The sequence below is a fragment of the Lactuca saligna genome, chromosome 3 (assembly GCF_052625555.1).
Source record: "Lactuca saligna cultivar CGN05327 chromosome 3, ASM5262555v1, whole genome shotgun sequence".
Taxonomy (NCBI): Eukaryota; Viridiplantae; Streptophyta; class Magnoliopsida; order Asterales; family Asteraceae; genus Lactuca; species Lactuca saligna.
In genome coordinates this window covers 108,128,671-108,200,759 of record NC_136419.1, presented here as the reverse complement: position 1 = coordinate 108,200,759, position 72,089 = coordinate 108,128,671, and the positions used below count along the sequence as shown (strand labels likewise).

Below are 72,089 nucleotides of genomic sequence, written 5' to 3'. Positions count from 1 at the left end.
GAGATGCGCAAGGGATATGCGCCGTAGAAACCAGAGATCAGAGTGGAGACGATCCTCGGTTGGATTGTACTTTCTTCCATAAGGAAAAGAGAATTGTGTGACTTGCGTGTCACGAGGCCGGGATAGTGGTCACGGGGAGGAAGTTAGTGGGATATTTGGATCATGATTTGGGTGACCTTTGGAGGCTCAGTTGTGGAGTCAAAAGCTGACCTGGTGCCCAATCTCGAAGAGGGATATGAGATGAGCTAGAGCTTATCATGATGATGTTTGAGGACACCTCAGAGGGAGCGAACGATTCAGACCCTCAAAGACATGCTTCGGGCATGTGTATTAGATTTCGGAGGGAGTTGCGGCACGTATTTATCCTTGGTTGAGTTATCCCATTCAACAGCCATCATTAGTGCATTGGTATGACACCCTTTGTGCTGTTGTATGGGAGGAAGTGTTGGACCCTCATTTGCTGGGGAAAGTGTTGATTCGCGGAAGTGGAAGTTGTAGTGAGAATGGATGATTTGGAGTATGGTGGTCGAACACTGTGTCTGTGACAGTGGTATGGAATGACATCATGATGGGATGTCTGCTGAGGACGTGGAAGGATTCCGCGGGTGTAGAGCCAAGAGTCTCAGGATGGATGCAGGGATGGAGTCTGGGACTCCCAGCTTGATTCTGATCAAGGGTTGTGTGCGTACTGGTGGTTTCTCCTGGGGATGTTAGAGATGTCATCAGTGTGATGGGTTTTCCTAACCCGAGAGTGCGAAGGTTGGTGCGGCATGGGTGTGTGATTGCAAGAAGAGGACTCATGGGAGTTGCTCTGGGATTTAAGAGTGGGTCTTTCCGTCGTCACGGATTGGATAGAGAGGGATTCGGATCGGGGATCCGATGGTTCATGTCTTCTAACCCTTATGGGTCGAGTGATTGTTGAGATTTGGGGCAGTAATGCTTCATGGGTAATTCTCGGATCGTTGTGTGTGGTCATCAGAGGGTACATCCAGTGCCCGGTTCGAGACAGTGGTCAGGACACCGTAAGGAAAGGGAAAGTGTGTTCGGGTTTTGATGGGTATGCCTTGTGAGACCTGGTCCGATTAAGGCCAGGTGGCACATTGTGGGAGTATTTCTGGAGTTGAGTTGCTGTAGGCTTCGAGGGCGAAGCCTAATTTAAGTGGGGGAGAATTGTAACATCCCGAAATATCAAGAGTAGAGTTGAAGGGCTAAAAGAGTAAATTGGGAAAGAGTGACTTGGCGAGTCCATGTGCGGACTCAGCGAGTAGAGTCGCGACTTGGTCGCGTGTTAAGTGGCCGACTCGGCGAGTCAGTGTAACGGACTCGGCGAGTAGGCGCTGAGTGGAGAAAACCCTAATTCTCGGGGTTGAGCCTTATATAAAGATCATTATGTTTCCCTCCCAGCCTCTTTATCACCCCTTGAGCCCCAGAAAACCCTAAATCACGAAGAAGCACCATTGTTGAATGGATTGGAGCTTGGAGAAGTAATTGTGAAGGAATTTTGGGAGATTGAAGGCTTGGAGCAAGGGGCTTTGTTTGGATTCGAGTCTCATTTCAGTTAGGGCATTCCTTTGAGGTAATATCTCGTTTTTTTGAGCTGCTATTTCTTAGATGCATCATTTTGGGGGTGTTGGAGATCATATCTTTGGATGTATTGGAGTTTAGAGGTTAGATCTGAGGTTGCTACCCCAGATCTGGAAGGGAGAAGGTCTAGAGTGCATGAAAGTCCCTGTTTGTGAATGGTTGATGGAGCCATCTTGTCCCAAATCGTAGCCCAATGTGCAAACGGCTTAGATCTCTTTGGATTCACGTAAAGTTTGCCACTTTACGTGATGGATGGGTTGTAGGAGGCTAGATCTATATTTTGGACCAATTGCATGGCCTGGAGTGCTTCTGAATGGATTCAGACCGGTGGTACTCGGCGAGTCACATGGGTGGACTCGACGAGTTGGATGAAGATGGCCTGGAACTCGGCGAGTCGTATGAACAACTCGGCGAGTAGGTTGAAGATAGCCGTAGACTCGGCGAGTCTGTTCTTGGACTCGACGAGTCTTGTCGAAGAGTCCCAAATAGTTCCTGGTTGAGTCGAGAATCAGCGAGTCAAGGGATGACTCGGTGAGTTGTGTGTGAGTGGACTCAGAGTTGTGGGACTCGGCGAGTCTCGGGGTGACTCGGCGAGTTGAGTCGCGGATTGGGGAAGTTCTGAGCACGGGGACTCGACGAGTCGACGGGTTGACTCGGCGAGCAGGGTCAACCAGGAGGGTTGACTTTGACGGAGGACTTTGACTAGAACCAAGAGTTGACCGTTGACTTTTAGGGCTGGTCAGTGATGTGGCCTTTGGGCCAAGAGAGGGGTAAAATAGTCCTTTACCCTTAAGAGGGTGCCATGATAGGGTTGATTCTAGTCTCAAGTGTTATATTCATGAGATTATTTGCCTTACGTGTTAGGCGGTGGCGGGTTCGAGATTCAAGTGTGGGGATATCTACCTTCTATTTGCCAGGTGAGTCTTCTCACTATACTTTACCCTGAGTAGGTAACCAGAGTTATGTGATCAGAGTATTTGTATGCTATATGTACGTGATGTGTTGTACTGCATTATTTCTATGTGATTTATGTTGTGCATGTTTATAGAGTTGGAACCGGAAGGTTCCCAGAGTTAGAACCTGAGGGTTCATAGAGTTTGGGTGCACGGACCCATAGAGTTATAGCCTCGAGTGGCTAATATGTGTTATGTGTGGTATTTTGGGGAACTCACTAAGCTTCGTGCTTACAGTGTTTTGTGTTATGTTTCAGGTTTCTTTCAGGATCACGGGACGGCACCGACTTGATTGTACACACTAGAGAAAGAGTCATATTTTGGAGGATCCTGGTTTTCTATGCAAGTGAAAATGGAGTTATGTTTTGTAAATCGACTATGAATGAGATTTTAAACAAGTGTCTCTAAGAATAAAATGATTATTTTAAATGAAAATTTTGTCTAGAAATTTACGGTGTTACAGGAGTTTACGGCTGTAACCTCTTACTTGTCTCCTCACTTCATGTTTTGATGGTTCTAGGTTAACCACACATGATTATAGTCCAATATACAAGCCATGGAAGGAAGTTAGGGCACCATTTGACCTCCTTAGAGGTGTTTACGACCAAAGGACCAATCCTTGGCGGGTTTACAGCCGTAATCTCCTAAGGTCATGGTTTCCTTGATGTTTAAGGTCCCTACTTCGATTGTGGTTGATTCTAGACATTAATCCAAGCCATGGGAGGTGTTTAAAGGGAAATTTAACACCTTACAAGGTGTTTACAGCCTATCAAGAGGGGTTTACAGTCCAAGAATGTTCTTGGGCCATAAACTCTTGTTTTTCTCCCCAAACGACAAGATTTCGGTGTTGTAAACTCGTATATGCAAGTCCTTAAGTCGTAACTAAGCACTAGAAGTGATTTGGAAGGGTTTTGGGGCTTCAAAACCCCATTTATGAGTGTTTGCGGTTTGGAGCTGTTCTAGGGCCATAAACACATGATTTTTATACTTTTGGATGATTTAAACACGAATTTTCATGCTAAGCAAGCTAAACAACAAGCTAGGATAGATTACTTACAAGTTTGGAGCTTGAAAGAGGTGTTTCTAGATCAAAATTTGAGTTATAGAGAGAGAGAGAGAGAGAAAGAGAGAGTAGTAAGAGAGAGGGTGTTAGGAGTGGAAAAGCTTCAAATGGAGGTCCACTCAGCCGTATATAGGGTTTGAGTTTGCGGCCCGGTGGAAATCTACCCGATACCGACGTTAAACGGAGCTTATGGTCGTACCCGATTAAATGGTCGTAACCCAACGTGGTCGTGAATTAGAAACTTTTAAAAAGAATATCGAGGGTGTTTCACGTGTTTCTAATGCATTTGGACACTCATGAAGTCATAATAAAAGTCTCAGTTTAAATAACCTAATCCAAAATGTTAACGAAACAATTTGATAAAACGATCTTTGTTAACGTAGAAGGGGTTACAGTGACGGGATAAATATCAGGTAGTCACATCATCCTCCCGTTAGAGGGAACTTCGTCCCGAAATTTAGAATTAACATACAAATCATGGATTTGGAATGATATGCAGATATTTCTGTTTCATCGAGTCGTCGCGCTCCCAAGTGAATTTGGGTCCCCGCTTCGCATTCCAGCGAACGTTCACTATCGGGATACGGCTTTGTTTCGTACGTTTGATCTCTCGATCCATGATTTCAATTGGTTCTTCCACGAAGTTCAGGTTTTCGTTGATCTCGATTTCATCAAGAGGGATCATGAGGGTTTCATCGGATAGGCACTTCTTAAGATTTGAAACGTGGAACACAGGATGGATGTCGCTAAGTTCTTGAGGTAATCAGAGTTTGTAGGATACGGGACTGATCCTAGCGAGGATCTCGAAAGGTCCTATGTACCTCGGGTTAAGTTTTCCGCACTTTCCAAAGTGTCACACCCCCAAACTAGACGGCGGAAACGTCCGTGGGCGGAGGACTTCATTTGTAGTATCACAACACATGCATCATTGTAATCAAAGTACAAACAACCATTGTATTTAAAAGTATAATATTTACATTTGTTCAATCATCTTATATTGAAACCAAAATAGTTATACAAAAGAAGAAGATAAGACTCATAATGGCTCCATCTTCTCAAAAAGATCGGGGAGTACCTATTATTATTTCCCTGAGAATACAAGTAATTTGAAAAGAGAGTATCAATAATAAGTTGAGTGAGTACATAAGTCTTTATGTTTGCATGGGTGTCTTTGTATTTTGAATAAGAAAATTGTTCTAGAAAATCCCATATTTTCTGTGGTATGTGAAAAGTAGTTTTATTCCCATAAAACCGTCCTATTTGTGAACCAATGTATGTGTAAAACCGGTAACTGAGTGTGTGCCTGGCTTCGCCAGCGGTTATTGAAATCTTTAGTATACCATTCTACTTTGTATTTTGTAAACTAGTACTTTGAAGATCTATTTACGTTTACTTGTTTATACACTAACGTGGTGTTAATATCTTTTTAATGAGTTATTATAACCATACTAAGACCTGAACGCCTGAAACAAACGCCTTGTGAGTGCTTAAACTGTTGATAACAATTGCCACTCATTGGCATGTATGCCTGACTGTAGCAAGCAGCCTGAGTGCGGGGTTGTCAATCCCGATATAGATCTACACACAACTTGTTTCGATCCCCGGACTGGAGATTCTGGTTATAATGTCAGGGCTTTACCTTGATTGTCTAAAATGAATTAAACAATCTGAATTGGATATCTCATAAAAAGCATATAAACGTTAAATGTATATTAGTTATGAAAACCCAATCATTCTGAAATAAATGGTTGATAATATGTTCTTGAATTAGTATTCCGAACATGTATTTGACAAGTGTAAACCCTTGATTTGTTTTGAATTAAAACCCTTGTTTCATGTAAAACAGTGTATTCATGTATACTTAAATCGTGAAGTATTGCTCAATGTATTATAAATTATACGTATTATAATTTATATGTACTTTATGAATTGTTAAATAACTATTTTTGCATGTAATCCTTTGCTCAACATATTACAAAGGGTATTCAAACTGATGAGATAACTTATATATTTATATACATAAACAATTTTATATATCCAAATATGTATATTTGGGAAAAATATAAGTTTATAAAAGAGTTCAATATTTTGAGTATTTTTGATGCTTTAAAATCGTTTTACCGTGATTTGAAATCATTTATTTATAACACAAAGTTTTTGTGTTATACTTGCATCCCCCCCCCCCCCCCCCCATTAAAACAATAGAAATTATGAAGATATAGGGGTATGAACTCACATGATAGATGGTAATTTGGATAGAGTTTTGACAGGAGAGAGGATGAATTCTCAAGAATTTCGGGGCTTCAAGGCTTACTTCGGGTTCGATTCTTAATACCGGGGCTTTAGGGGTTGTATATGAGCTTAGGGGAGTGGAGAATGTGAAAGAGGTTGAAATTTGGGGTGAAAAAGTGAAAATTCTTTGGAGCCCTCGCATACCTTCTATAGGCCGAAGCCTCGGATCCGAGGCCACGCGAGGCTTCCTCGTGTCGGACAGGTGGCGAAGGGAGGGGGCTGCTTCGGTAAGGAGGTTCGCTGTTGGCTGGCTCGGATTGGACCGAACTTTGGTCCAATAGAAAGGCGACACGTGCGAACAGAAGGGTGCGAGGGGCGTGTGAGGGTGAGGTTCGGTGTGTCTCATGCGATGCTGTCCGGTTCTTACTGGACCTCGGATTTGGTCGAATAAGGAGGTGACACCCGAGGCTGCGGCTCAATCAGAAGACGCCACGTGGAGGCTCGCATGCGAGGGTGACGTGGCATTACTGTTAATGCGAAAATTCCCGGTTTTTTGTTATTTTTATTTATTTTTTTCCAAAACTTGTAAAATTCATAACTTTCGCATACGAACTTCGTTTTTGACATTCTTTATATGGACACGTAGGTAAAATTATACTCTACGACTTTCGTTTAGACTTCGTCAGCTAATTCTGAATTTATATTTAATATTATTATTTAAAACAGACGGGGATGTGAATCCGTTATAAATTCATAACTTCTTCATATGATGTCCGTTTTTCTCTGTCTTTTTACCGTTTTACTACTAATGACGAGACCTTCAATTCTCGTTTAGGTTGTGTCGGCTAAAAACCACTCGATCTTTATTTCGAGTTTTTAGTTGTACACTACTATACTGAAACTTCGAAAAATCATAACTTCCTCATACGAAGTCAGATTTTGGCGTTCTTTTTATGAAAGTTATCGGTTTAACGTAAACTATAACTTTCATTTAGATTGTTAAGGCTAGAAATCCTTTTATCAAAATTTCAGTTTTTACACTGAACAGTGTTTTGCCGGTTTTGTCGCGAATTTTCGATTGGTCATAACTTCTTCGTTATAACTTGGATTTTAGTGTTCTTTATATTTTTGGAAACCTTGTTACAATCTCTATCACTTGGTTTATACCAATTGAGATTATTTAATAATTTATTTTTGAGGGTCAATTATGTAAATACACATAGTATGCTAAAATTTCTCTTTATTAATTTACAAAGAAGTACAAATTGACCTATACTATTACATAGGTTTGAAATAACGGTTTGTTACATTATCCTCCCGTTAGAGAGAATTTCGTCCCGAAATTTACTTTACAGATAGACTACGGAAAAAGATGTCGGTATTTTTGTTGCAATTGATTTTCCCGCTCCAAAGTGAATTCAGGTCCCCGCCTTGCATTCCAGCGAACCTTCACTATCGGGCTGCGGCTTTGTTTGGTTTTCTTAACTTCCCTGTCTAGTATCTCTACGGGCTCTTCCATAAAATTGAGGCTCTCGTTTAACTCGATTTGCTCGAGTGGTATCAAAAGAGTCTCGTCGGAAAGACACTTTTTCAAGTTCAAAATGTGGAAGGTAGGATGAATGTTACTTAGTTCTTGGGGTAATCGTAGTTTGTAAACTACAGGGCCGATTCGGGCAAGAATCTCGAATCGTCCTATGTACCTTGGATTTAGTTTGTCATGCTTTCCAAAGCATATCATGCCCTTCCAGGCTGAGACCTTCAGCAAAACTCGGTCGCCAACGTGGAATTCCAAGGGTTTTCTCCTATTGTCTGCGTAGATTTTTTGTCTATCTCTGGAAGCTTTAAGTCGTTCCCGAATTTGTACGATCCTCTCATTAGTTTCTCGAATAATTTCTGGACCTGTGAGAGCACTGTCAGGAGTTTGACCTTTAGCTAGCTGCGTGTCTTCCACTTCTGCCCAACACAGAGGGGATCTGCACTTGCGGCCATAAAGGGCTTCAAATGGAGCAGCTTTTACGCTAGTGTGATAACTGTTGCTATAAGAGAACTCAACAAGGGGTAAATGAATATCCAATGCCTTCCTAAAGTCTATCACACAAGCTCGTAACATATCTTCTAACGTTTGAATCGTCCTTTCACTTTGTCCGTCGTTTTGCGGATGGTAGGTTGTTCTCATGTCTAGCCTAGTTCCTAGAGAGTTTGGTAAAGACTGCCAAAAACAAGAGGTGAATCTACTATCTCGGTTTGAAATAATGGACATCGGTACACCATGCAGTCGGACAATCTCCTTGAGGTATGTTCTCGTTAGCTTTTCCATCTTGTCAGTCTCTTTGATTGGTAAGATTGGTAAGAAGTGTGCGGATTTGGTTAATCTATCGATGATTACCCAAATAGTATCATAACCACTTGATGTCTTGGGTAACTTGGTTATGAAATCCATTATAATCCGATCCCACTTCCATTCAGGGATTTCAGGTTGTTGTAATAATCCTGAAGGTTTCTAGTACTCTGCCTTAACTTTGGTGCAAGTAAGGCACTTGCTCACAAAGGTAGCGATTTCGGCCTTTCATGTTAGGCCACCAATATAGTTTCTTAAGGTCCAGATACATCTTGTGTGAACCTGGGTGGATCGGGTTTTGTGTGCTTCATTCATAACCACGTCTCTGTAACCACCGAACTTTGGTGTCCAGATTCGGTTCATGAAATAATAGACTCCATCATCCCTGACTTCGAAGTTCTTGTCCATTCCTCTCAGGGTTTCACTTCCCACATTTTCAGGTTTTAAGGCTTCAAGTTGAGCTTCCTTGATCTGCGTGGACAAATGTGAATAGATTGTCATGGTCAACGACTTTACTCGGCGTCCCAAGTATTCTTTTCTACTAAGGGCGTCAGCTACAAGTTTGCTTTACCAGGGTGATAAAGAATTTCACACTCGTAATCGTTCAGTAGCTCCACCCATCGTCGTGGTCTCATATTTAGCTCTTTCTGATCAAAGATATGTTGGAGACTTTTATGGTCCGTGAATATTGTGCATTTCGTGCCATATAAGTAATGTCTCTAGATCTTCAGAGCAAACACCACTGCTCCTAGTTCAAGGTCATGTGTTGTATAGTTGACTTCATGTGTCTTTAGCTGTCCTGAGGCATAGGATATAACCTTTCCTCTTTGCATAAGAGCACATCCAAGCCCTTGATTAGAAGCATCACAATACACTACGAAATCCTCTATTCCTTCAGGGAGAGACAGGATCGGTGCACTACACAAGGCTCGCTTCAGCATTTGGAACGTTGTTTCTTGCTTTTCTCCCCAAATATAAGTTACACCCTTTTGGGTCAGAGTAGTAAGAGGCTTAGCTATTCGAGAGAAATTTTGAATGAATCTGCGATAATAGCCAACAAGACCTAGTAATTGACGGATTTCTGTAGGTGTTTTGGGTGCGGACCAGTTTTCGATTCCCTTTACAGGGGTAGCTCCAGAGATTAAGTCGCTTCGGGAATTTGACTTGTCGTTCGGGAGGCACTCCTGGAAGATCATCGGGAAATACATCGGGAAAGTTGCAGACCTCTGGAATGCTTGCGATGTCTTTCACTTCTTGATTTTTTTCTACTACATGAGCTAGGAATGCACAATACTCCTTTCGAAGGTATTTCTGTGCCTTAATGCAAGAAATGATCTGAAGGTTCGTTCCAGGTTTGTCGCCGTAGATAATAAGAGTTTCGTTAGTTGGCAAGTTCAAACTAATAGCTCTTTCATAGCATAGGATGTCGGCATGGTTGGGCCACAACCAATCCATACCTATTATGATGTCAAAACTTTTGATAGAGACCGGCATAAGGTCTATTGGGAAAGATAAGTTATTTAAGGTAAGGATACATCCTATGTATATATCATTGGTGGATTCGGATTTCCCATTAGCCATTTCTACTGTGAAAGTTTTATTTAGTTGTTGGAAGTTCTGATTTAGTAGATGTTTAAAGTTATGGCTCACGAAGCTCCTCTCGGCACCACAATCAAAAAGAATGCATGCATAAGTATTGTTGAGAAGGAACGTACCCGTGACCACTGCAGGGTCTACCACCGCTTCTTCGTGACCTAGTGTTAGAATTCTCCCAACCCCACCGGCATTTCCAGCTTTTGGACAATTTTTCTTGAAATGCCCCACATCACCGCATTGGTAGCATGCTCGACTTACTCCAGCGGCAGGTACTTGGTTAAGGGGTTGAGGTGGTGTTCTACAGAATCGGCCAGTATGCCCTTTCCTGTTACAGTTACGTCATTGCATTTCAGGGAAATTCCCGGTGTGGTGAAAATTACACTTGTTGCATTTAGGGACGCTACCGACATAGGGTTTAGTTGGTGCTGGGTAGTTAGGGGCAACAGTAGGTGCAGTAGGAGGTATGGTAGGAGGCACAGTAGTAGCATGGACTGCCACTATTTGTTGCTTCTTTGAAGGTTCCAGAGGAGATTTTCCTTTTCTTTTGTTCCAACCCTTCTTCTTGTTGTTCTTGTTGTTCTCCCTAGGTTGTTCTGGGGTAGTAACCACAGAGTTTTGACAGTTTCCGTGGTCAATAAGTGACTGTGCCAGTTCTTTGGCACTGTCAAAGGTGACAGGTTTAGATGCAGTGACGCTTGCTTGTATTTGGGGCGACAGTCCCCAAATATACCTTTCAATCTTTTTGCTCTCTGGAGTGACCATCTCTGGACAAAGAATCGCCAAGTCACAGAATCGATTCGTGTAAGTCGTTATGTCGGTACCGGTCATAGTAATACTCCAGAGTTCTTGTTCCACTTTCTAAATTTCCCCTTGCGGGCAGTATTCCTGCATCAACATGGTTTTTAGGTCCTCCTAGCTTATAGTATTAGCCACTGCTAAAGTTAGTGACTTAACATGGCCAATCCACCATGTTAGGGCCCTATCTAAGAAGGTAAAGGCAGCAAATTTAACTTTCCTACCCTCTGGACAGGAGAAAATTTCAAAGACCGCTTCAATCTTCTCAATCCACTACCTTAAAACCATCACTCCTCCAGTTCCATTAAAGGTCCTGGGTTTGGCATTCGAGAAGTCTTTATAAGTGCACTCTCGCGAGTGCTCATGGCCCTCGAGAAAGTTAGAAGGACATGGATAAGCTCCTGACCCACTAGTACCAGGAGCATTGATATGAGATAAGGCAGCCGCTACAGCTGCTGTGACTGCCGCTTGGAACATGGCAGCATCGAACTGAAGGGGTGGTGGTGGAGGTGGCGTCAGTGCTTCTGGTTCATTGTTACGCCTTGGATTCCTACGAGGAGACATCTTTTTCTATAAAAGTCAATAAAAAGATAGTGAGATATCAAGAATGAATATGAATTTGATATCTTTGAACTTAAACACTTAATTCGCAAGAAGCTTGTAAAGAATTTGGAATAGGTGTCCACTGCAAGTATAACTCGCAATAGAATAATATAAAATGGAGTTGTTATTTGTCAAAGAGTATCTATATACCTGTCGATTGTCTTGATACGTATGAAATCTGTATATTTTGACTCTCAAATAGGTCCACAATATTATGAAAGTATCGATATCAAACCGACCTACCGAAATTAAAATTTTCCGCGGTCGTGTAGAAAAGTATGAAGAACAACACTGGAATATATATCCCAAAACTTTAGAATGGAAAGTTTGTGAAAATTGTAATAGCTCTTGTTGAACTAAGGTGCTTATTATTCTATTGATGCTTGATTTTGTACATGTGCTGAAAGTAGTCTATACATTCAGTATATTAAACTAGAAAAGTAGTGTAAACACTACTTGCGACGGTTGCTGCGACGGTTACTGGGTTCCGCTTCGTTTTGCGATTTCCAGCGCTTTTCTTGGGCAGCTTGATGCTCCCTTAGTTCTTTGATTTCTGATTCAGCAGTATTAAGTTGCCTTTGAAGGGCTTTGGTATGGTGCTGGGTATCATCTTGCATCTCGTCAAGACGAATGATATCTGCGGTGTTAGCCTGCGCAGCCGCATTTACTTCTAGGATTCGGTTGATTGACATCCTTGATTGATCAAATTGTCGGGCTATTCGGTTCACTATAACTGGAAGAGCTCTGTCAGCTGTTCCTCCTTCTGAGACGTTATAGAAGCCCCATGCCATTCTGTAGGGAGGGCGTTGGCCGTCTTGTCGACTCCAATAGTTTATGTATTGGCCCCACTCGGGTATGGGGATTGATTCCTCTTGCCTTTGGGGATGTATCCCTGGGTTGCAAACTTGTGGCTCTGTATCCGTACCACTTGACTCGCTGTCCTGAAAGGGTTCTTCTTCTTAGTCTTCTTCTGGATCTTCCTCTATCCATAATTGATTGCCATGATTTAGAAAATAAGGGTCCCCTGGTAGATGATGTCCCGCCATTGTGTCTGTATGAGAATAAGGTTACGAGAAATGTCTGACAAAATAAAAGCATATCAATGTTTAAATATTCTTATAGTATTTTAGGTTATGTTCTAAAGTTTCTTCAGTAGTTGGTAAGTTTTAGATACGTCACAACACTACTATTACTCCCAAACACTTGTTGGTCATATCTGAAATCAATATAGTTGATCAGGCTATATTAATTCTATATGTGATCACATAACTGTCCGGGTTTGACTGTAATGTTCAACATCCAAAAACTTTTAAGTTCTTACGACTATGTACTTGTACGTATGAGGGTTAGTATACTTATAGTAAAAATACTTATAATTCTTAAAAATATAATTGTAATCAGAGTTCTCAGCCCCAATACATTTATAGTTTGTACATCTTTTATGGATTTATATACTGAGTTCACTATAAACAATGCTCTGATACCAATCTGTCACACCCCCAAACCAGACGGCGGAAACGTTCGGGGGTGGTCGACTTCATTTGTAGTATCACAACACATGCATCATAGTAATCAAAGTACAAACAACCATTGTATTTAAAAGTATAATATTTACATGTGTTTAATCATTTTATATTGAAACCAAAATAGTTATACAAAAGAAGAAGATAAGACTCATAATGGCTCCATCTTCTCAAAAAGCTCGGGGAGTACCTGTTATTATTTCCCTGAGAATACAAGTAATTTGAAAAGAGAGTATCAACAATAAGTTGAGTGAGTACATAAGTCTTTATGTTTGCATGGGTGTCTTTGTATTTTGAATAAGAAAATTGTTCTAGAAAATCCCATATTCTCTGTGGTATGTGAAAAGTAGTTTTATTCCCATAAAACCGTCCTATTTGTGAATCAATGTATTTGTAAAACTGGTAACTAAGTGTGTGCCTAGCTTCGCCAGCGGTTATTGAAATCTATTGTGTACCATTGTACTTTGTATTTTATAAACTAGTACATTGAAGATTTACTTACGTTTAGTTGTTTATACACTAACGTGTTGTCAATATCTTTTTAATGAGTTATTATAACCATACTAAGACCTGAACACCTGAAACAAACGCCTTGTGAGCTCTTAAACTGTTGATAACAATTGCCACTCATTAGCGTGTATGCCTGACTGTAGCTAGCAGCCTGAGTGCGGGGTTGTCAATCCCGATATAGATCTTCACACAACTTGTTTCGATCCCCGGACTGGAGATTCTGGTTATAATGTCAGGGCTTTACCTTGGTTGTCTAAATTGAATTAAACAATCTAAATTGGATATCTCATAAAAAGCGTATAAACGTTACATGTATATTAGTTATGAAAACCCAATCATTCTGAAATAAATGATTGATAATATGTTCTTGAATTAGTATTCCGAACATGTATTTGACAAGTGTAGACCCTTGATTTGTTTTGAATTAAAACCCTTGTTTCATGTAAAACAGTGTATTCATGTATACTTAAATCATGAAGTATTGCTCTATGTATTCTAAATTATACCTATTATAATTTATATGTACTTTATGAATTGTTAAATAACTATTTTTGCATGTAATCCTTTGCTCAACATATTACAAAGGGTATTTAAACTGATGAGATAACTTATATATTTATATACATAAACAATTTTATATATCCAAATATGTATATTTGGGAAAAATATAAGTTTATAAAAGAGTTCAATATTTGGAGTATTTTTGATGCTTTAAAATCGTTTTATCGTGATTTGAAATCATTTATTTATAACACAAAGTTTTTGTGTTATACTTGTATTCCCCTCCCCCCCCCCCCCCCCCCCCATTAAAACAATAGAAATTATGAAGATATAAGGGTATGAACTCACATGATAGATGGTAATTTGGATAGAGTTTTGACAGGAGAGAGGATGAATTCTCAAGAATTTCGGGGCTTCAAGGCTTACTTCGGGTTCGTGTCTTAATACTGTGGCTTTAGGGGTTGTATATGAGCTTAGGGGAGTGGAGAACGTGAAAGAGGGTGAAATTTGGGGTGAAAAAGTGAAAATTCTTTGGAGCCCTCGCATGCCTTATATAGGGCGAAGCCTCGGATCCGAGGCCATGCGAGGCTGCCTCGTGTCAGACAGGTGGCGAAGGGAGGGGGCTGCTTCGGTTTGGAGGTTCGCTGCTGGCTGGCTCGGATTGGACCGAAATTCGGTCCAATAGAAAGGCAACACGTGCGAACAGAAGGGTGCGAGGGGCGTGCGAGGGTGAGGTCCGGTGTGTCTCATGCGATGCTGTCCGGTTCTTACTGGACCTCGGATTTGGTCGAATCAGGAGGTGACACCCGAGGCTGCAGCCCAATCAGAAGACGCCACGTGGAGGCTCGCATGCGAGGGTGACGTGGCGTTACTGTTCATGCGAAAATTCCCGGTTTTTTGTTATTTTTCTTTACTTTTTGGCCAAAACTTGTAAAATTCATAACTTTCGCATACAAACTTCGTTTTTGATGTTCTTTATATGCACGTGTAGGTAAATTTATACTCTACGACTTTTGTTTAGACTTCGTCGGCTAATTCTGACTTTATTTTTAATATTATTATTTTAAACAGACCGGGACGTGAATCCGTTATAAATTCATAACTTCTTCATATGACGTCCGTTTTTGTCTGTCTTTTTACCGTTTTACTACTAATGACGAGACCTTCAATTCTCGTTTAGGTTGTGTCGGCTAAAAACCACTCGATCTTTATTTCGAGTTTTTAGTTGTACACTACTATACTGAAACTTCGAAAAATCATAACTTCCTCATACGAAGTCAGATTTTGGCGTTCTTTTTATGAAAGTTCTCGGTTTAACATAAACTATAACTTTTATTCAGATTGTTAAGGCTAGAAAGCCTTTTATCAAAATTTCAGCTTTTACACTGAACAGTGTTTTGTCGGTTTTGTCGGGGATTTTCGATTGGTCATAACTTCTTCGTTATAACTCGGATTTGAGTGTTATTTATATTTTTGGAAACCTTGTTACAATCTCTATCACTTGGTTTATCCCAATTGAGATTATTTAATAATTTATTTTTGAGGTTCAATTATGTAAATACACATAGTATGCTAAAATTTCTCTTTATTAATTTACAAAGAAGTACAAATTGACCTATACTATTACATAGGTTTGAAATAACGGTTTGTTACACAAAGCGTATCATGCCTTTCCAGGGCGAGATCTTCAACAGGACACGATCCCCAATATGGAATTCCAAGGGTTTTCGTCGTTTATCGGGGTAACTCTTTTTCCTGTCTCGCGAAGCTTTCAGTCGTTCCCGGATCTGGATGGTATTTTCGGTGGTTTCACGGATGATTTCAGGACTAGTGAGAGCACTATCGGGGACTCGACTCTTGGCTAGATGCGTGTCCCCTACCTCAGCCCAACACAGAGGGGATCAGCACTTGCGACCGTAGAGGGATTCGAACGGGACAACCTTGATACTGGTGTGGTAGTTGTTGCTATACGAGAACTCGATCAAGGGTAAATGGGTGTCCCACGATTTTCCAAAATTGATGACACATGCTCTCAACATGTCTTCCAGGGTCTGGATAGTTCTCTCACTCTTCCCATCTATCTGAGGATGATAAGATGTACCCATATCCAGCTTAGTTCCAAGAGCTTTCTGAAGAGACTACCAAAATTGTGAGGTAAACCTGCTATCTCGATCGGAGATAATGGACACAAGCACACCGTGCAGTCGGACTATCTCTTGGATGTAGATTCGCGTGACTATTTCCATCTTGAAAGATTCTTTAATCCGAAGGAAGTGAGCAGATTTTGTCAATCGGTCGACAATTACCCAAATGGTATCGTACCCACTCGGAGATTTGGGTAACTTAGTGATGAAATCCATAGTAATCATCTCCCATTTCCACTCAGGTATCTCGGGCTGCTGGAGCAGACCCGAGGGCTTCTGATACTCGACCTTTACCTTGGCACAAGTCAGACACTTTCCCATGAAGGTAGCGATTTCGGCTTTCGTGTTTGGCCACCAGTATTGTTTCTTGAGATCCAGGTACATCTTATCCGAACCTGGGTGCACAGAGTATCTTGTCTTGTGAGCTTCGATCATAACAACTTCCCTGAAACAACCGAAATTTGGGGTCCAGATTCGATCCATGAAATAGTAGACTCCGTCACCTCTGATCTCAAGATTCTTATCCATTACTCTCAAGGCTTCATTCAATACGCTCTCTAGTTTTAAGGCTTCCAACTGGGCTTCTCGGATCTGTGCAGATAAGTGGGAATGGATGGTCATTGTCAGTGTCTTCACCTTGTTGTTTGACCTTTCCTTTCGGCTAAGGGCATCTGCCACCACATTGGCCTTGCTGGGATGGTAGTGGATTTCGTACTCATAGTCACTGAGCAGCTCTACCCATCGCTGTTGTCTCATTTTTAAGTCCTTCGGATCAAAGATGTGTTGTAGGCTTTTATGGTCGGTGAAAATCGTGCACTTGGTTCCCTAGAGATAATGTCTCCAAATCTTTAGTGCGCAGACTACTACTCCTAACTCTAGGTTGTGAGTTATATAGTTAACTTCGTATGCCTTTAGTTGTCTCGAGGCATAAGCGATAACTTTTCCTCTCTGCATAAGCACACAGCCTAAGCCCTGATTGGACGCATCACAATAAACAATGAAATCCTCTGTCCCTTCGGGCAGGACAGGATAGGTGAGCTACACAAGGCTCACTTTAATGTTTGGAATGTTGTATCTTGATTTTCTCTCCAACAAAAGGGTACACCTTTCTGTGTCAGAGTGGTAAGGGGTTTGGCAATTCTAGAAAAATTCTGAATGAATCTACGCTAATAGCCGACGAGACCCAAGAATTGATGGGCTTTTGTTGGTGTGTTTGGTGCTGACCAATTCTCTATCGCCTTGATTTTGGACGGGTCCACGTGTATACCCTCCTCGCTTACCACGTGGCCAAGGAAAGTTACCTTCCGAATTCAGAATTCGCACTTGGAGAATTTCGCGTACAGCTTCTCCGATCTAAGTGTTTCCAACACTAACCTCAAGTGTTGTTTGTGATCTTCCTCGCTTCTGAAATAGACAAGTATGTCGTCAATGAATACAATAATGAACTTGTCCAGAAAGGGGCGACACACCCGGTTCATCAGGTCCATGAACACTACCGGTGCGTTCGTTAGACCGAAGGGCATCACTACGAACTCGTAGTGACCATAACGAGTCCTGAATGATGTCTTGAAAACATTACTCTCATAAACTTGTAACTGATGGTACCCTGATCTAAGGTCTATTTTTGAGAAATAGCTGGCTCCCTGAAGTTGATCAAAAAGGTCATCTATTCAAGGAAGAGGATAACGGTTTTTGACGATCAACTTATTTAACTCACGGTAGTTTATACACATCCGAAAGGATCCATCTTTCTTCTTCACAAATAATACCGAGGCTCCCCAGGGTGAGGAACTCGGTCTGATGAACCCTTTGCTCAGTAGCTTATTAAACTAACTGGATAACTCCTGCATTTCTGTTAGCACTAAGCAATATGGAGACTTGGCTACAGGATTTGCTCCACGAATCAGGTCGATGCGAAATTTGACTTGGCATTCGGGAGGAGTTCCCGGGAGCTCTTCGGGAAAGACATCAGGAAATTTGCAGACTTCGGGAATGCTCTTGAGGTCTTTAACTTCATTTTTCTCGTTGATTACATGAGCTAGGAATGCGTAACACTCCTTTCACAGAAGCTTTTAGGCTTTGATGCATGAAATGATGCGAAGATTGGAACTAAGTTTATCATCGTAGATCAAGAGAGTCTGGCAAGAGGGGAGAATGAGGCGAATGGCCTTTTCGTAACAAAGGATATCAGCATGATTGGGACTCAACCAATCCATGCCAATGATAACATCAAAGCTCTTTATGGAAACTAGCATTAGGTCGATGGGAAAGGAATGATCATTTAGGGTAAGGGTACAGCCTATGAATATATCATTAGCGTTCTCTTTCTCACTATTAGCCATCTCGATGGTAAGTGTTTTGGTTAATGGTTGAGGACTATGTTTAAGAAGATGTTTGAATGAATGGCTAACAAAACTTCTTTCAACACCAGAATCGAAAAGGATGCAACCATAAGAGTTTTCGAGAAGGAGCGTACTCGTGACGATGGTGGGATCGGCAACTGCCTCATCTCATCCCATAGTTAAAACTCTTCCAGTGTTGCCAGCTGTTGCTGCCTTGGGCAGTTTCTCTTGAAATGCCCGACTTCACCACAATCGTAGCAAGCATGACCGACACCCGCTTCGGAGGCTTGATTGGTTGATTGGGTTGGTACTTTGCAAAATCGAATCGTATCCCCTTTTTACCACAGTTGGAGGATGACAGTTCACGACATGGACCGGGGTTATGGTGGAAGTTACGCTTGTCACATCAAGGAGGGGTACCAGCATACCTACTGGTAGGTGCTTGAGTTGTAGAAGTGACGACAGAAACAACAACAGGGGTAGTAGCAGCGTGGACTGCCAGAGTTTGCTGCTTCTTTGAGGGCTCTTGCGAAGATTGACCCTTCTTCTGCTTCCAAAATTTTCTTTTCTCACCACTCCTTTTTGTCAGTTTAGGAGCGGTGGCCACTTCATCAAGATCATCTCCATGGTCGATTAGGGTTTGCGCCAGGCATTTAGCATTGTCGAATGTGTTTGGCTTCGCAGCCAAAACATTTCCCTTGGTTGGCTGGGTCAGCCCCCAGATGAATCTTTCAATCTTTTTACTTTCCGGGGTAACCATTCCCGGATAGATAAGCGCTAGGTCTTCAAATCTGGAGGTGTAAGCGGCAAAATCGGAACCCTTCATCTTTAGGTTCTAGAGTTCATGCTCCAATTTTTTTAATTTTCCTCGTGGGCAGTACTCTGCAAGTAGAAGCTCCTTCGTGCTCTCCCATCCCATAGCATTGGCTACAGGTAGGGTTAAGGATTTGACTCGGCGGCTCCACCAAGTCAGGGCTTTATCGATAAAAGTGCAGGCGACAAACTTCACCATATCAGCTTTAGAGCAGACACAGATTTTGAAAATACACTCAATCTTTTCAAAGCATCGATTTAGAGCAATAACACCTCCAGTGTCGTTGAAAGGTTTGGGTTTCGCGTTCATAAAATCTTTGTTGGAGCACTCCTTCCAGTGTCCCTGACTACCTTCCTGGTTTTGTGGCTGAGTACCACCTCCTGGCCTGCCGGAACCACCGGGGTTCATCTGAGACATGGTAGCAGCCACAGTAGCAGTAACAGCTGCTTGGAATATGGCGGGATCAAATGGAGGAGGTGGTGGAGGAGGATTGTTATTCCTTGAGTTGGGTCTTCTTCTTAGAGGCATCTTCATCTAAATTGATCAGGAAAGAGAGGATGGTAAGTCCTCTGAATTGAATAAAGAGATATGAAACAAGAGATATCTCACTATGACAGATAAAGTGTTCTACTATGTGATAATATATAGGAAAGCTACCAAAGCAAGGGAATTTATCGCTAAAGGAAATGAGTAGCAACACTTGAATGAGGATTTCTATAACGAAGTTGACTTTAGAAAATACTCCCATAGTATTTAATGTTTCACTGCGACGATGACTCATTGTTTGGATATTTGGTAAGTTTTAGGCTTGCTGCACACCACAATCACTCCCACGCACATGTTGGCCGTGTCTCGAATGAATATAGTTGATTAGGCTATATTGACCCTAGACACGACTACATAACAACCCAGGTTTAACCGCAGTACACAACACCCAATTACTTATGTTTTGTTCTACTCGTGGTTACAGTTTCTGTCGTTTGGATATTCTTGTATACTTGGAGTAAAAATACTTATATTTTTAAAGTATACTTTTAGTTCAGAGCACTTCGGTCCCTTAGTGTTTATAGTTATATACCATGTAAGGTTCGGTATACTAAGTTCACTATAAACAAGGGCTCTGATACCAATCTGTCACACCCCAAAACTGATGGCAGAAATGTTCTGGGGCAGACGACGTCATGTAAAGTATCACAACCAATGTACATAGCAAGCATAGTAAACACAACCATTACATTAGATAGAAGATTTACATTTGTTTGAAAACAAGGTAATACATGTTTATATATACATCGAAAATGAACAAAAGTAAAGACGAGACTCCTATACGCTCCGTCTTCTCCAAAAGAACGTGGGATACCTATCTAACGAAAACCTAAGAATACAAGCAGTTTTAAAAATATCAGCATAAAGCTGGTGAGTTCATAAGCGGTTTAATTCTGGTGAAAGAATAAGTTTTCCTTTGGTTTTATGAAAAAGGTTGTTATCCAAGAAAATCCCATATTTTCTTATATAAGAAGTTTGGTTATCCATTTGTTAATCAGCCTGTTTATGAAAAGTTAAGTTATCCCAGGAAAAACCCTTATTTTCCTTAAAGGTTAGTGCTTGGATATCGATTCGTAATGAAGTGTACAAGTATCTACCATACTTGTATCGTTAAGTGAAGTTCCCTGAAGCCTGGTTATCCTTGAAAAGTACATTAGTTTTAACACGTATATAAAACTAATAAGTAGGTAGTAAACTAATTCCTAAGGATGTTAGTTCACTAGGTTCATTATTACTAAAATGTAAATCTCCATTATCTAAGTTTGCGAGTTCCATAACCATACGATAGACTAGATATGGCAATAAGAAGTCCAATATCATTTTATGACTTTTGTCACCCGTAGACCTGCCGGTCCCACTGTAGCTAGCAGCAAGGTGCGGGGTAGTCAGCCCCGTATAGCTCTATACACAAGTCACGTTCTCCTTTTAGGAGATTCTGGTTACAGGGGCGATCCTCCACTCGCGTATCTCCGTGGAGTGTTACTGAGGACATGTCTCCGATCTTAAGAATAACAAATTTACAAGTAATAATACGGAAAAATCATGTTTTATGAATGACATGAAACCCTTTGTGAAATATAAAATATAACATTTTATAATGAGTTTCACAATTAGTTTGAAAACTAACTCTGCAAGTTAAACGGTTGGTTAATACGGTTTTCGGTGTTAAAAGCATACTGAACATGTAACTATAACATACGAAATAATAAGTTTTGAGTACAAGTTTCCTTGTACTTTTGCTTGTATTCCTTCCTAAAAACATGAAAAACACGGAAAATGGTGTAGGGGTATGAACTCACCAGAAGAGAAATGTATCGGGTAAGATGCTAAGTGTCAGTTTAGGGCTTGAACACGTGTGAGGATCCTATGTAAGATGAGGAGATACATAATTGTATCTAATTAGACTTTGAACTACTAATTAAGTAAGATAATACACTCTGAGGCGCAAAAACACTTTATCTCAAGTGTTAGGAATGATACGGGTTGCATCTAAGGGGTTGTAGGGCCTAGTTATGGAGTTTACTCTTCAAGAGTAAACTCTTAGAAGACTTTTCGGCCGAATGACCATATCCCCATGAGTTTATGACCATAAAATCATGTATGGTGTGTTCTTGGATGTTTAAAGGTCTTACAACACTTGGGGAATTAAGCTAGGTTCAATTCTAGGGCATAGGAAGTGGCTAAGTATTCAAATAGACCATTTATGGGAGTTTACAGCTATAAACATAGAGTTTATGGCCGTAAACTCTTACTTGTCTCCTCACTTCATGTTTTGATGGTTCTAGGTTAAGCACACATGATTCTAGTCCAATATACAAGCCATGGAAGGAAGTTAGGGCACCATTTTACCTCCTTAGAGGAGTTTACGGCCAAGGGACCAATCCTTGGGGGGTTTACAGCCGTAATCTTCTAAGGTCATGGTTTCCTTGATGTTTAAGGTCCCTACTTCAATGATGGTTGATTCTATACATTAATCCAAGCCATAGGAGGTGTTTAAGGGGCAATTTAACACCTCTAAGTGTTTTGGAAGGGTTTTGGGGCTTCAAAACCCCATTTATGAGTGTTTGCAGTTTGGAGCTATTCTGTGGCCGTAAACACATGATTTTTATACTATTGGATGATTTAAACACGGATTTGTATGCTAAACAAGCTAAACAACAAGCTAGGATAGATTACTTACAAGTTTGGAGCTTGAAAGAGGTGTTTTGGATCAAAATTGGAGTTGTAGAGAGAGAGTAGAGAGATAGAGGGTGTTAAGAGTGTAAAAGCTTCAAATAGAGGTCCACTCACCCTTATATAGGGTTTGAGTTTGCGGCCCGGTAGAAATCCACCCGATATCGACGTTAAACGGATGTTATGGTCGTACCCGATTAAATGGTCGTAACCCGACGTGGTTGTGAATTAGAAACTTTCAAAAAGAATATCGAGCGTGTTTCACATGTTTCTAATGCGTTTGGACACTCATGAAGTCATAATAAAAGTCTCAATTTAAATAACCTAATCCAAAATGTTAACGGAACAATTTGATAAAACGAGCTTTATTAACGGAGAAGGGGTTACAGTGACGGGATAAATTTCAGATTGTCACACTCGCAGACAGCAGCCGAGACCAAGCTTCGGTCCCTCCTCCCCCCTCACACCTTCAGTCCTTCTTCTTCCCTTCTCTCGGTTCTTAGCCTCTTAGAGCCGAACCTCGCAGGTTCGGTCCCTAATGTTGAATTTTGACTACTTTCGTCTGTTAAGCCCATTTTTGATGTTTTTGACGGGATTTTTTCACCAAATTCATATTTTTACTATTTTAAACTCATAGAACTCACATTTTATTTATTTCTCAAGGATTTATTAATTTAAAATCATTATTTTATATTAAGAGGATAATTACCCCACAGGTGGATCAAGTGTGCCCACTTGCCTTCCATGTGTCACCCTCTCACTTGCCAACTTATCCACATCACACAAACCAATGCACAAATCAATTCAAACTCACAACTTGCTCCAGGAACTCCCCTATATAAAGAAATCTCTGGAGGATTTCTTGATTCACTTGATCATTCTCACACTCTTACACCTTTCTTGTTGCACAAAGAAGCTTATTTTCTTTCAACTTCCAGCCACTTTTGGAAGTGTTCTTGAGTTATTACTTCACTTTTTGGTAAGTATTTCCTCTAAAATCAAGTGTTATTCCATGTTTTCATAACATCCTTGAACCATCTACACACATTCTAACGCAAAAGAATTGTTCTTAGGATCATCCAAGCTTTTACGTGTTCATCAAGTCTTCTTGATACTCCTCGTCTTTAACCTTCCACTCTTCCAAGAATCACTAAAGGCGAGTTCATATCCCTAAATTTTCTAGTTTTCTGTAGTTTTCAGGGGGAATACAAGTTAAAACACCAAAACATATTTGAAACTTAACTTGACAGCTTACAACAGAAAAGTTGTGACCTATTGAAAAACTGTTTTACCCAAATTAAACTTAATATTTTCCAAAACTTTTCAATATGAAAATAGTTCTGGTTTATACCTTTAAAATGAATACTTGCACATCTTCATACGATTTTTCTACAATATTTGGTGATTTTTACAAAACTGCCTATCACTGGAGCAACAAAATCGAACCAGGTTGTGAAAATGAATATTTTCACATGGGTTGGAGACCACCAAAAATTATAAGAAAATTTTTAAACATAGTAGACTCTTTTTCGAAACTCTCTAAATTTACAGATCTAGTTTTTGACTTACGATGATTTTTCTATAAATAATCCAAAACAGTGATAGTTAATAGTTAAATTGTTAAAACAATATAAGTGTTATTCACATCTTGTAACATGCTGAGCAAGGTGTGTAAGATTTTATATTGAGCAGTTTCAATGTCATTTTATTGAAATACAAGGTCATGCATAACAAGGTTTCATTTATAACAGAAAATATTTTGATAAAACTATAATAGGTATAGTTTGGACACCACAAATGGTAATACTATTGATTTACAAAACGAGCATTTTATTACAAACTACATGAACATGTTAATGATTAAATTTGTGAGACATTCATCTTTGGAGTAATCTTTAGTACTATAGAAAAGTCCTGCAGTTATAGCCAGAATCTCTTATAGGGAGAACGTGATAGTTGTATATAGATCTATATTGGGTTTGACAACCCGCACCTGAGCTTCTTGCAACAACTAGACCGACAAGTCTGTGGTGACAAGTGTCATAATATTCCGACGCTTGAAGAACGTCGAGTACGAGGCCTTCGAGTCATAGTATAGTTATAACAACTCACATGAGAAATTAACAAACACGCCGTTCACGGGAAATTTAGGATTTCACAAAAAGGAGTTTTATTTACATATAAAACCACATATAAGTATGGTGATTTACTTACATATACTAAGTCTTGGTTTAGTTAAGACTACACTAAACCTTTTAGAAAATATTGGATTTTCTGGAAACAAACTTTCAGGAACAATATTCATCTTTCATTCATAAATTGTTTATGAACTCACCAGCTTTAATGCTGATACTCTTTTAAAAACAACTTGTATTCTCAGGTAATCAGTAATACAGGTAACCACAAGACTTTTTGAAAACAAGACGCTAAGGCGTAGATTTCTTTTTAACTATTTTGACATCATATGTAATTTATTTGGAAACATGTATTTTGCAATGATATAACCTTTTAAATTATATTTATGATGGTTGTGTTTACTTTCTTCACTATAGTTATGATACTGAACATGACGTCCTCCGCCCCCCGAACGTTTCCGTCGTTCCGGTTTGGGGGTGTGACAAGTGTAGTCGATTTTTGTGCGCTCCTAACCTCTCTCCAGTTCATCCATTTGCTCTTGGTGTTTTGTGAACCATTTAAGGAATCACATTTAAGGTGCTAGGCTCTTGAAAGGCCAAATTCAAGAAGCTACAACAAGAGGTAATCTTCTAAGTAGTTTTTACGATTCAAATATCAAATTGCATGCTAGTTAGACTTCATGCTTTGGTGAAATGAAAATTACATGTATAACTAGATAAAACTTAGATCCAAAGCATTAGGGTTGTATATGCACCATAGGGTACTTATAGTGCTCAAAACCCATCAGTAAGAGATTCTTCTAGAAAGAATATATACATGCCTGTATATAAACATTTAGCAATACTTGTTATATAAGGATTTTCTCATACTAATTTCATTGACTATTTTCCTTATCACACTTATAACACTGACTATGATCAAACCTTTTTAGAAGTAGCTATTATTAGATCATCAATGATATTGTTTACTACAACTTCATATTCTTAGTATGAGATATAGCAAATAGATTTCAAGAAATACCACTTTTCTTAATGGACATCTACTAGAAGATATCTATTTAGCTTAGCCTGGAGGTTTTCTTAATCCATGTTATCCTAACTAGATGTGTAAGGCTTAAGATCCACTTGTGGATATAAAGCAAACAACTCAAGGCTGGTATAGTCATTTTAATATAAGACACAAGGTATGCTTTTATATCAAAATGAAAAGAACGTGCGTGTGTTTACTAAAAACTAGTGGGAGGATAGTGATATTCCTAATATTTTATGAGGGAGACATACTTAATCATTTTAAATGACATTTGGACTATGCAAGGTGGTTTTCACCTTGACTCGGAAGGTATTTCTAAAATGAAGGACTTAGGAATAACAATATACATTCTTGGAATGTAAAATATATAAGAAATAGATAAAGATGAATGTTAAAGGTTTTAAAATTCTTTTTGCATGGAATGACAATATCTTGAAAGAGGATAAGATACAAGATTCCTTTCGAAGATTCATGACATTGTCGCATGACACAATTTTTGAGTTTGTCTAAAATAGATCTAGCACATAGGTTTGTGCTAGATAAAATGATTTATATTTTATTTGCTTGGTAAATGAATCCATCATTTATGTCATATCATGATATACAAAACTGAATACATGGTTATGTTACTAAATGACTATGAGAACATTCTATGAGTACTTAAGAAGGGCTAAGAGAATGTATATGAGATAATTAGTTTAGAACAAAATCTTAATGTAAAGAGCTACATATAATTTTGATCTCTAAATAAATATAGATAATTATGAATTATAATTGGATTATGACTTCATTATGGAATGAAGAATAATTTTAGTTGGAATGAGATCTAATCAAAACATAATGGCACAATCTACTAAAGAAGAATATTCTACTTTTCTGAAGTTAAAATCAAATATAATTGGATGAACAAGATCATTGAAAAACTAGGTTGAATCCTTGCATTCATGATAACCTAGAAATCTTTTGTGAGTAATAGAGTGTATTTAATCAAGCTAAGAAACTCTATTTCACATAAGAGAACGAATTATATTCTCCAAAATATTTAACTATACTTAGAGTAATGTCAAATATGGAGATGGATGTATTCGCAAAATTCACACAAGTTAAATTTAGTCGAACCTATTAATAAAGTCTTTCCTTTTAAGCTAAGTATGAGTGGTCACACTTCAACCATAAGACTTTTATTATTCTAGTAATGGGATTTTTTTTATTTGAATTTAGTATTTGGATATTGGAACAATGTAACAACAACTATTAAATAATGTTTTGATATACTAGGATATGATCATTACATTAATACTTATTGTGTTCTATATTAACATGTTTAATCCATGAATAATCTTATTAATCTAAAGGTTCATAGTCAGTCATGATTGTAGGAGTAATTATGAAGTAAGACTAATATGAAATGGATTGGTTAACTCTGGCTATATGAAACTAGGAAAGCTATTGTAACCAAGTTTCATAGGTACTTGTCAGAGAACTAGTACTGAATAGACCCACATCAAAATCAATTCAAAGATTACAGTCGTTAGTGATACTTGATTAAAACATACTATATTTGTATCCTTAACACCTGAGATACATAGTGGGACTTATGTGTAGGGAGTGTTCTGCTTTAATATAACCAAGTGTTGTTCCATAACCGGGTAGTTATAAAAGTCATATTCGAGTATGGTGTGAACTATGTAAGAGGCTTATGTAGTCAATATTAGATTTGTTCCTCTTATGTGTTGAGAGTTAGACATCTAACACGAGTTACCTAAAGTTGAATTACAAATGAGATTGATTATGATCCAAGGCTCATGTTCAATAGGATGTTTGTAGCAAAGGGATAATTGATAAACTTACCTTAATACATCGGTTGAAGCTTAGAGCTTTTGGTAATTGGATGTTGATGAATGACATTCTTCGTCATATGTTATTGGGGGCAATGAAATGTTGCTAGACTGTCATCACTGTCGATATCAATCCATGATGATTCTTGTGCAAATGGGAGATTGAAAGATATTGTTTGCCCAAAAGACATTATAGAACGATATTTCTAATAATATATCATCCTATAGAGTCACACCATATACCACGTTATCGTCAATTGATTATTTATTAGTATAATTTGAGTATTACTAAATATATCAACAATTGTATTTTATTGGAAAATTATTATTTCATGGAAATAATATTTTACTAATTGGGATTTATTATTTTTGGAAATAATCTTTATTGGAGAAATAACCATTTATGAAATATATCATAAAGTATATGATTATATATCTTAATAAACTAGTTCAATTTATATAAAATGTAGTTTTATACAAAATAAGATATTTATATATATGACTAATTGTACATATATATATATATATATATATATATATATATATATATATATATATATATATATATTGTTTTTTCTAAAGATAACATGTATCTGTATAAAAACTAGCCATGAGACAACTTTTTTCTTCTTTTGGACATGTCTTCTTCGAAAAATAGGAGGAGACAAGACATGCATGCATTGTCTATTCTTTTATCATGCTTGGGACAAAGTTCTCCCTTATTTTGCTTTATGGTCTCCCTTTGATTTTGGGGCATTATATAAGGGAGGGCATGGAAGGGTTTTGGACACATTTCTTGCAAGTCTTCTTCTTCTTCTTCTTCTTCTTCTTCTTCTTCTTAAAGCGAAATCCGAGTGCTCCATGCTCTCTAGAGGATTGCTAAATTTCGGAATTTGAAGGCACTTCTTCTTCTCCAGTCTCTTGCATTTTGATGCTTGACAAAGCCTCCTTTGTTTCTTCACATTTGAACATATATTTGGTATATACTTCAAAGGCTTACGAACAACAAATTACAAGTGAATACTAGCATGTTTTGATGGTTCTACTCTTGCTTGGTGGATACTTGTAGAGAACTTTTGCTTTAGAGTCTTATGCCACATTTCATCAACTTCCAACCTCCCATAAAAATCAAAGTCTTCAAAGGTTTGGTTGTTTTAATCTTTCTAACTCTTACAAAATGATCCTTGGTGGGTAAAATAGTTTTAATTCTATTCAACATTTTTTAAAGTTTCCGTTGTCATTTTTACCTGTTACGAAACCAGATTTATGAATAAAAAACCCAACATGGTTGTCGTCTGCGGTTTGCAAAGCTTGAGCAACACTGGGTTGTAAAGTGTAATTTACCCTTTTATCTTGATAGTAGAAACACGTTCACTAGTTCACATAACTACCAACTTTTAACAAATTTAATTGTTAAAAACTTCAACAAAAAGCAAGGGGATGGTGAATTTGAACGATATAATTGTATCAGTTTCAATATTTGGGTGTGGATTTGGATTGAAAGATTCAAACACCTTAATCGTAGCTTCAAATTTTGATTTATTCTCATTTGGGGTTCCAAAGACGAGATTAATATACCTACAAATAAATACAACCTAACAATGATGAGTGTCTATCTATAATCCTGAGAAATTTCATTGCCTAATTACAAGCATCTCGATCATAAATTTATAACAAATTTCATGATTTTGTAAGGCTTTATGAACTTTATTACAAAATATGTATACTTACAAGCGAAGTTGGCATCCTCCAGCTTATTTACTAGCTTCTGGATCTGTATGTTATCAAAAGAAATTACCATAATAAGATTTATTTTATTTTATTTTATAATGAAACACAATACAAAAAGAAGATTAATTAAGAATAAGAGCATGGAGTTGAAGAAACTGACCAGTTTGAAGAGCAGTGTGCACAAACAATGGACCAAGAAAGCTTCCACCAATACCAGCTTTCTAGAAAACAAATGGGATTACCCAAAGTTAAAATTTTTTAACAATTTCTACAAGAGTTATTAAAGAAATGAGTACCTCTTTCAGATCAAGAGTCGACCGTGTAACAAATCTTCTAGTCTTCAACATATTTTCAACAGCTGAACCAACTTGTTTTGCGTGATTCTTATCCAATGCCTTCTTCACATCATCTACTTAAATAATTAAACCCGAAAAAACAAAAACAAGAATTTAGATCAACAATGTTTTAACATCTAGAGTTTGAGTAAATTATAGAATGACACGGAATGGAACATACAACTTCCAAACTCAAAGTTTTTCTTTCTGTTATCAACTTCATCTTGAAGTAGTTTTTTTAGCTTTTAGCAGCCATTCCTGAAGCTTTTCTTGAAAATGAGCAAGAAAAGATTGTCTACTCTTCCATATTTTCAAAATGTATGTATGCTTAAATAAATGTAGTTGATTTTTACCTTAACATATATTGTAACCAAGTGACCTGGCAGAAAAACTTCCTGAGTTTGCAATGAATCAGGGTTGTCTGGTATAGAGATCTGATAAATATAAGAGAAAAAGTTATGCACCATGAAGCTGGAAACCAAAAAAAACACATGCCAACACTTTCAAAGCAAAGAAATCCAAAATTCTCAACATATAAAGTGAATAAGCGATGAAATGAGAATGGCTCACATTAGCAGATTAAATTTATCATGATTGTATCAAGATGAACCAATATTAATTCTATTAAAACAACATCAGCAAATTACAAAATTGAAGAATTTAAAAAAAAAAAACAAAAAAAAAAAAGAAAACACTTAAAAAAGAGAAAGTAAGATTGCAAAACTGATAAAAGATGTAAAGATTTATATACACTTACATTAGTGTGACTTTCATTCTCCATACCATCCATACAAGGTTTGAAATACTCTCCTAAATAAAAATGAGAAAAGAAGAGTGGAGTTTATTTAGTTGACTTTGAGTTGACTATTAAGTAAGAATAGTAAAAAAAAAAGGTGATAACATATTATAATTAATTACCAACATTCTTTCCATCATTGTTTATAGTTGTGTCTTTGAAGCAAGAAGAGCTACATGAAGCACATACATGTTCTCTGTGTTGTTTATCTGAAGTATCACATTTGTATCAAAAGGGTGAAATAGTCAATCCCCAAGTTACTTCCAAATAAATTTATAGGTTTACTTACATGCTAAAGTCATTTATTAGACTATTTTACCCCTCCTAGTCCTACCAAAAGCTTAGAGTTGGTAATGATTTTCAATTTGTCATCCGATGTACCCTAATCTTTTTAAGATGTATTTTTAATCTTCGCCTGTAGTAAGTTGATTTACATGCAATCGAATGCAAAGAACCACAGTAAATCAACGGAAATTTTTAGAAGTCCATGTCGGATTTAACAATCCATAAATCTAAAATTAAACACAACACAACGACCAAACTTAATTAAAAACTATAGTTTTTCTAAAATTTACGAGTGATTTGGGAAATTAACTAAGATTAGGATCAATGTTCGATTTAGGATTAGTAATAGAGAAAACAAAAACCTAGAGAAGCGTGTATGGAACTGGTTGTTTGAAATTCATAGCATCCTAACATTGAGGATTGATGCTTGTATCATTTTTGGAACCTTCAAACATTTTGGAGCTGCCGATTTCAGTTGTTTGCTGCTACCCACCGTTCTTGCTTTCGTTGTGCGTTTTCGATTTCTTGCTTTCGTTGTGCGTTTTTGTTTTAGCAATTTTTGTAATTACTAAAAGTTTTCAAAGTGTTCCAGACTACCAACAGAACCGTTGTCGTTACCCTATCAGGTGATCAACACCGCCGATGATCGACGCCGCTGTTGCTGTTAAGTAGTTGTACGATCTAAATCAATAGCATATGATGAACCAATAGATCAAAAGGCGTTAGATAGGAGTTAAGTGGCGAGTCAACAAGGAAGGGAGACAGACCGAGAGGAAAGCCAACAAGGACGTGATTTCCGATTAGGTTTTCCTTTCAGAGGCTTCAAAGAGGAGCGATGCAGATTGACTATGGTGGAGGCGATTTCCGGGGCTGATGAGTGACTCGACGGTCATTTAGGGCTTTGAGAGGAAATTGTTCGCCTTTTGAAGGATTTAGAGGGAATGAGAATAAAAGGAGGGAACATGAAAAGAAAGAAAAGTGGGGAATGGAAAAAATGAGGCATAGATCTTCCGCGAGGGTTTGGCGAGGGTCTAGAAAAAAAAAAGCCTATAATTTTTTCAATCGGTCGTTGTTCCCTGGCTAGGAGGTTTTACTTCCCAACAGTTAAGCGAGGAAGGGTTTTTTGTCGATAAAATCTTAGATAATCCGTCGTTGATCCCTCAGTAATACCTTTCTAAAATACTACAATTTTTTTATCGAAATATTTATGGGTTCCGTCGCTGATCCCTCAGTAAACTGTCACTAATTAGCTAACAACAGAATCCGTCGCAAATTCCATCACTGTGGGTCAGGTTTCTAGTAGTGAAAATCAATCGAAAATTGTTGCCATAGTGATTTGTAATTCCAATCAAAAGTCATCCATAATGTAATTCTCTTTCCAAATCAACATTTGTTTTATTTACAAAATGATATTTTACATATTAAGCAATACAAAGATATTTTTTTATTTAAGAAATATTATTTTAAAAACTAAGTAAAATGTTGCATGTCATGTTTTGATATCTATGATAAGAGTATAAATCTGATTATTCAAAACCCTACAAATCATGAAACGGGTTTAGATTGGCTTTTGGAATTTGCTAAGAATTTTTTGCATTGCCGAGTATAGTAGCAGTGGGGAGTGGGGACGAGTTGGTATCACTTTTGTAACGGTGACCACGGTAGCCTAATTGAGAAACGTGGTCCTAATTTGAGTAATTACGTCCGTATTTGTTGATGACAAGAAAAGATTAATACTGTAGACGAATCCGTGCCCCCAAAACGCAGACAACAATGCCATAAAACTAAGAACCAATCGCAACTCGACAACACATCCCTCCAAAACCACTCCGGTTTTTAGATCATCGAAGCTTTTCTTTTTTAAAGACAGTATTCCAACCACACATACACAGAGACTCTCTCTCCCTCTCTTAGCAATTTCCTTTCTAACCCCAAACACATGTAACAGATTTCTTCGAATGATGAATATACACCAAAATAGAAAGAAAAACATTCTTCTCCTTCTTCTTCTTTTATAAATCTTGCAAACATACCAAAGTTTCGTACTTCTTTTAAGGGTTTTCTCAAGATACCCGAGCAGAAAAGATCAAGATCAAGAGATTGCGCTTTTATTTTAGGGTTTATTAAAGAAATCCAAAAAAAAAAAAAAAAAAAAAAAAAGAGTAAGATCTTGTTCGTCTTTTTAGGGTTTTCTTGAAGCCAAAAACTTAGATCAAGTGATCACTGATCAGCGTTCTTGTTTTTTAGGGTTTTCCAAATAATAATAAGAAGAAAAATATATATATATAATAAAAGATGGGAAGAGGAAGAGTGCAGTTGAAGAGGATCGAGAACAAGATTAGCAGACAGGTGACGTTTTCCAAAAGAAGAACAGGCTTGTTGAAGAAAGCTCATGAGATCTCTGTGTTGTGTGATGCTGATGTTGCTCTCATTGTTTTCTCTACTAAAGGCAAACTCTTTGAGTACTCCACTCACTCCAGGTTAATTAACCTTCTTCTATTTCATTTAAATTGTACGTACTTTCTTATTTATATACTCTTTAATCAAAATCTTGGATGCAATTCAAGAAAAGAAAAAAGAAACAAACACAATCTTTGGTTTAAAGTTGTAACACCCATCTCGATATCACTTCTTTGGAGTATATTTTCCTACACCCTTAAATCGGCAAAGAAAACAGATTTTAACCGGTTACTACACTCTAAAAATTAATATTTGGTGGTTCTTTGTTTATTTTTCTATTAATTAAAGTGGCCAACACTATTTTATTGATTTGCTTATAATTTTAGATCCTTGTTTGCATGCATCTACTTATGCCTTCTAATTCAGACATCTCTCTCTCTCTCTCTCTCTCTCTCTATATATATATATATATATATATATATATATATATATATATATATATATATATATATATATATATATATATATATAACTTTAGGGTTCATTAACCTTGGTGTTTTTGGGGTGTTTTATTTCGGCAAGTACTAGATTTGTTATGAAGGTACTATCAGTATTCACATAAAAAGCATCTCTTACAATCGTAATACTATAATTATTAGTATATATAGTACTACAAAAGCATTATCTTTGTTTGTGTTTTTATCTTTACCTTTTTTTGGAGGGTTCGAGGATTTTGAGGGTATAATTATTAGTATACATAGTACCCTCAACAGAGGGCTCTGTAGTCCACCACCACCACCACCACCACGGTGTGCACCACCACCACCATGGTGGTCGTCGATTGTTGTCCTGACGACACATCACCTTGAACAATCAGGTCTCTCTTCTTCTCTCTTTAGCTAGGAGAGTATATATAACAGGTTGAGTGTGGAAAGGAGGTGGATGGAGATGGTGGTGATGTGGAGGTGGAAGGCGATTGTGGTAGTGAAGACTATACACGGGGTGGCCTAATAGTAGACATGACATAAACTTCAAAGAAAGTAACCAAATGTGTCATTTTTAATCCTATGAAAAGCGGTATTTGTTGTTTATACCTTGTAAACAAGATTTTATTTTCTTGTATTAAGACGCCAGACAAACCATATTTTAACAGAAAATTGGGACTCATATATAATATCGTTGTATATATGAATTCTTTGCTAGCCAAAGATAGTGCAGATCGAATACTCAAATCTTTTATGTTATTACAATAAACAAATTTCAATCACATTTGTATTTAACACCTCAACTTTCATCATTGATTAAAAGGTTTGTGTTTTAATTTGAAAGTATTAAGGTTATTTTTCAAAAAGAATGAATGAAAGAAAGAAAGTACAATAATTTTACTATGCTTTAGTAATAAATCCAAAATGGTGTTATTTGTCTCCCAAGGGACAGAGATTTATCACATTTGTATTTAACACCTCAACTTTTATAAAGAAGCTCTCCTAGCAAGGTGCTAGGGGGGGGAAGAAGAAGAGAAGGTGGATAAGAACAATTTTCAATTATCCCCAGGAATTATGGCTAACGCCACCACGTCAACCTTTGCTTCAAACGGTTAACAATAGGCAGGAGACATACACCACCTTAGACACCAATTAATCTAATACTCTTGAGCTTTCTGACACTTTTAATAATTTCCTAGGAAATGTTAATCATTTAAACATATGGTTAATATTTGTTTAATTAGACTCCTACAAAAGCTGAAAGAGTCCGTACGAATGCATTAAGGAACCTTGTACTAAAAAACCCCTAGTTATTGGCTACAGTGACCATCCGTCACTCCCCGACAAAAAAAATTGAAGTAAAAAGGGTAAAAAATATATTCCTTAAATTTAGAACGTTTTTCAATTTACTTCTATGTTTCTTATTCCTTTATGTTTAAAGTTCGTTAACTTTTTTTTTTATTAGTGTTTTTTTTTTTAGGTTATTCATGGTGTACAACATGTTACCACCTAAAATGTTCATTTTATCATTCACTTCACACTTTTGATATTATAACATCTAATGTGGAAATAAACAACAACAAATAACATGTGATAATAACTGTTATTTTTTATTTTATTTTTATTTATTTATTTATGTTGTTAATTTTTATTTTTTCAATTTGTTTTATTTTTTTATTTATGTCATAATAATTTTAAAAATACATACAAATTAACAAAACATAATTTAATTAAATACTAAATTTAAAATACCATTTAAAATCTAAAAGTGAATGGATGGAACGGATAAAAAATTCAGTTTTTTTTTTTGAATTATTGAAATTATATGTGAAAAAGAAAAAAAAAAAAAAGTATAGTGGTAAAAAAATAGAAATGTTTTTTTATGTATTTATATAGATAAAAAAATATTTTTTTTAATAAATCCTATGATTTTAAATTGGTCACAATGAAGCCAACGATCTAAAATTTTCATGATTCCTCTCGTCAACATTGTAACACGCCATACCATAACGCCTAATAACACCTAGCCGAGACGGTGTTCCATCAAGAAAACGGTGTCATTCCATGTTATTCCAACTTCCACGTCATTATAATGTTGGTGGGCATTACGTACCTTAATATCTGGAATAATAGATTTTCATATTAACATGAAATAATTTTGCTAAAGAAAAAGAAAAAAAGTAGTTTAGAATTTTTTTTATATAATTTTAATCCATGTATATTTTTCATATTATATTTGTTCTGATACATGGAGGGTTTTTTTTCTATTTTTTTAATAACCGTCTTATAATTTCTTTTATAAAAGCATAAATTCGTATTTTTCTGTTTTTATAAGTATAAATAAATATTTAGAAATATTAATTATTTTTAGAAAGATAGACATGTATTTTTATATATGTATAATTATAACAATCAAAAGAATGTTTGTATGAAAAAGTTGTATTTATATTTATAAAAACATAAAAACAAATCATCACATCGATAATTAAACATCATAAAAATATGTTTTGTACAGAAATGTAAATTAATATTTTTATACTTTTTAGAAATAATAATATATATTTTAAAGTTATTAGTTTTTTAAAAGTATAAATATTTAATTTTACGTATCTAAAATAATTCCATTAAAAAATATAGTTCTACTTATAAAAGTGTGTATATATATATATATATATATATATATATATATATATATATATATATATATATATATATATATATATATATATGGATTGTGAATATACATTACAACCCACTTAAGTTTAGGTTTTAAACTCTTAACTCTGTTATTTTAACTTAGTAATACATCCGGTTCTGTTTCACTTAGTAAATAGCATCCTCGATAATATTTCTTTCCTCCATTGTTGTTTAACCATCAGTATTTTCTTTCTTTCATTACCATTTATTACTTCACACCAATGAATATTATTGTTGTTCACCATCAAGAAGGTTAAAGATAATCAATATTCTTGCTTCCATATCAAAATTATTGCTTAATCTTAAATTTGTAGCATTAAGTGTTAATTGTAAATCATCTAATTTTAATATTTAGCTAGTAAATGACTTAATTTTATGAGATTTAGTACCTAAGTTTAGGTAGGATTGTAATGTATATTTATTTTTTTCATATATATATATATATATATATATATATATATATATATATATATATATATATATATATATATATATAACCACGTTTTTATTGAATAATCAAAATACATGTTTGTGCCTCTATATGTCAACATATAATGATAGCCTATAAAAAATATTATGTTTGGGTGGTTTGTTTCGGATATTGAAAATAAAACATAATTGTCATACAAAAAGAAAAATTAGCTTTACACATGCTTGCTTTTTTAATATATTGTAGAAATGCATGTGGGAAATATATTTGATACTAAATTATGATGTATTGATTTGATTTAAATCAATTTATACTAGAAAACACATTTTTATTGGTAATCTAGCATTGATGTTGATATGCTTGCACTGACACTGATGTGAATTAAGGTTGAATGAAATTAACTTACATTTTGGTAACCATGGTTGAACCCAAGTTCCCAAGTTTCTAATTAATGTAACAAAATGTTTTCTCTAGTTAGTTTACCAATATCAAAATAAAAAACATTTAAAATATTTCGCTTTTTAAAAAATATGAGGTTCTTGTCAACATATAAAATTCGTTCATTTATAATTTCTTATTGAAAAATATAAAAAATAATTTAAAAAATAAAATCATATCGAATAATTGTAAATTTCAGTTTGATCAAGATTATTTTCACAATCAAAGAGCCGAATCTTTTTAGTTGAGACAAACTATAGTTCACGGAAGATGTATTTTGCGTATACTTTAATATAACACATCGATAAAGTAATCCTTTGAAATACAAAATAATTAATACAATTATAGATGCATTTCTCGATATATATCATGTTTGACATTTGTTCAAATAATTATAATAACATTATAATCCTTTGGACATTAACCATGACAGTTGTTGATTTTTGTTTTAGTATGGAGGCAATTCTTGAAAGGTATGAACGATACTCGTATGCAGAAAAGCTGCTTACTGCCCCTGAAACAGAAACACAGGTATCTTAATGCAAAGTACTTAATGTCTTTAGTGATCGTATATTAATTTGACGTTTTAATGTAAATAAACCATCGTTGCTTTTGTTCAAATATATACAAAAAACTTGTATACAATTATTGGAGTCTTTTGGGTTTTGTTTGTAGGGAAGTTGGACTCTTGAATCCTCGAAGCTCAGGGCAAAGATTGAGGTTCTAGAAAAGAACATAAGGTATGTATATATATACGTGAAGGTCAGTGAAGTTGGACTAATTTTTCAGTTAATTGGAAAGTATGTTATTTGTTTTTTTTTGGCTGGGTCTGAAATGTGGACCCCATCTGCTCTTATTTGTTTTAAATGTTTCGAGTTTAATTTCTTGGTGCAAATCATTTATTTCTTAACGACAACATTGAATTATTCAAGAAAATAGTCGTTTGATTCAATATATTTTGTACCAAGATGGAATCTCATAATCTAAATTCTAAATGCAAAATAAATTAAACTTGTGGTTCTGGTTGCTACACATACTTTTTTTTTTTTTTTTTTTTTTTTTATAATATTTTCCTATTTTTCCATTAAAAACGTGTACACATATACATACAATAAGTTTTATCGGTTGTCTTAATTTATAAATTTGAGCATGTTTAATTAGGCACTATGTTGGGGAAGACCTTGAGCCCTTGAATCTTAGAGAACTTCAAAGTGTAGAACAACAACTAGAGACTGCTCTTAAACGAATTCGAACAAGGAAGGTATATATATTCATGCTCTCCAATAATGTTTATGGTTTTGTTGTTTGGTTCCTCGTTTAGTGCGTGTTTTAGTCAATAAACCCTAAATTTCTATGCAGAATCAAGTCATGCATGAGTCCATCTCAGAGCTTCATAAAAAGGTAATCCACGCACCCTAACAATATTGATCAACAAAACTAATGATTGAAGAGTGAAATTATGGTTCAAACCATGGAACATGTTGATGATTTTAGTATCATCATATCATTTTAAGTAATTGGAACCAACATGTGAGCTAAGGGGCTTCATAATTTGTACTTTAATATAAGATTGAATTAGAAGCCGGTTCGACGACTAGTCCGGGGGCAGTACCCTTGGGTCCGAGGTTTCCAAAGGAGCATCGCCCCTTTGGCGGAGTCTAGGAGCAGCGCCCCTAGCAGGGTCAAGGGGCAGAGCCCCTAAACCCTAAACCTCACCGAATTTTACATATGGGAACATAGTTGAAAATTCAATTTCTTGAGGATGATTATGATAAAACTAACGAAACTCATTAGATTTGGTAACCCTAAATCCTCATTAAATCCGGTTTAACATTGCTTACTTCCAAAGCAACTAATGACGGCTCAACCCTAATGAAACTCTCATCTCGTTTAATATAAGCAACTAATGACGGTTCAATCCTAATGAAACTCTAATTTCGTTTAATATATAAACAGTTATTCCTCTTCAGAAGAGGGTTACGATCTTAAGTTCTCATTTCATCGTACTTTTACAGAATCCTTTAAAATATTGGTTTACGATTTCTGTGTCTAGAATCGTAAGTGTCCACTTAAGTTATCTTATCTTATAACCTTGGAATGGGTTATTTGGGTAATTTAGATGATATATATTCTATTTCTTAAAGTGTGATTGGGTAAGTTGTTATGATTAGAAAATAAATCTTCAGTTTCGTTTTTTTTTTTTTCGTTTTTTTGAACGTCAAGTGAGTTTTTCAAATAACAAATAAGATAACTCGGTTTAAATCACAAGAAAATGTCTTTTAATATAATTAAAGAAAATACTATATATGTCATAATTACTTTGTAAGATTAAGGAATCTTTTCCCCGAACTTGTATTTTTCTTAAAAAAGTAAAGTTTATGATGTCTTGAAACTTGAAAGCAAAACTTTAGTTGATTTAAACTAAAAGCGGGAATTTTCTTTCCTTTGGCAGGAGAGAGCACTGCAAGAGCAGAACAATGCACTCTCTAAGAAGGTACCTCTACTGCATTGCTTTTGTTTTTTTCTTAAGATTTATACTATTTAAAACTGTCTGATTTGATTTTAGTACTTTTATATAGTACAATTAATCGTCTATGATAGTCGTCAATAATAACAAAATATGGAGTTCTCATCGTTTTCAAAACAAAAAGACTTTGAAATTATATAATTTTGTTCATAAACATCATGACTCGAAACGGATATTAAAACAATGGTCGGGAAATTAAATACCTTCTTCACATGTATATCTAAAATCTGGACACAGTTGAAGGAGAACGAGAAGAACGACCAACAAAATGTAGGGTTTATGTTACCTCCAACTCAGCCACCACTACCACAACCCCTCCACTTACGTCCTCTTACAATCGGGAGGTTCTCTCTCTCTCTCTCTCTCTCTCTCTCTCTCTCTCTCTCTCTCTCTCATGTAGCTAAACTAAGGATTGGGTTGGTTTTGAATTATTGCAGTGGATCGTTCCAGGGAACAGTGGTTATAAGGGAGGATGAATCAGCTCAAGCTCATACCATGATGCCCCCATGGCTGCTTCGTCATATGAACCAATAAAAAAACATTCAAGTATGTTTATAAAGTGGCATAAATGAGTATAATCAAATTATGTACTTATGTTTGAATTCCTACCATAATATATGTGTGTTTAAATCAAATACTAAGCTATATATGATCAATGTGAGTTTCTATATTATATACATCTATAGATGTATTTTCTACATTTTTTTTAAAGGTAAAAATGTTCTTCGATGATACAAATAGAAGTTGATGGCTAGCGCTGGCGGGATTCCTATCTAACACCTATTAAACTGCACTGCAAGCTCACCCTCACTAGGCTGGCCAAACCCTCGTTTTAGTCTATGACCTTGAAATTAAATCATGCTTCAGCTTTACAAACTAAATGCTGGCACTTCATTGATTTTTTATACATTATATATTCTGAAAATGACCAAAAAGTTTTTTTTTTGTTGTTGATTTAATCACCAAATATATTTTAGTGTAACGGATTTAACAAGTGTTTCAAGAATAGTGTTTTAGTTATAATACAAGTTAGGAGGTGTGAGAGTGCACACTTGTATTTACTGAACACTTGTATTTTAGAACAGTACCATGATTAATTTGTCATTCTTTAAAGATGCAAATTCAAGGATTAATTCGTATTTTCTCAAAGTTGAAAATTGTTCTCGTTTTATCCGTTGTGTGGATAAGTCCGGGAAATGTATGACTTCGTTGAAACACAGAAAAACTGAAAGTACGTTTTCTTCTTGATTCTCTCTCAAAATTGATTCTGTATTTTGTACTTAAAATCAGAATCGTTTCTTCAGGAATTATCCTAGTTTGGATTTTGTGATACTCAAGGCAATTAGGGTCGAAATATCAAAAAAGGAAAGTGTATCACACGATTCCTGTTTGTGATCCAGATTTCCTATAACCCAATTTCGAAATTCCCCAACATTTTTTGCAAATTCGAAAGCAAACACTATTTTAGAAGCTAAGAATATATTTAGTTACTCAAATGACTTTTTAGTGGATACCTTGAATTATAAGTATTCGAAAGTGTTACAATTATACATCGTTTGCATGTTTGCGAATAATAGTCTACACTGAAATATATAGCATCAAAGAGAGATTAGATTGAAAGAGTTTTTAAAAGCCACTTTTGTATAATTTTATTTTTCCGGCTTTTAGGGATTTTAAAGTAATTCTCTGTGGTTTGCACAAATTACGTATTTAATCCATAACATTTGTTTTGCGTTCCCTAATGTTTTTTATTTTGTTGTGTTCTTAGTCTTTGACCAATATAAAAAGAGACTTTTTTGCTCCTTTTGATTTATTTTTACTTAATTTATTATTAGTTTTATGTTAATAATAATAAAAAAGAGGCTCACATCACACACCTTCCACTCTCCTATTTACGAGATTTCTTTTCTTCTCTTCTTCTCACCATAAAAACCCTAAATACTCTCTACCACCACCTCTATCGGACCACCCTTTTCGTCGGAGTCAACTCGCCGGACAACCATCTTCACGTCATCAATTAGTCTCGACCTTCACCACCATCGATCCAGTAGTTTACAAACCAAAATGAAAATGACGACGTTGAACCCTAGAAATGCAGGACCAAACAAAATTCCCCTAGTATCGTCATCATCAGTGACCTTAGTGCAGACGGAGGCTCTAAAACCCTAGCTCGTGATAGATGAGTCGTGGTTGAGGAAGAAGATGAATATCTGGTGGGATATGCGAACCCTGGCGGTAGCTATCGACCAAGATGCAGGTTTCTGGCGGTGGTTTTAGACCCAGATCGATGGAATTCAAAACATCCATCTACTTCTCTGTTTTTCAGTTGTTGGTCTAAAGGGAGATATGGAAGGGAGAGGAGAAGTAGATGAACGTGGATGTAGGGCCTTATCGGACAACAACAAGGAAAGTGCGGTGATGGATGTGGTAGCTGATTGTTCCAGAAATCAAATGTTTTTTTTGGGTGATTTTATGTGCTCGTTGGAGATTTGTGCTAGTCGGTCGTCCAATGAATGAACGAGAGGGAGATGAGAGAGGGTGTTTGATGGGATTGGTGGCGGGAGTTTCTGGTTCATGGTTTGGATTTTTTTTTTTTTTTTTTTTTTTTTTTTTGCTTCAAATATGGTTTCTGGTGGCTGATGATGGATATCGGTGGTTGGTGGTTGTTGTCGGTGACTAGTGATGGTTATCGGTGGTGACTGGTGGTGGTTGCCATTGACTAGTTGTGGTTATTCCATGTCTATAAATCATTTTATTGATATCTTTAATTGATAAATAATAAACAAATAATAAAAAAATTAAAAAGAAAATACAAAGGGCAAAATAGTCTTTTTACTTCTGCTAGAGAGGAAAAACGAAATGAAAACAAACTATAGGGATGAATCGGCAAAACAAAAAATTGGAACCAAACACGAATTTTTGCAAACCATAGGGATGATTTCAGTAATTTGCTTGTAAAAATAACAATAAAATACATAGAGGTGTTTGGTTGTTCTTGGAAAATTAACAAGATGATATGATGGAGTAAATTATGCCAAGGCTTTCTTATCTTAGTTTTTATATACATGAACAAAAAACTAGTCTTCAAAAACTGACAACCGAAACCGAATCAGGTTTAGAACGAGATTTGATTGAAAAAAAGATTGAACCGTAAAAACATTAATCAAAACCGGTCAGAAAGACTGTTCTGAGACCGATCACAATTAAATATTAGAAGCCAAAGTTTATATGTATATCACTTTTTGTGTTAATCATACATTACCTAACTTCTTCCGTTTATTAATTTATTCAATTTTAATGTGTTGATGTTTTTTTTTTAATTTATTAATTCTTAGTGTATCATTTTTACGTTAGTCACACATTTTTTAAAACTGGAACAAAACTCACAAAATTAAAACTGAACCGAAAAAACCTGAAGTTAAACTAAAAATGATTAATGAAGAGTCTGTGAAACCAGACTAACAAAATTCAACACCGGTCCCAAAAAGATTCGACTGAAAAAAGACCGCTCAATCTGAAAAAAAAGTGGATTGTTTCCAGATAGATACCAAAATATTAGATCGTTTCAAAACTGACATGAGATCGGTTTGAAACATTAGTTGGTCGAAACAATTAATTGGGCCATGTAGAGGAAAAGTAAATTATTAGTCTTTAAAGTAGGTATCAATAAGACCTTTTTAGTCTTAGTTAGTCACTCTTAGAAATCATGATGTGACTCGATTATGATGGCGAATGTGGAATAGTAATGATTAACGTGAATCAAATATAATGGAAGAATACTCCATGAAAATAATTCACTGTTTAAGCTCAACTAGACTATAAAGAGTTTACAAAATTGGTCTTGTAATGATTTCTCTATCTAAACTAAATCACACACATATGGGTTCTTATAGAAAATGGGAGCTACTCACTTCCTATTTATCGAAAAATCTCAACATATTACAAAATCTAAGAGGGTAAGCCTACATCACATCCAAGGAGAACTTTGCACCCTAACATTTTCCTCCTTAAAGTTAGGATTGAATGTCCCGACTTCAATATCCTAACAAGCTCTAAGCGATCAAGACCAACTCCCCCTCGAAGTAACACCGATCTTCAATCTGCTTTGAAAAAGTATATCCAAAAAAAAACTTCGAATACTCATTTCAAGTTTCTCCCATTTTTTCTACTCAACAAATGATTATAAAATGCCAAAAGGGTATGAGAAAGGCTCGAGGAATAAACCATACGAAACTCCCCTTTGATGTGTGACAAAAATGAAATTCTCCAATCCGATAAAATCCAAAAAATACACCGATGTCTTCAAATCTTTGACTTCTGGGACTTGAAAATGAACACACCATGTTCATAAACCATGAAAAAACTAGCACCAAAAACAATCACGAAAAGCTGAGAGAAAAATCTTTAAATGTTGAGAAGATTTCGATTATTGTAAATGAAAACCGGGTACAAATTGCCATTTTATTAAGTACTTCAGGGACCAATTGCAAAAAAATTACCTTCAAATTCATTCCAGATGCGAATGTGGGTATAAAGTGCATTTTCATATAAACTTCAGGGACCCAATCTGTAATATTTCCAATACATTCCACAGATTCCAAGTATTTCTACTTCCGGATGTATTCTATTAATTTGTTGAAAGATGAGGGGACCATATGTGAAACTTTCATACACTTCTTCCCCAATCGTTCCTGTTGCGAAAGAATTAGTAGCATCAGTAGGAAGTAGAACTCTTGACTTGAATTAACTTTTGACCCTTTATGCTAAGTGAAATAGAAAACCAAGCTAACTCTCGACTCGAAAACAAATCCCTTTTGATTCAAAGTTATGTTAGCTTTGACTAATGACCTAAAATCACTGTTGATACCATAGTTCCTGGTTACGATTCCAACCGTGAACATTCGATCCCAAGAACAAATTCCAAAAACAATCGAACTATCAATCATCATAAAATCGAGACTCTATCGCTTGATTCGAAACTAATCTTTTGATTCTCAGGCAATCAGTTGAAACTAAAGTCAAAATCATACTTTCGATCTTTTAGCTATTTGACTTTCGATTCTCAAGCTAACACAAATCAAAATTAAATCAAGATCACTTTTGACTATTAATGTAACAACGTAAATTTTAAAACAAAATTTTCATTTTTGCAAACATCAAAACCATCGTTTAATATTCCGAATTCAAATGTGTAACAATGTTATCCTAACAAAATACATCCCATGATCATAAAAAAAAAAAAAGTTTCTCCGTCAGTATGTACAATCATGCCGGCGCCTTCCCACGGTCCTCGCTAGTACCTGAAACACATAACATAACAACTGTAAGCATAAATGCTTAGTGAGTTCCCCAAAATACTACTTACGCACATACGCCTTTCCAGGCCCTGACCTTCTGGTCTGTGTGTCTCAGGGGACTTCCGTCCCGACTCGGTAAACCTTCCGGTCCTACCTGCGTCAACCTTACGGTCCACATAACAACGCCTTCCGGCCCATAACATATACGCCTTCCGGCCCATAACATAATGTCTTCCGGCCCATATCAAGCATATCATACATAGCACATATAAACGATTAACTTATCATATACAATGCATATAACTCATAGCATATTCGACCTTCCGGTCACACAATAAAAACCCTTCCGGGTACAGTATAGTGAGAAAACTCACCTCGTGGAAAGTCTAGAATCCCGTGTACTTGCTATCTCCAAATCCCAACGACGACTCTACCTCGCCTAATCATAATAAATATCATTTTAATTATTAAAGACTTCCACAACTAGACTTTACCCCTTATCATCATTCCTCCGGAGTAAAAGACCATTTTACCCTTCTTGACTCAAAGTCTTCATGTTGACCAAAACCCTAAAAGTCAACAAAAGTCAACATTTTTTAGTACGCGGGGCGTACAGATTGATGTACGCAGGGTGTACATTGCCAACCCATGGATCGGGGTCTCCACCCAGTACGCTGCACGTATTGGGAGTTACGCCCAGCGTAACCATCAGACTTAGGCATTCAACATTTTTGGTCTTAATCGGTTAAGTCATTACCCCAACTTCTAGATCCGGATTTATTTATGCATCTTTACTCATAAAGTCGAAACCTTTAAGCCTTGGCATGGATGTAAAGGCTCCTACACTCCTTAACATCATTCTATTCCAACTCAAGTATCTAGATCTCATGCATGGTGAAACATTCACGTCCAAGATTACATTTTTATGAGTCTACAACTCAAATAGACCAGAAATATGATGGATCTAAGCTTATGGAGACCATTTGCTCAAAAAGTCTCCACCTTTGGGACTAAAACCCTAGAAAATGGTACTTAAAGCATATCACAAGAACTATATATCAAGATCCGAACTTTTTAACTTAGAATGAAGCTTCAACCTTTGCAAAGCTCGGATCCACACTTGAACACCACTTCTAGCCTTCCCAATGAACTTTTCTTCTCCTTTGCTACCTTAAAATGGCACCACCAAGCTTAGAACACTCACAAATGGCCTAAGAACGAAGGAACACTCTCTCTAGGGTTTCTTTCTGAGGGATGGTGGCTGAGAAGTCGAGCCACACATTCCTTTTAGCCATCCGAAATAATTAGGGTTTTTAGGTCTGGACCGGTTACGCCTAGCGTACCCGAGGGTGAACGCGTTCAAATGAAGCGCACGAGTACACGCAGCGTACACGTGGTACGCCCAGCGTACTTGCCTAACATGCAAACCCTAAATGGAAACAAATCAAAGATGAAGGGCTAAATAGAAGGGTACCTGGATTTCGAACTGTTACAATTCTCCCCCACTAGAATCAGACTTCGTCCCCGAAGTCTCACACTGAGAACAATTCTGGATACTAATCCCGCATCTCAGACTCGGACTCCCATGTCAGCTCGGACCCCTTCTGATGTTGCCATTGCACTTGTACCAAGGGTACTTCCTTGTTCCTCAGAACCTTAACCTTTCGATCCCTGATCACCACTGGTCTCTCAACATAGTTCAGGCCTGCATCCACCTGAATATCATCTAATGGCACCATTTCCGACACGTCGGCAATACATTTCCTGAACTGTGAGACATGAAAGGTGTTGTGGATCTGTCCCAACTCAGCAGGTAGATCCAACCGGTAGGCTACCCTGCCTACTCTAGAAATTACCCTGAAAGGTCTAATATATCGGGGTCCCAACTTGCCCCTCTTCCTGGAGAGACCTTTAGAAGCACAAGGTCACCAACCTGAAACTCGAGCTCGGACCGACGCCTGTCCGCATAACTCTTCTGGCGACTCTGCGCGGTCAACAATCTCTGCCTAACCTGTTGTATCTGCTCGGTCGTCTGAATTAAAATCTCCGTGCTACCCATTACTCGTTGCCCCACCTCTCCCCATCAAATGGGGGTGCGACACCTCCTCCCATACAACAGCTCAAAGGGTGGCATACCAATGCTCGAATGATGGCTGTTGTTGTACGAAAACTCTGCTAAGGGTAAACAGGTGTCTAAAATCGGAGTCATCACCGTCAACCTCATGCAAATGTCTCGGATCGGGGCGCTTTCCGCCCTATGGCTCAACGCATCGGCCACTACATTAGCCTTGCCCGGGTGGTACAGGATCTCACAATCATAATCCTTCACCACATCCAACCATCTCCTCTGATGCATATTCAGATTTGGCTGATCCATCAAGTACTTCAGACTCTTGTGGTCCGTGTATATGGTACACTGAACCCCATAAAGATAGTGTCGCCAGATCTTGAGGGCAAACACCACACCCCCAATTCCATGTCGTGGGTGGGATATCTCGACTCATGAGGCTTCAGCTGCCTCGAAGCATACGCTATAACGTGTCCCCTCTACATAAGAACTGCCACTAATCCAGATATAGATGCATCACAGTATACCACGAAATCCTCCATCCCTTCCAGGAGCGCAAGCACCGGGGCCTCGCACAATTCCTGACGAAGGGTCTCGAATGAGGACTGCTGCTTCGGTCCCCATGAAAATGCAACACCCTTCCGAGTCATCTTAGTAAGTGGCACGGTGATCTTGGATAAATCCTTGATAAACCTTCGATAATAGCCGGCCAATTCCAGAAAGCTCCTGATCTCAGTGGGCGATCTCGGCACTTCCCATCTCATCACCGCCTCGATCTTGGTCGGATCGACCAATATCCCTTTTTGGTTAACAAGGTGCCCTAGGAACTGGACCTCTTGTAACCAGAAATCACACTTGGAGAATTTGGCATACAGCCTGTCCGATCTCAATACTCCAAGAATTTCCCTCCAATTCTCCTCATGCTGCTCCCTAGACCTCGAATATACCAAAATATCATCAATGAATACGATCACTGACCGATCCAGCATCGGTTTGCACACCCTGTTCATAAGATCCATGAACACGACCGGGGCATTGGTGAGCCCAAAAGGCATCACCACAAACTCGTAATGTCCATAACGAGTTCTGAATGCAGTCTTCTGAATATCTTCATCCCGAACCCTCATCTGATGATAACCCGACCTCAAGTCTATCTTAGAGAACCAAGATGCCCCCTGCAACTGATCGAATAGATCATCGATCCTAGGAAACGGATACCGGTTTTTAACCGTCAACTTGTTCAACTCCCGGTAATCGATACACATCCGGTGTGAACCATCCTTTTTCTTGACAAATAGAATCGGCGCTCCCCAAGGTGAGCTACTCGGTCGAATAAACCCCTTTCACAACAGCTCCTGATGTTGCGAGGATAACTCCTGCATTTCTGGTGGAGCGAGGCGATAAGGCGCCTTGGCGATGGGCGCCGCTCCTGGAACCAGATCGATACGGAACTCCACTTGCCTTTCCGAAGGGACACCTGGTAATTCTTCGGGAAACACATCCGAAAACTCGCATACTACTGGAACCTCGTCAACCAAATTTGGCCTCCCCGCAGCCACTCTAGTGTGCATCACATAGGCTATGAATCCACTGCAGCCCTGCTGCAAACTCTGTCTTGCCCTGGCAGCCGTACAAAACGCTGACCCACACCGGGTCCCCTCGCCATACACAGTAGGCACTCCCCCACTAGGGTCTCGTATAGTCACCAACTGTCTCTCGCAGTCAATGACTGCCCCCAACTTACTTAACCAGTCCATGCCCACGATGACGTAGACATCTCCCATCGCTATAGGAACCAGATCTATATGGAACTTGACACCAAAAATCTCGATCACACATCCTCGAATCACGTCAGTGGCGTATACCGCTTTCTCATCAGCTATAGAAACCCGCAGGGGTCGACTCATCACCTCCCAATCAATACCGATGTGCTGGATAAAAGCCAAAGATACAAAAGAACGACTCGCACCCGAGTCAAATAATACCAAGGCAGGTATAGAATTAACAAGAAAAGTACCTACGCATATCATAATATAAGCACAATATCTCAGCATAAAAGTAAATACACGAAAGAATACATACCAACTACGACATCGGGCGCCGTACGGACCTCCTCCGCAGTCAACTGAAAAGATCTCCCACGACCCTTCGAAGCCTCAACTTTCACCGGCCGAGTCTCGGTAACCCTAACAGTAGGCGCAGATCCCTGGTGAAGCTGAGGGCACTCAGCCTTCCGATGGCCGGTCTGGTTGCAATGAAAGCAAACAATAAATCCCTTGGGGCAATCCCTAGCAATGTGCCCCTCCTTGGCACACTTGTAGCAAGAACCTGATCGACATTCCTCCTCATGATCCTTGCCGCACTTTCCGCAAGTGCGTCCCTTCCGACCTCCCATCCTCGAATCGGCGGACTTGGTCCGCTTGGCTGCCGGCTGGGACTGAGCCGGCCACCGATCCACCCGTTGAGACTCGGCCTTCTCCCTGGCCTGGGTCTCCAACTCGATCTCACGCTTCCTGGCATTCGCCTGGAGCTCAGCAAAAGTCTGGTATGACGAGTTCGATACGAATTCCCGGATATTCCTCCTCAGCACACCCAAATACCGGTTCATCCGAGCCTGCTCCGTGGACACCTGCTCAGGGTAAAACATCGCCCTCTCATGAAAATTCCGAGTGATCACCGTGACAGAATCATTACCCTGCTTGAGGGTCAAGAACTCCTGAACCAACCGTTCCCTCTCCACCGGGGGAACATACTCGTCTCTGAACATAGCAGTAAACCTCTCCCAAGTCACAGCTGAAACCTCCGCCAGAGTGAAGTTCTCCGTCATGAACTTCCACCAATCCTTTGCTCCTAAGCGGAGCTGGTTCAAAGCGAACCGTACCCTCAAATGCTCCGGACATGAACAAGTGTAGAAGCATCCCTCGATATCAGCAATCCATCTCATCGCAGAAATCGGATCCTACGTCTCGTCAAACTCGGGTGGCTTCGTGTTGCTGAACTCCCGGAACAGCAATGAGTCACTTCCCTATGGTCTGGCAGCGGCCACAGCTGCGGTAGCTGCAGCGGCTGCGGCCTCAGTCACCGCGGCGTATCGCTCATCAAAAGTCTCCATCAGAGTGGTCTTGATAGACCCAAACATCTCCAGAATCTCAGCCCGGATCGCTGCAGCCACCTCCTCGTGAATCATCTGACGAAGCTCCTCGTCACTCACACTGCTCGTACCAGGTCTGTGGCATGGCCCAACCATAATGCCTCTGAAATACAACATAAAAATATCAAAGACTCCATCGAGCATAATCGCACTCGATAACGCAACCCTACTCAGTCTCCAATACCCAGGGATTCTTACTTGGGTTGCCCACTGACCCGGTGTCTTCAGTAGTACGGTCCCAATACTACCGACTACACCGCATCAGCATTCACCCCAAGTCCTCCTCCCGGACCCCGGAGCATTACTACTCTATTCTTGCTATGCACTGGCTACCCACTCGCTCTCAAAGCATCTCATAGCAACATATTTCCCTAGACTAAGGCATCACAAATCAGGCCACTCTAGTGCTAATATGAATACCTAGTCTACTAGCATGCGTATCATATCATAACATATCTCATAACACATATTGTAAGGGTATTTTGGGTATTTTACCGTTCGGCGCTGGCTGACCGTACACACTGCTTCTCCTTTGGTTATTACGAAATCTCTTATCAACTTTTTTATTGCATTTATTAATTAAAATTTTTCCTCAAATCCCCGGTTTGAGTTCAGTTACACCCGAAGGTGCATCCGAATCCCTCAAACCAAGGCTCTGATACCAACTTGTAACAACGTAAATTTTAAAACAAATTTTTCATTTTTGCAAACATCAAAACCATCGTTTAATATTATGAATTCAAATGTGTAACAATGTTATCATAACAAAATACATCCCATGATCATAAAAAAAAGTTTCTCCGTCAGTGTGTACAATCACGCCGGCGCCTTCCCTCGGTCCTCGCTAGTACCTGAAACACATAACACAACAACTGTAAGCATAAATGCTTAGTGAGTTCCCCAAAATACTACTTACGCACATACGCCTTTCCAGGCCCTGACCTTCTGGTCCGTGTGTCTCAGGGGACTTCCGTCCTGACTTGGTAAACCTTCTGGTCGTACCTGCATCAACCTTACGGTCCACATCACAACGCCTTCCGGCCCATAACATATACGCATTCCGGCCCATATCAAGCATATCATACATAGCACATATAAACGATTAACTTATCATATACAATGCATATAACTCATAACATATTCGATCTTCCGATCACACAATAAAAACCCTTCCGGGTACAGTATAGTGAGAAAACTCACCTCGTGGAAAGTCTAGAATCTTGTATACTTGCTATCTCCAAATCCTAACGACGACTCTACCTTGCCTAATCATAATAAATATCATTTTAATTATTAAAAACTTCCACAACTAGACTTTACCCCTTATCATCATTCCTCCGAGGGTAAAAGACCATTTTACCCTTCTTGACTCAACTTCATGTTGACCAAAACCCTAAAAGTCAACAAAAGTCAACCTTTTTGAGTACACGGGGCGTACAGATTGATGTACGCGGGGTGTACATCGCCAACCCATGGATCGGGGTCTCCACCCAGTACGCTGCACGTATTGGGAGTTACGCCCAGCGTAACCATCAGACTTAGGCATTCAACATTTCTGGTCTTAATCGGTTAAGCCATTACTCCAACTTCTAGATCCGGATTTATTTATGCATCTTTACCCATAAAGTTGAAACCTTTAAGCCTTGGCATGGCTGTAAAGGCTCCTACACTCCTTAACATCATTCCATTTCAACTCAAGGATCTAGATCTCATGCATGGTGAAACATTCACATCCAAGATTACATTTTTATGAGTCTACAACTCAAATAGACTAGAAATATGATGGATCTAAGCTTATGGAGACCATTTTCTCAAAAAGTCTCCACCTTTGGGACTAAAACCCTAGAAAATGGTACTTAAAGCATATCACAAGAACTATATATCAAGATCCGAACTTTTTACCTTAGAATGAAGCTTCAACCTTTGCAAAGCTCGGATCCACACTTGAACATCACTTCTAGCCTTCCCAATGAACTCTTCTTCTCCTTTGCTACCTTAAAATGGCACCACCAAGCTTAGAACACTCACAATGGCCTAAGAACGAAGGAACACTCTCTCTAGGGTTTCTTTCTGAGGGATGGTGGCTGAGAAGTCGAGCCACACATTCCTTTTAGCCATCCGAAATAATTAGGGTTTTTAGGTTTGGACCGGTTACGCCCAGCGTACCCGAGGGTGAACGCGTTCAAATGAAGCGCGCGAGTACGCGTAGCGTACACCTGGTACGCCCAGCGTACTCACCTAACATGCGAACCCTAAATGGCAACAAATCAAAGATGAAGGGCTAAATAGAAGGGTACCTGGATTTCGGGCTATTACAATTAAACAACGTTGCTTTCTACTATGAACATCAAGACACCGTCAACTCAAGCAAATACCAATGGAAATCAATACTGTGAATTTTCGATTCTTTACTTTCATTACAATTCCTTCACCAATCGAAATCAAATAAAAAATTAACTTTTGGCTCGAAACTACTGTCGAGTTGCAAGCTAAAACTATGTCGAAATAGAAATTGAAATCACTTTCGACTGGTAAGCTCGATTTTAACCATTTCACAGTTGAAACTTTGATTCTAAACACTCATTCTCAATCGAATTATAGAATCAATTCGAATATACATTTGACTTTCGACTATCAATCTCAAAATGCATTCGACTTAAGAAAAGTTGTCAAACTTTCGACTATTTAACCTCAAACTATTCCCTCCACTTTTGATGAACAGTTCTATTCGATACTCAAATCTAGGTTTACATTTGATTTGAAGCTTACAACTCCGAAAATCAACGTTCATTTCCCAAAACCAAAAACAATACTTCAACCAATTTCGACATAAATTGACTAAATCAAAATTGAAAAACAGATTTTTACTTTTTCTGTTGACTCTTCAATTTCGATTTTCAATTCTCAAACAATCGATGAAGATAAAAACATGATTAACTTGTAACTCAAAGCTAATCATATGTGTTTAATCTTTTCCTCGTGCATCTTTAATCCGATGATGATGAATGAAGAAGAATGTTTTGACGGTATGATAACGAACAATATAAACAAGAACGAGAACTGTATTGGTTCTAAGGATTAAGATTTTGGGCTAGCAAAATAATCTATCCACACTAATGAGTCGATGATTGGGATTGCATTTGGATAGATTGATTAATAGTGACAAACAATTTGAATTTATTGAATTATAAATCAAAATTTTCATTTAGATATAGAAAAGAAAATTTTGTGAAGTTCATTCAATTTCGATTTAACTTCAATTTCAACTGTTCTCTTATTGTTCATCATGTACTCTTCGACTATCAATTATCAACAATATCTTTTTTGAATCCATTGAGAATTTGAGAAGCCTCCTTGAAAATTCTTTTTCCATTTTGAATACACAAACTAAGTATGGAGGATCCAACATCAAATCCTTAGAATGATATGAACTTCTAGGTTCTTTGGTTGGAACAAAGAAATTTCCAAATTGCACATTGTACCACCCATGAAGCTTCTTCTCATTTATCCAAGATCTAACCTCATCTTCATGCTGAATTTGATATTATTCAACAATTTTGGCTTTGAAATTTGATACCATAAAACTTTTTATGATTTTTTATTAGAAACCTAAATTCTGTTCACTGATTTTAGCATCAAAACAACATTTGAAGAATTTTTCTTGGGTAGACAAACTTTCTTGTTTTTGAGATTCATCATCATCATCATCATCATCATCATCATCATCATCATCATCATCTTTTTGGATCTTGAAGATTTAAAATCAAAAACAACATCATTCTTCACAACTTCAACTTTTCATTTTGGAATCATATCCATTGGACTTTGATACATTTGAACATCTTGGATTGAAGGATTTCTATAAGGCACCATTCCCTCAAAAGAATCATGAGAACACAAGCAATCATCGGTTTGAACTCTAATTGAAAAAAAAAACTTTCAAAATTTCATGACAATCACATTGAATTCCCTTGTCTTGAACATCATGAACATTCGGGTAACGTGCAAGCACATTAACACCATATTTGTATTCATCAAGACGAATTCCTTTAATGATTTCATCTTCTTTCTTCTCTATTCTTCTCTCATTATAAGTTATAACCAAACGGTTAAGTAAAACTTTATGATTATCATGATCAACAGGATGACCAATCATCCTTCCACATTTATCTCTAATGCCACAAGAAATGAGTGTATTTTCTTTAAGATACCCGATTGTAAACGATTTGTTAAATCAATCAAAACTATATGAAATTGGATCATCTCCATGAAATACAAACCATCTTTCACATGATTCTTTTTCCATTTAAAATCAAATAATGAAAAACATATCACAAGAACTTGGATATTTCTAGAGAGAGAAAATGAATTTGAAAGAAATCTTTAGAGAAAGATAGCAAAATTGATCAAAATTCTAGAGAGAGAAAGTGATACCAAATGAAATTCTAGAGAGAGAAAGCAAAAATCACATGAATTCAGGAAAGATAAAATAGAATTTGAATCAAGATCAAACAAATAATTCAATTTCTAGAACCAAAAACACTCTTAAAGAAAGAAAACATACAACATGAAGTTTGATTAATGATTCACCAAATTAAAAATGTCATCATGGATCAATTTCTTGAAAACTTCAAGCACCCTCTCAAATATCAATTGATTTAACCTAATTATGATGATGAATGCGGAATAGTAATGATTAATGTGAATCAAACATAATGGAAGAACACACAATGTAAGTAATTCTGTGTTTAAGCTCAATTAGAATTGAAAGAGTTAAAAATATGGGCTTGTAATTATTTCTCTCTCTAGACTAAATCTCACACATATGGGTTCTTGAGGTTTAATTAGAGAGCAGAAAGAACAAAGGAAATCATTGTTTTCCTTTTATAACTTTTGTAATTTTTGAATTTGAACCGATGCACAGTAAGAAAATGTCACGTATTGTGTTGGTTACTTAACCGACACCATACAAAATTGCCACGTAAGAAAAGTGATCATCATGTTTCTCCTTGATTCCCGTGAAATTATAAACCGTCACTTCATTTTGACCATTCGCTTCTGTCAATCAGATCAGAACGGCCATAAGTTTCAACACCAAGATTGGATTTGAAAATTTCATGACCAATAAAGAACCATCCTTCGACATGGAGGCAAGGCTCATTTACTTATGGGAAGGATAAGTAAAATCCTGTGCCAAACTTTTCAAAATCTAAGTTTCAAGTTGGTAAAACCGAAACCTCAAGGATTTTAGTTTTTTCATGTGCTAAAGAATGAGATAGAAGCAAGTAAAATAAAATTTGGATATCATGATATCAAATTTCATTTGATACGAAAGCAAATTGATCCCAGGCAAAGATCTCTTCATTGGACATCGAGAGAGATGAATAATTGCTTTTGTAGTTTCCCATGAATTCCAATCAAATACTCATTGATGAGCATCGAATGGCATCTTTTCTTTTGGTTTCGAAGGTGGGCTCAATTTCACACAAGATCAGAACTTAACGTAAGTGTGAATCAGTTGTGCAAAATTCCTTGGATGACCAGTATAGTCAAGAACAAGTATGGTTAGAAATAATTATAATTAATGAAGCCACAGAAACGATATTCAAACGTAAATCTCCTCTCAAAATAAATAAAAAATAAAAATAAAAATCTGGATCTCCTTGGGCAAAAATGCCTTGTTATAAGAACATTTTATTAAGATCACCATTAACGAATGAGAATGAGATTTTGAATATCGAAATGGTACACAGAAAAAACGTCTCGTGAAAATATTGAACATAGTTGTTCACCGACAATTCATTGAGGTTTAGATTTGTTGGATTTCTCCGTTATCACGGAAAAATGACTCAGGATCGTAAACACAGATTAGTGACATATCTACTTTCTGGTTGGTTTCGACCAGTGATGTCGAGGATATGTAGTGTTGTAACGCCTGATTCATGGTACATATTTAATTATAATTTATTCACTTTTGTAGTGCAACTCGACGAGTTGGAAGCCCCAAACTCGGCGAGTAGAAACCAGAATGGACGCGGTATTAAAGTGATCGACTCGACGAGTTGGGAGCCCAATTCGACGAGTAGCGCTGCCAGGATGAAACCCTAATTTCGGGGTTTTACATCCTATTTAAACCTCATAATCCCCACCTTATGGCCTTATTTCCAGCCTGAAAGTCCCAAACCCTAATCCACAAAACCCTAGAGCTGTGTGTGAGTGTGTGTCACACCCCCGAACCAGACGACGGAAAGGTCCGAGGACTTGTGCGTCACTTCCTCTTGAAATATCATTACAATGAATATAAATGAAACAAAACATCATCATTACAATGCATAAAATAATACAACTGCCATTGTTTACATCAAGTACAATATATTAAGTTACATGACCAAAGCGTTAAAAGTACGAGGATAACAAAATACAATAAATTTCCCATTCTCTGCTAACCTTCCACTTATCGATTCCCTGATAATACAAGTTATTTTGAAAACGTCAACATATATAATGTTGGTGAGTTCATAAGCATGTTTGAATAAATGTTTTTACATGGTTGGTAAAACACTAGAAAATCCAATATTTTCTGTAAAATGGTTTGAATGTAATGTGATAATAATAAGTATTTATGCATGTGTGTATTCTGTTTTTAGAAATGCAGCCCAAAAAATCCTGTGTGTTCTGCTATAAGTAAAAATAATGTATAATTATATTTATCCCAGAAAATCCAATATTTTCTGCTTGTAAAAGTATCGTAATCATAAAATCCCAAGACCGAGTATCGATGTATGTATGTTTTTAGTATCGTCAAGATTGGTATAAATATACCAAAATATTTGATGGAGTTAGTCTCTAAGTGAGCCCTTACAACCACGCTTGATAATGACTAATTCGCCTGTCTTGGCTTTTTCAGGCGTTGGTTTTGATGTAGGTAAGGTATGTCGCCCTAGACTGTCCTAGTCTAGATGTAGCGAACAACTAAGGCGTTGGGGGGGGGGGGGGGTCACCCCGTATAGATTTATACACAAACTTCCGCTCTCCCTCCAGGAGACTCTGGTTATAACTACAAGCTACGATCATACACTCAAAGGGGTCAGTCGACAATTCTCACTAGATTCTCAACTTGTTCACGAGTTCTGTATCGCACTAAGTATAATGTTTACGTGTATGTTCTAAGTTTTCAAATACAAAAGTATGTATATGTATTAAGATCCACTAAGCATGTGATTTTCAGTCCAAGCACACTTAGCATTTAAATTGACCACTAAGACCCGTTAAACATGTAAAATGGTAATTTAGGCCCAATAGGCACGTAAATGGACCATTAAGGCCCAATAAACATTTGATCCATAGTTTAGGCCTAAATTAACATGTGAATGGGCTGCAAGGCCCATTAAACATGTCATGAAAAATATTAGGCCCAATATACACTTACATGAGCCCCTAGGGCCCATTAGCCATGTAACGAGAGTATTAGGCCCAAAAAAAATTTTGTCACTGTATTCCGTCTATTCGTTATTATTTCTTTGTTTTTTTAGATCGAGGTATTACCAAGACAACCAAAAAATCTAATTTTTGTAATGGTGACACTTTTTGCCTACTAGACCGAAAATATATATTTTAGTCACATTTTTGGAAAATCTGACACTTTAGACCCCTTAAGACTAAAAGTCTTCAATTTATGGGCATAATTCAAATATAATGGCAATTTTGTGGCCGATTTTGGTTGAAATTTTTTTTAACCCAAAATTCATAAATTTTGCTGTTTTCAACCCATTTCTACAAAAATTACATTCTCAGCCCATTTTCGATAAAAATGATAATTTCGACCTAATTTTTATATAAATAACAGTTTTGGCCCAAATTCGAGGAAAGTGACATTTTCAGCCCCTATATCCATAAATTCACATTCTTGACTCAATTTGTATAAAATGACATTTTAGTCCACAAAAACTAATATTTTCACACTTTTAGCCCAAGAAAAACTGTAACGCCCAGACGGTGGCCCATTATGCGAAAAATTACACTTTTGACACATTTAAAGTCATAAATATCATAATGACCCATTTTTAAAGTAACTTGACCCTTGTGACCCTTGTAAAAACCGAAAATGCCAAGGAGGACTTATCTGTTTGGTTATTTGTCAAAAGTGGTCATTTTTCAAGCTTTTGTTTAGTTTCTCATGGACCTTCACATTTTTAACACATTTATCTTTATAGTAAGTTGTACGAAGTGTTTTTAGTTCATATATCTCACTCATTTTGTTAGATATTTTGAGATCTATAGCATTCTATCACTTTCATACAACATAAATAAAAAAACACACATAGGCATGCATAAATACATAGATCTAGCACATAGCAACTTGTATTCTCCCCTAAAACTTTATAAAACCGAAAACAAGGGGGTATGAACTCACATTGCTTGTTTGTTCTCGGTTTTGTGAACATGAGAGAGAGGTTTCGACTCTAGCAAGCCTTCCTTGAGTAGATCTCGAGCTTATGATATTTCTAAAAGTTTGATCACAAAAAAATGTTTAGAATGAGTGATCTAACATAATAATGAAGTTGTATAACTTGGATATGTAAGGACTTACCAAGGAATGATGATTTTTGGTGAGAATCCCCTTGAACACAATCTAAATCTTTGAAAATTTGGAAAAGGGAGGAGGTTTTCTAGAGAGAGTTTCTGAAGTGATTTTTGAAAGAAATAAGGTGGTGAGAAGTGTGGTTCAACCGATAAGAAGAGGGGAGAAGAGAGAAAGAGAGAGAGAGAGAGAGAGAGAGAGAGAGAGTGAGTGAGTGAGGTGATATTGCATGGAGATCCTCCATGCAATAATGATGTGACTCATGCTCATTAGTCCCCTTATGTTCATTCTCTTTTTTTTTGTATATACAAACTCATTGGGCCGAGCATGGGATCAATGATTGAGCGTGAAATAGCTTTGGGCTAAAATCCTTGGCTTTGATCGAATTTCATAGGCCTAATAATATTTTTCGGCCCTTTGGGCCCTTAGGATGGTTCACGGCCCAATGGCCCAATGGTGTATGGGGCTCTAATGGCATAAAGTTTGCACCGTTATGCCTAATAATATTTTTCGGCCCAAGTTGGCCCATTATGGTTAACATGAACCATTTTAGGTCCACATGGCCAAATATGTTAAGTTTTATGAATGTAGGTCCATTTATAACTTAATTAAGGATTCTAGGCCCAAAATAGTTGAATTGAAGGCTTATTGGCCCATTAGGCCCAAAAAGAAAATCCTAGTCCATAATAAACTTGAACCAGGATTTTTAGGGTTTTCAACTCATAATTGACTATTTGAAGTACTTTGTATAGAGTTTTGAACATCACTAATGATTCTTAATGGAATTCGTTGTCATTGAATGAGCATCATACATACTATCAAGTTAGAGTTACAAGGATTACCATAGTTAATGTTTACATGGGTACATAATTTCCTAGCTAAATTGCCAGTTGTGACAATGTGTGAGCCATTTGTGAGTGACCTTGTGTGATTTGAAGCTTATAGAAGAAGAAGAAGCTAGAGGACCCCAAGAGAAGATTGTAGATCTAGAAGCAACGTTTCATTCCCTTCCTTTTCTGGTAACCAAGTCTATAACTTGATCATTTATTCATTAGATCTATTTATTTTCCACTTTTTAGGGTTTTGGTTCAAGGAGCTTGATGCTTGGGGTTTGGACGTCCCAAGCAAGGATACTTTCAGATCTGTGATCATTAAGGGTTATTAAGGCATAATGGTGAAAACTTTATGCCATTAGAGCCCCATGCAAACCATAAAGGTCCATGTTGGCCTTTTTAGCCCAAAAAGGCCATGCGTGAAGATAAAGTTGGGAGCTTTACTTGTCCAAGTAGTGTTAGGGGCTTAGATATTTGGTTGCAAAATTTATTTTGGTGTATGGATGGTTTAAGGACCAAGTTCTAGGTCCCAAGGAGTTAGGGTTAGAGCTAAACCCAAAAAGAAGACGTATTAACAGGTAAAGTTGGAAACTTTACCCTTAAAAGGACATTTTCGGGGTTTATGAGATGCATGGAGCTTGGATCTGAAGTATAGGGGGTTAATCCATCTAAATAGCCCAAAACGATAGAGGGACTCGGCGAGTCCAAAGGGGGACTCAACGGTTTGAGTTGGTTTGTCTCGATTACGTGCCAAGAGGAACTCAACGAGTCTGTGAAGGGACTTGATGAATTGACTCGGTTTATCACAAGTCTGAATAGCATAGGAACTTGACGAGTCAGGAGGTAACTCGACGAGTTAGGTTAACTAGAAATTGATCATGACTTTGACTTTGACCAAAGCGTTTACTTTAACTAGGAGTAAAATGGTTATTTTACCCATAGAAAGATTATTAGTTTTTGTCTAAGTGTTCCTTGTGAATTTATAGACGGGGAGTTGTGGAGCAGCCATTAGAGATTCCTCACTTGTGATTTCAGTAGCTAACTTGATAGGTGAGTTTCCTTCAGTAAGAATGGGTCTAAGGAACCAAGATCAGCCCGTATATGTGATATGTTAGTAGCTGAGTGTGGGCAGGACCCAAATCTCATAGTATCCGAGTGTGGGCGGGGCCTGAATCTCGTCGTATTATTTTAGTATAAATATGTTACTGCTTGAAAGGAACAAATATACTTGTTGTATGTGTGATAGTTGTATACATGTTAGTAGCGGAATGTGGGCGGGGCCCGAATCTCCTAGACAGCAGAGTGTAGGCATGGCCTAAATGTCCTAGACAGCGGAGTGTGGACAGGTCCCGAATCTCCTAGACATCAAAGTGTGGGTAGGGCCTAAATCTCCATGAGAGTGTGCCAGAATCGTATCTCCTAGTTGAATGTATGTGTATAGTATGTGGTAGGTTGCAGAGACTCACTAAGCTTAGTTCTTATAGTTTTCAGTTTTGGTTTCAGGTACTTCATCTAGTAAGGGGAAGAGCTCAGGATGATTGCATGATACACAACACAGTTTTCAGCATGGAAGGAGTCGCTCTAATATTTTGACATATGATTTTGGTACATTGATAAATGATATGGGATTTTGAGATACGTGATTTATGATTTTTTGATATTTTTGGTTTTGTTATTATGATGTTTGATGAAATAAGCTTTTTCCTAAATGATTAAAAACAAAATTTTTGGACTGTATTTTTGGGAAATTAAATGTTGGTATCAGAACCTTGGTTTGAGGGATTCCGTCACACTTTGGGGTGTGTCTAAACTCAAACTAAGGAATTGGTATAGATATTTTCAAAATAAAATTCATTTTTATAAAAGGGACTCTGAGAAAAAGAATTTTTTTTTTTAGAAAAAACGAAAAGAACTTTGAAATAGAGAAAAGGGTGTGGTGCATGCAATCAGCTAAGCTTAAATAAGTACTCGAAAATTACCCATACAAGTTTATTGTATGATGTATTTATGAGAATTGAATGCTAGATTAGGACTAAGGATCTAGGAGGATGCCTTATGTGTCTGTTATATATGTATCAACTTTATGAAATGCATGCTAGAACAGATTATTCAGAATAATGCCCTAATTAGAAAATGCTTGATTATGTGTACTAAATGCTAGAATTCAGCTTGCTTTGTGCTTTTAGGAGATCTAGTTATCTTTTACTAACTAGCAAACGAATATGTTAAGTTACATATTGCGAGGATTAATTAATTTCAGACGGTTAAGTCTAGCTCTATTTCGCAGCTCTTGTTTCTGTCTAGCTGTTGTAGGGTAGGATCTCTCATTCGGAGAATCATATAGTCTTAGTGATATGTAATGGTATTTGCGAGTTAGTTAGGGGAGATAGCAGGGAATTTTTATGCAGTTGATGCCAGAGGGTGGGATGGTGATTACCCTAGGGCAAGCCTAGGATGCGATTAGCGCGTGAACCAGTAGTAGTAGAAGGTACTTGGTGAAGAGAACGTAGTTCTGGAGGAAAGTACAGATAGATGTGGAAGTTAGTATGGGCCCGTACTACTGAAAGTAGAGGATCTGTACTTGAATCAAGGAAGGTTGAGATGAATCCAAGGAAATTGTAGTATGTATGATCCCTAGAGTTATAATGAGTATTATGATGTTTGTTGTGGTGTATTTTAGAATATGGTGACACTACACACTAGACCAGTTGGCAGGTCAAGCGCTGGTGAGAGATCGGGATCGGGCTCCGGAGCCGGGCCACGAGACGACCAGACTAGGGATTTTAGCTCCTCTGGGATCACGCACAATATCCTTGATCATACTCCTGTGATTTTTGGCACCATCATGAGATATGGATCATAAGTTAAGTGTATGCATTAGGGTTTACCCATGACTCTTGGAATCGTACACTTTATATATATTTCCCGAAGGTTCAAATCAGAGCTAATGAGTTTTAGCAGAATCGTAGCCGATTTTGGTGGTGCTTAACCTTTCTCTCAAAATCCACTTTTGTTCATGTTGTTTGTGAACCATTTGAGGCATCACACTTGAGGTGCTACGCTCTTGAAAGGTCAAAACTACAAGCTGCAATAAGGAGGTATTCTTCTAATATGATTTTATGATTCATGTACCAAAAATGATTGCTAGTTGTAGGCTTCACGCTTAGGAAATTTTATTGCATGTATAACTAGAGAAAACTTAGATCCAAAGCTATTAGGGTTGTATGTGAACCATAGGAGTGTTATAGTACACAAAACCCAACAGTTGTATCAAAGACATGGGTCGTTTTTTGTTATATAGTTGCATTATTCATTGTTCAAAGTTGAAGAAAACTGAAAATGGCCTTCTGCCAAGATGAACTCGCCGAGTCCATTGATGAACTCGACGATTTCATGATGAACTCAACAAGTCCAAATCCTGGCTCGACGAGTTGCACTGGTAGATGGCTGTTTTTTAGGTATTTTGGCCTGGATTGGATTGCTGTCACTACCACAAACTATTTTGTATCATAAAATTTGTTTTTTTCTGATATGGTAGTGACTATACTCATCCAATCAAAAGATAATTGTCAAAGTTTTAGGATAATTATTGCTTTATATGATAAACAAAGTTACTTGTAAATTGTTGATTTGATATTATATTGCTATATGAGTTTAGTTAGATCAATTATGAATTATATGATAATTTTATTTGTTGAAATTGATCTAAGTGTTTTTAATGAATTCCATAACTTGTCCTCAAGTTATGGAACATGAAAAGTCTCATCCATTAAAATAACATTAAACTCATAAGTTATAGAAATGAAGAGTTTTGAAGAGTTTCAAAACTTGCCCTCAAGTTTTGGAATTTGAAAAGTTTAATTAAAAAAGTTTTAAATTGTAATATTGAATTCTACAATATCTAGTAATTGAAAGGTTTGAAAAGATGCATCTCTTGGGTTCATAATTTAAAAATTAATTAAATAGTTTTAATTTTGAATTTTTAATAACCTAGATGCTTTGAATAGTTCAATTACACCTTATGGAGTTTATTAAATTGATTAAAATGTTTAATTAAAAGATTATTAATAAATCTATAATTACATGGTTTGAGTTTAATTAAATTAAAAGTCTAGTTTAATTAAAAGACTAAACCACCTAGTATTTTAAAATTTTAAAATACACCGTCATACTATATAAAATTAAAAGTTTAATATATTATATATGTATAAGTAAAAAGGTCAGTCTTGCAGTTATTAAGCCTCATTCACGAAGCCGGTCTATAAGGGGAGAGAAGGTATAAGGTTACTGCCTATAAAATGGTGGTTTAATGGGTGTCAACTCTCACCCACCGCTTCCTTGATTGGTGGAGGGTCGTTATCTGGGTGGGTAGGATAGGACATTAATTCTCATTAAAAGTATAAAGTAATACCAAGTAACTAAATACTTTTATAAATTCCCAATCTTAGTTTCTTAGAAAAAATGTAAATTTGATGCTAACTCTTGAAATTGCCCATTACACCTTATTGGTCGTTAGTGGAGCATGTGTGGTTAATCAACACACTAATTTCGGACTAATGAAGGATGGAAATGGATAGCTCGATACTAATCATTGATCAATGGAGTATGTGTGGTTAAACGACACATTGATTAGGTGATTTGTAACATTAAGTGTACCAAGCTAATTTGGATGGTTATTCACACTTTTTTTTGTGATCCTCGGCATCCCAGTCACAAACTTGAAGGGCATAATCGAAATTTAAACATGTCATTGAAAAGTTCAATGAATCTCAAAAGAATCTAGGAATTTCAATTCATTTAAAACCTAAAATTCATTTTCATTTTTTCATGGTGGAAATTGGTAAATCTTCACTTAACTACCTTCAAATATTTTACAATTTGATTATGGCATCCCTTATCTGAATTGTAGAATATTGTGTTAGGTCCAATCTTTTATACTTCATTTTGGTTATTATATCAAGGACTTACATCAACTAACTTGAATTTCTCCTTTTATAGATGTCTAGGTCAGACAACTATGGTCTTCCCAAATATTTTGGAAAATGCTTTCCTTATAAAGATGATGTCCCACAACTGGATCTCGCAAATGGAAATCTTACTTCACTTCCTCCACCACCTCCGATAATTCTCCCTAACCCACAAGTTCAAAGATTTGAAAACTTTAAGGTAACTCAAGCCCTATTAGATAGCAAACACCAAGATGGAAGGCTTGTGTGTGCACATGTCTTGGAGATGAAGTCACACATTGACAAACTGGGAATGTTAGGAGTCATTGTGCCGAGGAAGTTGGTTGTTGACTGGGTTCTTCAATCACTTCCTATGTCATATGGTGAGTTCATTAAAGATTACTATATGAAATACCGTAACATGTCCCTTATCAATCATACATGTTTGCTAATTGTGGTGAGTAAACATTGATTTGGCGCACTGGTAATGAAAATTTGATTGTAAGATCTACTTCCCAAACTTCCATGGACATTGACAATGGAAACATTGGAAGTCCAGAAAAGATTTCTCTTTCCAAGGGAAAGGGAAAGGCTAAGTTTGAGATTGTCCCATGTACAATTTCAAAAGAATCTATTTGTTTCTACTGTCAAGAGAAGGAGAATTGGTTGTGAAGCTATCGTATCTACCTTAAGGACCATAAGGATGGTAAAGTCAAAATGTATGACTCTACTTCAGGTAAGTCCACTATCTAAATTTATTAAGTTCCTATTTTTAGATTCCTAATACATGATGTGATAAGATCACATTTTGATGCTTTGAAGGATCAAAGAAGAGAAAGGAAGCTTAAAGAAAGAGCAGGATGAGTTTGGTCGCGAAAAGATGGATTTCAATCACATGGTTCGATGATCGGATTTTTTGAGCTTCTACTTAGGAGTTATGATAGATTCCTTAGGAATATTTAGAAAGAAATTTTTCATATGTACTTTCATTGTAAGGAAAGGTTTTCCGTATATTATAAATAAAGAAAATTTTGATTTTATCTTATTTTATATTTCATTGCAATGACATTTTGGAAAATTGATACTTGTATGTTTCTATTGTTAGCAATGTTGAGAATCGATTTGATGCTTTTGTTTGTGGTCATGAGCAATTTTTGCAAATAAGGAAAGACTCTCATCACCCAAATTTAAGTTAGAGAGAAACTTGGAATCATGCAACGTGAATTATGTGATGTATGAGAACCTTCGTCTTTGGGAAATTAAGACTAATTTGTTGTTCACATGTATATGTGAGTCAAGTGAAGGACTTGGGGATCGGGTACACTTGGTTGTGCACTGGTCAGGTCCACCACAAAGAACGATAAGACTATTCGTTAAGGTTTACTAAAAGTTTAGTTAATATGGTGGTACTTCCAAGATTAAGTGTAATTCTAAATCATTGAAAGGGTTTCAATAGATAGTAGAATGAATAAGAATAATCAAATTAGTCAGAAAAGTAAAGGTTTCTACAATCTGAAAAGAAGGGAGAGTACTTGAGTATTGTGTTCTATGATCATCTTAGTGATTATGGAACCATATCACAATTGATCCTCTAAAGTGAACTTGCATGGCTAAGAAGCGGAATCGGGAGTTGTTGAAATGGTTAAATCAAAAGGTGAATCATACTTTGTTCCGAAATGCAGTCTTAGAGTTATAATCCAAGATTGTACATTGAGTGACATAATATTAAGAAAGGGTTATAACACTTATCAAATGTAGAGTAAAATGTTTCTTACTCTTGTACATTCGAATCTGGCAAGTTGTGATGTTTTGGATAAAACAAAGACCACATAAGACCAATTGTGTGAAGTGTTTGTCTTGATAAGAAACTGCACTAACCCTTGAATATTTGTTTGTCAATGAATGCTCTTGACAAAGAGAGTCTTATATGTCAAGATGTCAGTTAGAGTCTTAAGGATCTTGAAAAGTTTCAAGAACTAATCAAGAATAAACCTATTGTTAATCACTAGCACATGACTTGAGGTTCGTAACCTATCGTATTGACATATTCTTGTTTTTGTGCCCATTCCAGTTAAAGTTGACTATGCATGAAAGTTCTATGAGTTCATAATTTTTTGTATAGGTGAAAACACCTTGATCAGTGAAAGTTCATTAACAGTAAGGGTGAGATGCTCAACAACTTGGAAAACATGGTAGGCCCTCATGCTACCAAGTGGCAGAAATTTAAGATTGAACAAGTTCAATCCATATGAGTTTGAAATTATCATGGACCTTGTCTTATGATAATGGTTGGTTATGAAAAATTCACATGGATAGGAAAACATACATCATAAAATTCAAGTGTCATAACGTTTCTCTCCAATTCATGAAAATAATTGTGAGGAAACACTTTCACTAAGAAGATTTTAAAGAGTTAGAAATTGTGATATTTGTATTCTCAAATTCGATTATGATTATGACATCCCTCTTCATAGTTCGAGTTGTGAGAAATGGAAAAAGGTCTAAACATTTGAGACTTATTGGTATAAGTTCTAAAATTGTTTGGACACACATGTGAGCTATCTAAGGAAAGGTGTATGAGCTTGAGAAGCCTAGATAAAGTCTTATTGAAGCGTCTTGTATCAGAAATCTGAACTTTGGTAAGAAAGTCAACAAATATTGATTTCTAGAAGTCCAACTTATTTCTTGGTACATGTCAAAACTAGTGGGAGCATAAGTGTTATGCTAGTAAGATAATAATTATTATGCTAGTGGGATCATAATTATTATGGTAAGTGTTGCAAGTTAGCCATGTTAATTACAGAAAACAATGGTTTCAATTCGCAAAGTCGTAGGGTTTCAAAAGTTGTTTTGCTATAATTAAGGGAGATGAACTTATACTTCATTTCAATTCTAAAAGTTTAGATTGAGATTTTAATCAAATTTAGTCAAGGACATATATGAATGTTATGTTGAAATATTCAACACAAGGAAGTTCTATATATGGAAAAGCTATAGCAAGAGATTGCTAAAGTAACAGGTCTTTATGTAAGACATTATGAATTGTGTCCCATATGCTTCAGATATAGGATCGATTGCATGTGCTATAATATCCTCCTATTTTAATTTTCTAAATGCCTAGGCCATTAAGAGGGAAAATGATCTAGAACCGGATATGACTTAAGTTATTAAACAACTGTCAAGGACGATATAAGGTTCGCTAAGGATTGGTTGCTTAAGGACAGTTGAAAGTATAGTAATGAATGGACCATATTGATATGATTTTGAATAGATATGATTCTATTAAGAATAGATAGTCATATGGAAAATATGGAAATGTTTCCATAATGGGAGTTGGATATCAAGAATCTATGAATAAGTTAGAAACTTTTATGCAAGAATGATATTAAAAGGAATGTGCTTTGAATATGAGACTTCGTATCTATGGAATTTTCTTGTAACAATTTCCAATGGAAAGTTTTGTAATTGGCAAAGTCTCTGACTTGTGTACATAGTCGTTACAAAAGGATCACTACATATAAGCTTAGAATCTAACAGATTACACTGAGTGGCAAGTACTTGGTATTCTCACACTTACGATAAGGATATGGAATTGTAAAAAGCATGTCATTGGAAATGTTTACAATTGATCTATTTCAAAAAGTAAGGACCATAGATAAATATAGTGTGCATGCTTGGAGCATGGGATAACTATTTTTTTAATTCAAGTGTAAAGTAGATAAATCGAAACATTATACAATGAATAATGTGTAATCAATATGAGGATTAAATAAAAGGTGTTTTATTTATTTTCAAAAGCTTGAAACCATGCTGGATTCAATTATTTTTGTCTTTCACATCGCATGATTTGACTTCCCGAATAATAAGCTTGAAACCATGTTGGATTCGATTATTCTTGTCTTCTCGATCATACTTTGGAAGTAGGTATTGAGGCAAGGCTGTTATGAATATGTCTGTAGATTGTCTAAAGTGTTAGACATAGCAGAATTTTGTTGTAGTATTCATGAATACACCTGTAATAAGATTTGAGTATTGGATTAAACCCACACCCATTTAAATCACTTCTTGGATTTTTATCATGAGTGATCATGAGATGATTATATCTTATATTTTTGAAACATAGAGATATGAGTTGCAGTTTACAAGTCGATTGCATATTGATAATAAGAAAACACACCGGTAACTTGGTGTTATAAAACATATTGTTGTGTGTGATTTGACAAGCAAATAGAGCAAGCATATGAGTCAAAGTTTATCAGTTCCTTTTAACATAAGAGGGATAAAAGCAATATATGTGGGCTCCTCAATGATTTAGTGATGACAACCCTAAGTGCTTGGCCTAGCCTAGACTGATTTGATTTGTTCAATTAGTCGGTCTTCATAAATCAAAAATCAAAAACAACACATGAACAAAGAGAATGATTAAAATCCATGTCTCAGTTCATACGATATCTAAAATGGAGGAATATATGATCCCTTATCTAATGAACACATCATTGACTAGGTAAAAGTTCAAAAACGACTTTTGAGAGCTACGATTGCTAGTCGGGATTTTGGAGTCGTACTTGAGATAATAGTTACTAGACTTATCCAAGTGGGAGACTATTGGATTAGGTTTCTAAACCCATAACTATAATTGTATGTACTTGACCCGAGATTAGCATGGTCCATTTGGGTTGCCTTCACCAGAACAATCTGATAGGATGGATATTTGAGAAAGAGGTTATTTATGATTTATTAATATATTATAAGAATAATATATTAATTGTGAAATCGTATTATTTTATTAGTATTGATCAATAATTAATTTGGAATTAATTTAGTGATCAAAAGAGACTAATTGGGGACTGATTATGTTAATCAATGATATATATATATATATATATATATATATATATATATATATATATATATATATATATATATATATATATATATATATATATATCCATGTTGGGGTAAGTTTATGTAAGTATCCATGAAGATTTAGCCCATATGAGATATGGATCATAACCTATGTGTATAGATTAGGGTTTACCAATGATGCTTGAAGTCCTACAATATATATATATATATATATATATATATATATATATATATATATATATATATATATATATATATATATATATTCTATTTTCGTAAGGCTAAAATCGGACCTAAGGATTTCTAAGAGAACCCTAGCTGATTTTGGTGGTTCTTAACCTCTCTCTCAATGTCCTCCTTTGTTCATGGTGTTTATGAACTAGTTGAGGCATCATGCTTTGGAATTTTATTGCATGTATGACTAGAGAAAACTTAGATTCAAAGCTATTAGGGTTGTATGTGCACCATTGGAGTGTTATAGTACACAAAACCCAACTGCATGAACATGTAGTTTATCTTATACATCTCTATAAAAATTATGCGAAATGTGTTTGTTAACATATTTATTGCATGAATGCTTTTGGATATGGGTGATACACTTAAAAATAGCAAAAATTAGTTTTGTGTTCAAACATATATAACCTAAACTTAAATGTCAGCTTTCAACAGAAAAGTTATTGTCTATTTACAGGCTCTCTGACCATCCTAAACTTAATATTTTTCAAAAATGTTGAACATGAAGATATTTCAGGTTTATGACTTTCTAAGGACTACTCTCACACATTCATACCATTTTTCTACAATTTTTGGCGAACTTTACAAAACTACCTATCATTTTAGAAATGATTCTGCGCCAGTCTGTGAAGATGAACATTTTCAAACTAGTATGGGACATTTAAAAATTATAATAAAATTTACGAGTAAAGTATACTCAATTTACAAACTCTCAATGTTTACGGATCCAATGCTCGACTTACGATTATTTTTCTATGATTTTTTTCTAAAATCACGGACAAAAAAGTCAAAAACTAGAAATTGTCTTTATCATACTAAAAGTTCTTATACTTGTGTTAGATGTACGTTATTATGATATATATACTTTTAAAACATCTAGACATGTTAACTTATATGTATTTATATGCATGATCAAATAAAATTTCTTGACAAACAACATAATAAACTATAACGGGTATAGTTTGGAGATCACAAACCACACTTTCAAAGGACACATAATTATTTAAAGGCATAATTATCTTATTTTGCAAGTAAAACGGATTCATAGTTCATATATATCTTTGAAGGCTCTTATGAGACTTTCCTTCACCATACCTAACTAGCATACATCATAAGTCCTGTAGTTATAACCAGGGTCTCCTGGAGGGAGAGCAACGTAATTGTGTATAGATCTGTACGGGGTTGACACCCCGACACCTGAGTTGTTCCCTACAGCTAGCCAGGGCCAGTCTAGGGTAAAAAATATATTACCTAAAGTGATGCCTAAAGAACGTCATGATAGGCATATCAGTCATATCAAGCATCGTTATAGCGACTCACATAGGGAATCACAATATGATTTTGGTTTACAAGAAGCTTACACTTAATCAGTTTTATTAAACCATAAAGTTGCAAATCATTTTTCAAGTAATCAGCCTCTTATACATCCGATCTTGGGGTTTAACACTACAGTCTTTCTTACATCAGAAAATATTGGATTTTCAAGGATCGTTCACTTTACTTTTATAAACAAAAGATAATAAAGGACATGCATGCATATATTCACAGTTTTGGTACAAGACTTACAAATCAATTTTATTGAAAATATCGGATTTTCTAAAAGTACTACGAAAACCATTCTAAACAAGTGCAAAATCATTTTTATACAAAAATTCTTATGAACTCACCAACCTTTTAGTTGATGCTTTTCAAAATGTCTTGTATTCTCGGGGATCCAGTAACAGGTGATCAACTTTGCTATATGGTCAAGTGGTGCAAAGCTTGTGAAAATTTACTTTTTGTCACTTTTTGTAACTGATGAACAAGTACAATATGTAAACAATGTAAGTACGTATTTACAATGTATGTCACTTGTAATTCTATGTTTCATTTATATTCAATTGGTATGTTACTATACAATGACGTCATCCACCCCCAAACGTTTCATCCATCCTTGTTTGTGGGTGTGACATTAGAAGATCATGTACCGTTGTAGTCATTGGCGATTTGATGTTGTCCTTCGACACAAAACATATTCCTTTAATTATCTGTTCTTTCTCATCCTCACTCTCATCATCAAAATCCTTCATTTTCGCAGACAATTCACCGTGTGTGGGATGACACATATCCTCGTCATCTAATCTAGAGGAGCAAATTTGATAAATAACCTCTTCTTTGTCATCTCCTCTTGCAATCAGTGAAAAACCCATTGTTTGAGATCGAATTTCCTCAAGCTTTTCAGCAGAGTAAACCTCGTCCTTAACTCTTTCCTTCTTCTCTTCTTTTTTTCTCTGTATGCAATCCTTCGCGGTGTGATTGTAACCATCAGAGTAGTTACAATTATATCCTGAATCACCCTTCAACTTGAGTTCCTTCTTCTTCTCATTCCAACTATCCACCTCTTTCTTCTTTAGCTTTAAAACATCCTTCACCGATTTCACAGTCGAAGATACACACTTTCCATCAGAATTAATCTTGAACTTCCCATTAAATGGCTTCTTGAAAAATTTCTTAACTTTGTTGTTTGAGTAGTATGCAACTACTTCATCATCAGAGTGGTATAAAATTCTATCTTCACCATCCTTAGCTTTTTATTCGAATTTAGATTCCTTTGTAGCCGCGTACAACACTAATCATAAAGGTCCTCCTAGACTCAATTTTCTTTCTTCAGCACTATCATTGATCTCACTTTCATCAGCTTTAATGACATTGTATAGATTTGCAAGAGAGTAACCATCAAATATTTCTTGTGACGTAATCATCAAATAGATATTTCTCCATTCGTTTCTT

The 72,089-nt window shown here is 36.7% G+C and overlaps 1 protein-coding gene across 2 annotated transcripts; it reads left to right on the top strand.

Moving 5' to 3' along the window:
• The first annotated feature begins 32,198 nt into the window (after positions 1-32,198).
• On the top strand, positions 32,199-40,023 carry LOC145037119 (agamous-like MADS-box protein FUL-L). 2 transcript variants are annotated; one of them, XM_078985690.1, is made up of 9 exons: positions 32,208-32,529; positions 32,615-32,847; positions 37,270-37,348; positions 37,493-37,557; positions 37,979-38,078; positions 38,177-38,218; positions 39,270-39,311; positions 39,582-39,688; positions 39,782-40,023. In XM_078985690.1, exons 2-9 carry the CDS (start codon positions 32,663-32,665, stop codon positions 39,876-39,878), a joined length of 717 nt encoding a protein of 238 aa, XP_078841816.1. In that variant the 5' UTR covers positions 32,208-32,529; positions 32,615-32,662; the 3' UTR covers positions 39,879-40,023. The 2 variants fall into 2 exon arrangements, with proteins under 2 accessions (XP_078841815.1, XP_078841816.1); XM_078985689.1 differs by having other exon boundaries at positions 32,199-32,529; positions 39,582-40,023.
• The last annotated feature ends 32,066 nt before the right edge of the window (positions 40,024-72,089 follow it).

Coding starts and splice junctions, on each gene's coding strand:
- LOC145037119 (XM_078985689.1), top strand. CDS start 32,663: ATGGGAAGAGGAAGAGTGCAGTTGAAGAGGATCGAGAACAAGATTAGC. Junction 37,558..37,978: donor GTTCTAGAAAAGAACATAAG/GTATGTATATAT, acceptor ATGTTTAATTAG/GCACTATGTTGGGGAAGACC. Junction 38,219..39,269: donor TCTCAGAGCTTCATAAAAAG/GTAATCCACGCA, acceptor TTCCTTTGGCAG/GAGAGAGCACTGCAAGAGCA.